This window comes from Helianthus annuus, chromosome 17, assembly GCF_002127325.2.
Source record: "Helianthus annuus cultivar XRQ/B chromosome 17, HanXRQr2.0-SUNRISE, whole genome shotgun sequence".
Lineage (NCBI taxonomy): Eukaryota > Viridiplantae > Streptophyta > Magnoliopsida > Asterales > Asteraceae > Helianthus > Helianthus annuus.
The window spans coordinates 5,678,569-5,750,657 of NC_035449.2; the positions used below are offsets into that span (position 1 = coordinate 5,678,569).

Sequence of the window (72,089 nt, forward strand, 5' to 3'; positions counted from 1 at the left end):
TGTGCACCCCCTTCACCCTAAGTCTTTCGGGAACTTTCAGAGAATTAATAACAAAGACACTTTTAATTAAAAAAATTCATGTTCTAGTGTTTATACCTACAACAATGGCAAGAGTTTAAATGGTTGTAAGTGTAAGACTATATGGTATTTAAGTGTAAAATCTATACTATATAATAAAATAAACCATGTTAGGGACATATGGTGTTTTATGAGTCAGTCTTAATTATTTTTTTTAAATATTTATTATGCAAAATCAATTATTGATAATATTAAATTTAAAATTTGTAGAAGATATTTTAATGATAAAGACAAAAATAACCGATAATAATATATTAATTATTATAATCATATATTAATTATTAAAATCTAAAAAAAATATTAACGTTTTAAATATTTATAAAGATAAAGATTTTATTTAATTGGTAGTTTTAATTGTTTTTATATTTTGATGATAAGGATAAGGATAACTGATAATCACATATTAAAATAAAAATATTTATTTTAATCAACTGTTTTCTTAAAAGGATTTATTCATTACATGTAGAACATATATATTTTTTATACATGGTATATTTAGAATCATATTTCTAATAAAGGATCTCATTATCCCGTTTTACACTCCAATGAAATAATAATCTTAAATCATAATATCCAGCTTATCTCCTGTATATTTAATATTTTTTTACTAAAATATTTCTTTTTTTTTTCTGCTGATTATCCAACATCAGGTAATACGTAAGTTTCTAACTTAATAATAAATAAAAAACAAAGTAAAATGTTATAAACCATGTAATACACAACTCTCTAACCTAATATAAAAAAAAGTGAGATGTTACAATAAGTAAATAGTATCTCAAAGTTCCTTTTGTTAGAAAACACATCTTGATGACTAAATGTTTTAACATATTACATTATTCGTGTAAGACACGTGTTTATTCAAATTGTGCAATACACGAGTTTTTAAAAGATGTAACTATTTTATTGCTTAGTATATAAAATTATATTTATTCAACCCGTGTAATACACGGGGTTCTAACCTAGTTTGTTATTAAAGAAAACTACGAAATGTATATATTATTATTATTATTATTTAACTTTTGTTGTAAAATATTTAGAACTAGTAGTAAGAAAAACTTCTACAACATATAAAATAGTTAACTAATTTAATTAAGACTAAATTACAGAAATCAACCTTTATGTTATATCCAAACTGCAGTTCGTACCTTTCAATTTGAAATCCGCAAAAACCAACATTTATGTTCATATTTTGCTACATGTTCAACCTTTACCACTAACCTCGTCTAAAAACTCAGTTAACTTAACTCACATGCTTTGCATGTGAGGGTATTTTAGTCTTTATCATTCCTGATCAAACCCAGAAAACCTGCAACTCTGATCTCTTTTATCATTCTTACACACAATCGATTGCCACTTAAAATCAAAACAAATCCTAAAATTTTTACCCAGCTGCTAATATAACACCTTCACAAAACAAATTGAAGTTGAAAAATAATGTCTAATTTCGATCTAAATCAACTGAAAATATGTCACAGTTTCCACCGAAATGATCGGAGATTCAACCAAATCAGTTCGAATCATCAAATAACACACCGAAAACAATTGTTTCAGTCCGAAATTTACCAAAATTCAATAAAAAACAGTTTGAATAACTTTGAAATTGATCCGAAACAAACTATAATCACAACTAAATCAACCAGATCAGTTCGAAATCAATCAAACATCACTAAAACACATCGAATCAATTTGAAATACTACAAATTCAGTCCGAAAACGATCGAAATCCGAATCGATTTCACCGAAACTCGTCCGATTTCGATCACGATTTAAAATCACCAACATATGACATGCTACAGATTGTTCCTTTGAGATTATACCCTCATCTGATGAACCATCATCAAACCTTTCGGATTTCAACAACAAATCAAGTACTATGTTTCTCACATTAGTGTTTTTCACATCTGGGTCTAAATTATCATACACTAACACTGATTCTTGAACCTTATTTAACCAAGAAAAGTAACTAATTAATCTGATTGCGGAGTGGTTTGTGAGGGAAACTTTAACTTCCCTTGAAAGATTAAACATATCAACAATGGAAGCATAATCACCTTCACGTATTGCAACCTCCCTGCCCTTAAAGAAGAAGAAGATTCCTCCGCTTCTTCCTCCATCGGTAATAACAGTGATGCCGATTCCGGTTCCGATGACGGTGACGGTGAAGTTCAGAGCAACGGTAACGGTTTGCTTAACGGTTTCAATGGGGTGTGGGCGATTGATTTTCTTGGTCAGGGTATGTCGTTGGTGCGTGAGGATCCTACACGACATCAGCAACAAGAACAAGTAGCCTATTTTATACAAGAGGTTACATTTATTTGCTTAATTTATATGATCATACATTCATACCAAAGAGTAAGTTTTTATAAAGTCCGATTTGTTTAAATTTGTCACCGGTGATACCACTGTTCCCGGAGAGAGAGAGAGAGAGTTGGAATTTGATTAAAAAAAAACTATATTAAATGAAACACAATGAGAAAAGACCAAAATACCCTCACATGCAAAGAATGTGAGAAGAGTTAACCAGAAAAATTTAACGGTGTTTGTGTTAAAGGTTGAAGCTGTAGCAAACCATAAACATAAAGATTAGTTTTTGCCGATTTTCATAGTAAAAGGTATAAAGTGCAGTTTGGGACAAACATAAAGGTTGTTTTCTGCAGTTTTGTCTTTAATTAATTTTTAATTAATTTGTAACACTGTCGTCTATAATTTAGTTTTATTGATTTTAGCTTTGAAAATTTCTTTCTATTATCACATGATATGGTCAACATTTATTAAATATATTATATTTTAAGCATATATTATTGGTGTGTCATGATTTTCTTAGTGTTTATTTTCCTTTGGAACATCAATTATATTCTTGAAGTTATATGTATATTATTAATTATTGAATAAATGTTGCATCCTAACGACATTGAATACAAAATAACACTTGCTAACTAAAAATAAAATTTAAATAAAAATGTTAAGGTACATGCATCACCTCATACAATCTTATAACTTGAAGTTAAAAAATATGGTAATTGAAGAAAGAATCAGGACTACATGAGTCCAGGATCATAAGGAATACTAGATGTCTTGATCCATAAATCTCCTTGGATGTATTTTTGTGGGGTGTAACTAACAGCCTCTGCTAGGCTTATCTTCTTGAACCCCTTCCATGTAACACGTTTCGCGGTATTAGCCCCTGGTCCTATGTTGTTAAACTCACCAAAATAACACGTGTCTAGAGCAAATGATCCATCCCACGGTGCCCACCCTTCAGGCTCGATGTTCTGATCGATAAACGACTGCATGATGATAGTTCTCGCGAACACTTTCCATGGCCGACCAAGGTAGGATTTAGGCATCGGCTTCGTGGCCCAAAATTCTTGATCAGCTGTAATAATGCATCCCTGAAGGATTAATGCACCTTTTGAGTGTCGGTCCTTTCGGCCTTGGGCTGTCACCATGCACTGTTGATTGTCAAGAGGTTTTTTTACAATCATCATGCAGTTTTGGAAGACGGCTGCTGCGTCACCAAACACGAAATCTATGGTCCCTGTGATGTTGCATTCGCGGTAAAACTGGCGGTATGAGTGCGTGTAAAGGGTGTCTTGGTATCCGTCAATGGCACAGTTGTGAAAAATGGCCATGTCACCCGAGACACGAAGGGCGACTGCTTGATGTTTTTCTGGTCCCGCCGTGTTCTCGAATCCTATGTCCATTGCCAAGAACTGATCTCCATTCACAGCTTTAACATTTTAGTAAAACTCGGTCACAAATAGGTCATAAAAACGAAAAAAAATTGAAATTATAAATAAACCTCGTCTCAAAAAATGAATCATTAAGATTAAAAATAAAGGTTGTGTTTTGCGCCCGTATAGATTTGGTGGCATAAGATTTTTGAAAAAGGGAAAATCAGCAAAATAGGGTGAAATGGGCTAAGGAAGGGGATGAGAACTCGGCCTATTTTCACGGTTTAATAAACAAAAGGAAGGTTAGTAATTTTATTCCGGGTTTGATGATCAATAATGCGTGGGTTTTTAAGCCGACTAAAGTTAAACAAGAAGTTCATCGATTCTTTAAAGATCGTTTTGCTGAAGACATGAAACTTAGGCCGGGTCTCATATGTCATGATTTAAAAGTGTTGGATGCTCTTGACTCGTCGGAATTGGTAAAACCTTTTGAGTTGAAAGAGATTAAAGACGCAGTGTTTGATTGTGGTAGTGATAAAGCCCCGGGACCAGACGGTTTCAACTTCCGTTTTATTAAGAGATTCTGGCATCTGTTTGAAGATGATTTTTTGAGTATTATGCATAATTTTGCGGACGGTGGGGTGATTAGTAGAGGAGTTGGTTCGTCATTTATTACTCTTATTCCTAAAGTCAACGACCCGGTCAATCTTGGTGAATATCGGCCGATTACTCTTATTGGTGTCATTAGCAAAGTGTTATCCAAGATTTTGGCTAACAGGATCAAAGTGGTGATGGGAAAGATTACTCACGAGACGCAGTCCGCGTTTTTATCAGGGAGGTACATCTTGGATGGTCCGCTGATCATTAGTGAGATTTTTTCGTGGGCTAAAAAGCAAGGTAAAAAGTTTTTCTTTTTCAAGATCGACTTCGAAAAAGCCTACGATAATGTCAACTGGGAGTTTTTGTTATCTGTGATGAGACAAATGAATTTTCTCGATAGATGGTGTAATTGGATTAAAGGGATCCTTGTGTCAGCTAGATCGTCTGTTTTGGTTAACGGTGCCCCTACTTTTGAATTCAATTGTGAAAAAGGAATTCGTCAAGGGGATCCCCTCTCCCCGTTTTTGTTTATTATAGTGATGGAAGCGTTCTCCAGTATGATTCGGAAGGCTTGTGCTAGTGGGGCTTTTGATGGCGTTCGGTTTCCTAACGGTCAGTTTACGGTTTCTCACCTTTTATATGCTGATGATGCTATGGTGATGGGTGAATGGTCAGACTTTAATTTCATAGCTTTGAAAAGGGTTTTACGACTTTTTCATTTGGTTTCGGGCCTTCGGATTAATCTAGCTAAATCGACTCTATTCGGCGTTGGCAAAAATATGGAGGAGGTAGAGTCTAAAGCCGTCGGTTTGGGTTGTAGGCCCGGTTCTACTCCCTTTAAGTACCTTGGTATTTTGGTAGGGGCTAATATGAACCGGATCAATAACTGGGAGGCCAATGTTGAAGTGTTTAAGAGACGTCTTTCGAGGTGGAAAGCTACTATTATGTCCATAGCCGGAAGATTAACGCTTATCTCCTCGGTTCTTGAAAGTTTGCCCTCTTATTATTTTGCGTTATATAAGGCTCCTAAGACGGTCATCGATAAGTTAGAAGCCATTATGAGGAGATTTTTGTGGGGAGGTAGTGAGGATAGAAATAAGATACATTGGGTAGCTTGGGAGGAAGTCACGAAACCAAAAGATGAAGGAGGGTTGGGGATTAACAAACTTGAGGATTGTAACAATGCTTTGATTCTCAAATGGTTATGGCGGTATCGTGTTGAGCCGGAAGCTTTATGCACGAAGGTTATCGATGCAATCCACTTGTCATCTAGAAGTTGGGAACTTATTCCATATAAGAAATCGATTCCGGGTGTTTGGAGCAAGATCGTTTCTTTGGGGTCTCAGATAAAGCGTCAAGGAAAAAGTTTCATAAATATTATTCGGGCCAAAGTGGGCAATGGTAAAAAGATTCGTTCCTGGATTGATCCTTGGATAGAAGACTGCAGCCTCAAGGATTTATATCCTGATTTGTTTCGGTTGGAACAAGACAAATTTTGCTTGGTGGATGATAGGTTCGATCGCTTAGACCAACGGAATGTGGTTAAATGGTGTTGGAGGTCTTATCCCGAGTCGGCTGCAGAGGTTCAACAGTTGCTGCTCCTTCACAAAAGCTTAACCGATGTGATGTTATCAAACAGGGCAGACGAGTGGGTATGGTCGTTCGGTTCTAACCTTATAGTTTCTGTCAAGGATACAAGGAAATGGCTGAAAGTAGACAGCAGCATTAGTAATGGGCTCGTTTTCAAGTGGTGTAGTTGGATCCCCAACAAGTGTAACATCTTTATGTGGAGGGCCCTTAGAGATCGTATTCCGACGACTAAAGCTCTTCTTAGAAGAAATGTCAATGTGGGAGAGGATGTCTGCAGATTATGTGGTGATAGTGAAGAAACAGTGGGTCATTTATTTTCAGCTTGTGGTATCTCAATGGGTGTTTGGGCTGGAGTTTCGGCCTGGTGCAAACTCCCACCTATGTTTGCATTTTCGCTTAGTGATGTTTTATACATGGTCGATTTTATGCAGCTTACGGGAGTTAAGAAAGAAATGGTCTACGGGATTCTTATAGTGTCGTGTTGGAGGATTTGGAAGGCTAGAAATGATAAGGCGTTCTCAAACATAGCCCCGGATGTGGTTAAAATAGTGGCGGACGTGAAAGCGTTGGGTTTTCTTTGGTACAAAAGTAGATATAAGAAAGATACGGTAGATTGGAAACGTTGGTGCCATTTTAATTTTGATGTAAACTGATTCGTTTTTCTTTGGCTTATCTCTAACTTGGAGATAATGCCGGTTTTGTGGTGTTAATGAAATTTGCCTTCCAAAAAAAAAAAAAAGTCGTCTTGACTAATGATGTTAACAAAATAACTTTGACTTCTAAAATTATTTATTCAACGAGTGTTTGACTACTCTTATACAACAAATTTCATTCTTGGAACAACAAATTTCCATCTTGGTGCAGTAGATCCATTCTCTTGCACTAGATGGAAATCTGTTGCCTCAAGGTCAAAATCTGCTGCCCCGACAATATGGCAATGTGCCATGTGGAAGTTAGTGATTGGTTAAAACACTTCCGTAACTAAATAAAGAAAAAGAAGGGTCAAATGATATTTTTATAAAGAAATTAAGTCAAGGCTATTTTGTCAATCATGGGTCAAAGTGATATTTTGGTGATTTTCTCCGTTATATTTTTATATAAAATATAGATTCGGTCGCATATAAGCCGCAAAAATTTATAAAAAAATAATAAAAAATAAATTAAGGTCGCAAATCGTAATAACTTACCAACGGTAGCGGTCTTGTAAGTGCGAACTCCATCATCATGATTTATGTTTCCGGTAATTCTAGTTTTGGTTGGACCTTCGCCATATAAGACAACATGGTTAAGATGGCGCGGGATTTCAACATGCTCATTGTAAATACCTTCCTTGATGTATATAACATAGGGTCGCTTGTTCTTTTTAGGCGCTGCCCTAACCGCATCCATTATGGTCCTAAACATTCCCGAACCATCCTGAGCCACACTAACCATATTATGGAAGGCTTTCAAATCAACATCAAGCCGCATCCGCTTCACCCACCATGCATCGTTATCCGGGCCCTTGTTTTCGAGTCCATGACTAAACCTTGTTAACTGAACCCCCCCAACAGCGTCAACCATTGCGAGCCCGTTACTAGTGAGTTTCCAACCCAAGCTCAATAACTTCTTCATCTTCTGGCCAGTTTCACCTTTTGTGTTCTCGAAACCTTCGCGACATGTTTCTTGATATGTTAACGAACCACTGAGCCATATCTTGAGATCACCAACATATTCTTCTGTCTTTGTAACGTAGAATTTGTCTAGCTTTTCTAATGATCTTTTGAGGTCATCTATGGAGGCGTTGAGAGCCTCTATGCATAGATCTAGTGCCATTGATGTTCTATGATCTTCGGCTAATGCGCTTAGTGTGTAAGAACTATCAATGGCGATTTGTAGTTCTTTTATTGCGGATTTAAAAGCTACCTTCATGAGCTCTTTTGGGTCATATGTGTTGTTTACATGTGCAAGACTCTTTACACATGATCGCTTGTAATCGGTGTGTTGGCAAAGTGATTCCACGGCCTTGTTGCTCGTTGCAATCAGACCATCGTCGTTGGAACCAGTGTATGTTTTAGCGCCAACGAATGCGCCGATCATCGTCATTGCTAGTAAGATGATGCCAATTTCGAACAAGCTGAATTTCTTTTGTACGTCCATTTGGTCTCTTATTTTTAATTTTCCTACTTACCTAAACAAAAAAAAGTTAGTATAAACGGTCAAGGGTAAAGTATTAATTTTCCTACTTCCTAAAAAACTATTGATTGCTCATTCCTTTATAGAATTATAGGTTTTATATCAATTCAAAATTTTGTGGGAAACTAAATACTAAAATTAAATAATACTCATATGTTTAATATAGTGTCTATACAAAATAATAATGTAGGTGGAAAAGAATAATAATATATACAGTATAAAATTGAAAAACAATACACAATTTAAATGGTAAGAAATAAACATTATGATTAGTATAAACTTATATTAGTCATTTACTTGTTTAAAATTATATAAGGGTAATGCTAGACAAAAAATATAGAACTCTCCTTATAAAACTTTCATAGTTGTATTAAACAAGACTCTCCTTATAAATATTACTTCCCATTTGAAGCACCACTTCATAGTTGTATTAAACAAAACTCTCCTTATAAATATTACTTCCCATTTAAACAAAACTCTCCTTATAAATATTACTTCCCATTTAAACAAAACTCTCCTCATAGTTGTATTAAACAAAATTCTCCTTATCTGACACGCGTATTTCATAACATATAACTATATTAATTTATCAATACATATAACTATATTAATTGATAATAAGATTACATCAATGCTTTATCCAAAAAAAAAAAAACAATATTTGATGTATACACTTCGACAAAAATTACTTCCCAAGTGCTTAAATTACTTGTAATAATTACTAACAACAAATATTTTTTTTTTCGAAATAACGATATTAATTTCAAGGAAATGTTACCAAAGGACAAGAAAAAGTGAATTATTAATTTATTATTAAAAAAGCCTGCCTAGAACGGAAAAAATCACACTTGTTTTAAACCTAAAATACAACTTACAAATAAGTTAAGAAAATCAATGTTAGATGCATATATAATAAGAAACAAGTATTTGAATTGTGTTTTTATTTCATGCGCATTTTAATTAGTCGTCATTCTACACCTTTTAATTATAAAACAACACATACGTGTGTGTGTATATATATATATTTATTATTAAATTATGTTTGTGAATGTGAGTTAATATTCACACACAACTCCCCTTTATCTCTCTATGTATACGTGTGTACGATATCCATACGTGTGCATATATATAATTTATGTATGAAACAAGTGTATTTAAATGTAAGCAATACACATACAACATAAAAAACTTCTCAAAAGCAAACCACAATAAACAAAATAGATCAGAAACAAAAAAGTAAACATTACCTCACTTTTGTATTCATCAACACCCTCAACAACCTTGAGGATTAACAAGTTGAAGACGATATCAGCAAAAAATCGTCTCACAAGTGCAACGTCTATATATTTTATAAACTCCCAATTCATTTGTAAAGGTCATTGAGGCGACCATCACAAGATGTTAACAACATATTATATATAGACAACAGGTCAACAGCAAACTATTGTTCAATATATAAAAGTATTAAATAGTATATGCTACAATGACAAATTCCATAATTCCGTATCATATTTCACTAATCGTATATTATGTATCCATTATATATGTAAATTTATTTAAAGTCTTCTTTTTATATAGTATGTGTTTGACTGAATAATTCATTAAATGTAATATGAACGGAAATTGAATGCATTTATGCATACAATATTACATTCTATTTCACACTTTTACTTGCAGAAAAATACATTTTACAATATTATTTTACTTTCCACATTTAAAAAAAATTGAGATCTTAAAAAGTGCATACGCTTTACAATACTATTTTAAAAATAATATATATTTTTAACAAAATAATCTTAATAAGCAAAACCGAAAAAAATGTTAGAATTCACACTAGTTGTTAACTTACACTAGAAGAGTTATATTTGTGTTGCTTAAATACAAAAAAACAATACAAATATGTTTTTTTAGAGGAAACAAAAAAGGTATTAGTAACTAGTTATAATTTGGAAAAACTCACATATAACTAGAAAAACACAGAAATTTATTTTCCTAAGATGTTAGTTTAAAAGCTGTAATTTATAAAAGTAGGCAAAAGATCAAATACAAATAATCTTAACATACTAAACATATAAATTGAAGGAAAACCCAAAAAGACAAGGTAGCATTTTTGTAATTACCACCAACTATCAAAGTTACAAAAAAAAATACCTAAAAAAACACATTTTTTTTTGCTGCTACTAAAAGTAGCGATTTTTTAATAAAAATGTTAAAAAAATAAAATAAAATAATTTGTGTGTTTTTTTTTTATTTTTTTAGATTTTTTAGGTTTTTTGGGGGTTTAGTTTTTAGCATTTTAGCTTGGGTGGGGGAGGGGGGGGGGTTAGGTTTTTTTAGGTTTTTGGGGGTGTGGGGGGGGGGGGGGAGGGTTAGGTTTTTTTTAGGTTTTTGGGGGTGGGGGGTGGGGGGGGGGGTTAGGTTTTTTTAGGTTTTTGGGGTGGGGGGGGGGGGTTAGGTTTTTTTTTAGGTTTTTGGGGGGTTTAGTTTTTAGGGGGGGGGGGTTAGGTTTTTTCTTAGGTTTTTTGGGGGGGGGTGGGGGGGGGTATGTTTTTTTTAGGTTTTTGGGGGTGGGGGGGGGGGTTAGGTTTTTTTGGGGGTGGGGGGAGTGGTTAGGTTTTTTTAGGTATATATTTGTAGAGTAACTTTGATAGTTATTGATAATTACAAAAATGCCACCTTGTCTTTTTGAGTTTTCCTTCAATATGTATGTTTAGTATGTTAAGATTATTTGTACAAGAACTTTACCCTATAAAAGTAATAACAATAATAATAGTAATAACTAAAAGTGATAACAAATAAAAATAATAGTATTAAAAACTAAAAACTAATAGTAACAAAATAATTTTTATAATAACAAAAGTAATTACAATAATACACTATAGATGTATTTTTTATAAAAGTATATCATTTATGTAGTAGACCGCAAGAAAGAGTAAATATAGAATGTGTTTATAGACATATCATGAATTTTAATAGTTAAGCACACTTTTTCTGAACTTTACTCACCTAAGTTAGGTGGTGTTTGATCACGTGCTTTTCTTTATAAAAAAAATCCCGAGAAAAAAAAACTAAAAGGACACGATATTGAATTTTAATAATCCAAACTTTTACCAATTGATGGATGACACTTCTAACTAGGGATGAGCTCGGTACCGACCGATAACGAAAGTATCAGTATCGAAAATCCTCAAAATTGGTACTGGTACCGAATATGCCCGGTATGGTACAGTCCGGTACTGGCATTTGAGGGTAAAAACCGGTACCGAACCGGTATACTGGAGCGTTACCAAATTGGTACCGAAAACGTCAAAAGTCGGTACCGAATCGGTATGGAAAATGTACCCGGTTCGGTAAATTCGGTACCGGTACCGGATCCGATTTGCTCATCCCTACTTCTAACTTTTGATTTGTATCACAACATTTCTAACTTTCAACTTATTTTCTTTTGACACTCCCAAACTAACTGAACTCTAACACAGTTAGCTGATGTCAGATACCACGTCACTAAACAAATGTCACATCAGATGTCACGTCGGCTTAAGTGCCACGTCAGCAAAAATGCCACGTTAGCAAAAATGTCACCAAAAACTATGATTAATGGAGTGTCTCCTAGGCATTTCTTTCGATGATATCAATAATACAAGTATATCTATATACAAGAATATGACATACTATAGCATTTACGTAAGATGCCACACAGTATCGAATTCCGAAATTCGGACTACGAGGTAGTTAAAAAACCAATCCATACATTGTTTAGAAGTCCGTACCTTTAACGCATAGACTCAAACTTGAGTAGCTCTAATGTCTCTCGAAAAAACATAACAGCCTTTGACAATAAAGTAGAGTCGCTAATCGAAAGAGATAGACGATCAATACGGCTACATCGACATAGATTTATGGAGCTCTAGACTTTGGTTGGTTGGTTTTCGGTTCGACTTGAGTACTACCAACGACATCGAAAATAGAACGGGAACAGTAGGTGTGTTTAGTGGAAACAAGAAGAAAAACGACTGAACATTTTGCGAGAGAGGGCCCCTATGATGTTGGATTCATGAAGTTCTTATAGGATTTTTTAAGGGTAATCGGTTTCACTTGCTTAATGATAATCATTGATACTAATCAATTTTTTTGCTGTTTCAATCGATTATAATTACAAGCTTTAATGGCTTTATCGGTTTTACTTAACTCATTTAGGCTTAAAGTATAGAAACTATAAAAACGCGGATTTGTTTCAACTTTAAATTAGTTCACCAACTTGAACAAATAAATTTTTAGCATTTAAATACTTGTCTTTTTCGTAAAAAATATCATTAATATATTTATTTTTCGCAAATCATAATTTAAATATTATGGAATTAAATAACTTATTTAACAAATAACATACAAACGATAAAAATTTAAGTTTTCGAATGTTCGGGTTATTATAGTAATATTTTTGCATGACAGGGTAAAATTCCTACTACGGTGGTGTTACGGAAGAGGAATATAGGTATTGAAAATGTCATGCGCCCGTTGTGTGAATATGGAGAGGAGTCAGCGGACCACCTCATCACATCGTGCATGGTCGCTTAGGTTCTATGGCAAGCTTAGGTTCTATGGCAACACGTTAGCTCTTGGTGCCGGGTACCAAAATTTTATTCTTTCTCCTTTAGAGATATTTTGAAGCTTCGTAACTCTATTGGATTGTCGGAGCCGGCTAAAGAAGTGTTTCACGGTATCATTATCATCGTGTATTAGAGTCTTTGGAAAGCCAAGAACGAGCTCAAGTTTAATAATAAGGTGGTTCAGATTATCAGCGAAATAAAGTCGGTTGGGTTTTTATGGTTAAATAGTAGGTCTAAAGTTAAGCCTATCTCTTGGGCAAATAGATGTAATTTATAACTCTGTGGTGTTTTGCTTGTTCTCTTGCCCCGTTTTTGGGATTGTGCGTTTTTTTCATTGAAGTTAGCCTTAAAAAACCCTACTATGGCCGAACTCAGCTTTTAAGCATACAAAACAAAACGAGCCGAGTTCACATCCCTATATTATATGACTAATATAACAATGGCAATGTGTGTTCCCAAAGGAAAAAAAAATCTATTATAGAAGAAAAAATGTGTATTAAATCAAACCTCAAATAAGAAAATAACAAAAACGTTCCTATAATCATATCTACTAATATATTAAAAATCAATTCGATATTTAATCTACTATATGAACCAAGGTACTTTCTAGTTTTGCTTAAAAAAAAACCAAATATGCATCACCAAATGCTTTTTCAGCATTAAAACTTGTTCATTTTTCATTTTCCATTTTCATTAAAGTAAATGCATATTATTTTTGCACATTTATTAGTGGTTCGGTACCAACAGCAACAGGAGCATATGAAAATCCTGCAATCAGTGTTTTAAAAACCGGTTTAAACCGGCTCATAGTACCGGTTGAACTATTCGGTAAAACTGGTTAAACCGCCTGATACATCCGATTGAACCACCCGATACACTCAGTTAAACCATTTCTGAGTCCAATCTGGGGGGGGGGGGGGGGATATTCCACGGTCCTCCCAACCGCCGAGGTGATCCCACCTCGCAGACCGCCACCCAGGAAGCCTGAGTCTGGAGGTAAATCCGCTACCGTAGGGGCATTGGGAACGAGCAAGACTCGAACCCGCCACCTCCGAGTTAGAATGCGGGCTGGTGGCCATTGGGCTGACACCCAATGGTTAATCTGGTACGGTATATAAACCGGATTTTAAAACATTGCCTGCGATTTCACACTATCAATATCCACTTGGAATGAAATTGCAACAAATGTGAACCAGAAGCATGGCTTTACGGGTTGCATCTTTCAAAACGGGTCAATCTTATTACATGTTGAAAGGACCGATATGGTCGGGTTTAGTTTTTTTTCCTTAGGGTGAACGGGGCGTAAGAGTGGAGTGAAATCGGTGACCCCATTCACCTAAGGGGAACACCGCCGTCATCCCTTAGGTGAGTGGGTGAGGGGAGTGAAATGGGTGGAGGTTCACCGAAGAGAGGAGAGGAGAGAGGGAGAAGGAAGGTGGGGCCAATCTAATTTCCAACCAATCAAACCTTTTCTTTTCTTTTTTTTTTTTGAATAAAAAAATAAGGGGAGTTAAGAGGAGAGTGCCGCCATCAATTTAGGGTGTTAGGGGAGTTTAAGAGGGGAGTTGACGTGGCACACGAGTATTGGTTGGGCGTAAGAGAGGGAACTCACCTATTAGGTGAGCACCCCCTTCACCCTTATATTTGACAATCTTGATATAATACATAGCCCAAATCAGCTCGAGTAGTAATTATAGAATAACTGTAAAATACATGAATGATTAATAAAACTAGGTTTATAACCCTAGCCGTGATGCGGCGAACTTCTTTTGTTATTTAGTCCGTGTTTACATGTGTTTTGAAATCACTGCGAGCGCGTTGCACGCGGAACCACTAACAAGAATAAAAAGAAAATGTAAAAAACAGTAAAAAATAATCGAAAAAAAATCAACAAAAAAAGTTGTATGTTAATGATGTTGTTCGTATGAAACCCGTGGTCAGAGATGAGCAAATAATACTGGGTACCGGTACCGAATTTCCCAAACCGAAGGATCCAAGTACAAATTCGGTACCGACTTTTGGCGTTCCTAGTACCGGTTCGCTACCGATTTTTACCTTCATATACCGGTACCGTAACCGGTATTTTCGGTATCAGTTGCCACCGAGCTCATCCCTACTCCTTAAACTAAAAAAAGAAATCATTAAAAGTTGAAAAAAATCAACAAGAAAAAGTTGTACGGTACCGTTGTTGTTTGTATGGCACCCGTGATCAGGGATGAGCAAATGGTACCGTGTAGCAGTACCGAATTTCCCGAGCTAAAAGATTTTCAAACTCAATCCGATACCGACTTTTGGCGTTTGCTGTATCAGGCTGGTGCCGATTTTTACCTTCATGCACCGATAATGAACCGGACTGTACCTGTATTTTCGATACCAGTATTGGTTGGCACCAAGCTTATTCAACTGAGAAAGTAAAGAAAATAATAGTAATTATTATTATATTAATATATTATTATAATATAATAAAAGTACTGTTCATTTCATTTGTATTATTAATATATAGTAAAATATATAGTAATAATATATAGTAGTTACTTAGGTAAACATAAAGGGTAAGTTGCACTTTACGCCTTTTAAGTTTGAGCCAAATTGCAGGTGTTGCTCTTTAACTAACGAAATTACACTGAATATCATTTATGTTGCCATTTCTAATCAAGCGGTGTTCTTTTGCCGTAACCCAGTTAGTTTTTTTTCTGTTAATTCTTTAACACATGCAGTCACATAAGGGCATAATGGTTATTTATATAATATCAAATTGCAACATAAACATGCATTATGAGTTGTACAATGTGCAGATTTGGGAGTTCTTTTGTTTTATTGGGCTAGGTGTGAGGTGAGTACCTATTGCATTCGTTGCAATGCGCGGGTCCTAAATCGAGTTAGTTATTATTTTCAACGTTTAACGTTTATGGCTAATTTCTTCGAATTAATACGTCGCAACGGGCGTGCGTGGTTCAACGATTTTACGTCAGTTTTTTGTTCGGTGATATTTTTTTTACTTTTTACTTTTTTATTTTTACGAGTTCTTCTAATGTTGGTGGTTGTTGTCAGTGGTGTGGCATTAGTGCTGCTTAGGGGTGCAAACGAGCTGAGCTACTCGCGAGCTACTCGAGCTCGGCTCGAAAAAAAGCTCGAACGAGCCGAGCTTAAACGAGCTCGAGCCCGAGCCTAAAAACAAGCTTGTTTAGTAAACGAGCCCGAGCCCGAGCTTCGGTTATCAAGCTCGAGCTGGCTCGCGAGCCTAATCGAGCTTTCTATTTATATATTTTTTTATTAATATATTAGACATATATTTATATAATAATAATTACCATTTATATAAATATAAAAAATAACTAAATTATATGTATAATAATAATAATTATAATTAATATAAATTAATTAAAAAATACTAAACGAGTCGAGCCCGAGCCGAGCCCGAGCTTGAAAAATTACCTTCGAGCCGAGCTCGAGCTTCAGAAATTAAGCTCGAATCGAGCCGAGCTCGAGCTCGAGCTCGAGCCTGGTCGAGCTCGGGCTCGGCTCGGCTCGTTTGCACCCCTAGTGCTGCTTGTCACGATTTTTAGAACGTATTTAACCTATTAAGTTATTACTAATAATTTGTTTCAGGTTTACCACTATACCCTTTTGGTTGACATTATGCTATTTTATGACTTTTTACACTTTGTAGGAAAAATGAACTTTGTAACCAACTCCCACCTTATATTATATATAGATTACGATGAACCTGTCAAACAGGAAAAAATAGACGCGGGTTCATCGTGACGCGCGAGTCCTAGATCAACTTAGTTATTTTATTCTATGTTTTACGTTTCGTTTTAATTTCTTCGCATTAACACGCCGCAACTTTAGTATCGTTTGTCGCTGGCAGTAGTGTGGCATTAGTGCTCGCCCCCGCCGCAACGCGGGGGGTCCTTAATACTAGTTTTCATTTAATAACTAACAAAAATTATAGCAAATTGGATTTTAATAATCGCAACTTTCTCAATTTGGCCAATAATAATCCCAACTCGGTTATTTGCCGATAATAATCCGAACTGGTCTACTTTTGGCCGATAATAGCCTGCCGTTAAAAATGGCTTAATGGAGATAAGTTTTTTTCGAATCACAAACCGATGTTTTAGGGATTTTGATCAGAACGAGGATACGAGTCGATTTATGTAAAAGTTACCACGAAACGGTGCTCCAAACGGCTTGATTTTTGTTAATTGGAAGTTTAAACACCCGAATTGAAGCACCGTTTTCGTCATTTGGGGCAGTCTTTCGAGGTAAATTTTACATCAATCAACTCGTATCCTCGTTCTAATCAAAAGCCGTAAAACATCGGTTTGTAATTCGGAAAAAAAAACTTAACTCCGTTAATCTATTTTTAACGCAGAATATTATCGGACAAAGGTGGACCACTTCGGATTATCATCGGCAAAAACTGAGTTAGGATTATTATTATTATCGGCCAAATTGAGAAAGTTTGGATTATTTAAATCAAATTTGCCAAAAACTAAATATAAGTGAAAATGATGCCCTTATAGGAATGGCACGTGTTAAGAGTTAACAGAAAAAATTATCTGGATTAGGATAAAAGGACACAGTCTCATGAGAAATAGTAACATTAACAACATTCAATATAATTGTGTTAGTTAAAGGACAACGCCTGCAATTTAACTCAAACTTAAAGGACGTAAAATGCAATTTATTCACATAAAATCACCACACCATGAAAGTATTTTAACACAAAAGACTAAATATATAAACTTCTTTATTTTATAAAACAACAGTTTATTCTTGGCACAACGGAAATGGAGTAACAACTTACATAATACTTCAATATATTCTTTTATGTTTACACAAATTTGACATACTTTTTAATTCTTCAAAGTTTAGCCCTCTTCAATTCCAACTTTGCAATTGTTCCTATATGAACTTCATCGGGTCCATCTGCGATTCTGAGAGTCCTCGCTGTAGCCCAAAGATGAGCCAAAACCGTGTCTCCCGACACCCCAGCTGCACCGTGCACTTGAATTGCTGTTTCGAGCACCTTCATCGCCATGTTTGGAGCCGCCACCTGTCCCGTCCCATATCATACAAATATGAATCATATTGAAGTAAAATCCTGCGGGTCAAGTTTGATGGGAGGAATAATAAAGCTTACCTTCGCCATTGCAAGGGCCCCACGAGCTTTCTTGTTTCCAAACCGATCAAGTTGGTCTGCAGCTTCAAATACTAATAGTCTCGTTTTCTCTAATTCTATTCTACACTGCATTGAAATAATTTCGACTTGTAAATGAACCGAAACAGACCAAAAAAAAAAAAAAACTAGAGTGAAATGCTATTTTCTCTAAGGTTTGGCCAGTTTTGCGACTTTCGTCCAAAGGTTTGTTTTTCTGCATTTGGATCCAATAGGTTTGACAGCTTGCCATTTTCATCCGGCTCGTTAACTCCATCCATTAAGTCGGGGGTATTTGAATTTGTCTTTTTACCTACTTTATTTTGTTTTGAGTAAATTGCCATTTTAGTCCCTGAGGTTTGGTACAAATTGCCATTTTAGTCCAAATAGTTTTTTTTTTCTCCTCTGGGTCTCTGACTTTTCTATTTTCTTGCCATTTTGATCACATTGCCTAACTCGGTCTAAAAATCTGGTTATAACCAGGGGTATTTTTGGCATAACTGTTGTGTAATGATAACCAGGGTTAGCTTACAACATAATTTATAAACCTCATAATAATTTAATACCAAAGATACCCCTGAGTATAACCTGGTTTTTAGACTAAGTTAGGCAGTGTGATCAAAATGGCAAGAAAAAGGAAAAGTCAGGGACCTAGAGGAGAAAAAAAACTAATTGGACTAAAATGGCAATTTGGCCAAAAACTCAGGGACTAAAATCGCAATTTACTCTTTTGTTTTTAGTACTTGTACATTATGCTAAATGCTTGTAGTCTTGTACATTAAGTGAAAAAGATCAAATTGCCCTTTAAGTTATTAAAAAAGACAAAAATACCCCCTGACTTAACGGAGAAAAATGGATGGAGTTAACGAGCCGGATGAAAATGGCAAGATTTCAAACCTTTTGGATCCAGATGCGGAGAAACAAACCTTTGGACGAAAGTCGCAAAACTCGCAAGACTATTTATGTATTTACCTTCGCTAAATCAGAAACAAAGGAACCATGCTGAGCTATTAATTTCCCAAACGTTCTTCGTTGAAGAGACCTTTGAACCATTAACTGCATCCCGCGTTCTGCCGCACCGATTAATCGCATGCAGTGATGCAACCTCCCCGGACCCAACCTACCCTGCAAATATAAACCGGGTTTCCTTGATCAACACGTTTAACAATATGTTCAAAGGGTAATTTGGTAATTACCTGTGCAATCTCAAAACCTCGACCCTCCCCCAAGAGTATATTCTTAGCGGGAACACGAACATTTTCGAATGAAACCTCTGCATGCCCATGAGGTGCGTCGTCAAACCCAAATACGGTAAGCGGTCTTATTATTTTAACACCGGGAGTATTGATATCTACAAGAATCATGGATTGCTGCTTATGAATTGGTGCTTTGAAGTCCGTTTTTCCCTGCATTATCATGTGGTCAAATAAAGTCAACTCACAAGTCACAATACTATGTTTGACCTCAGAAAGTCAAATCTCGTCTCTTTTAACGGAGAACTAACTAACTAACCATAAGTATAAGGAGTTTGCATCTGGGATCCATTGCTCCACTCGTCCACCATTTCTTTCCGTTTATAACATACGTATCACCTTCTCTGTTTACGTTATTCAATTTCGTTAGAGTAAGTTACGTTTTTGGTCCCTGTGGTTATATCACTTTTACTATATTAGCCTAAAATAAGAATTTTTAACATATCTGCCCCCATGGTCACTATAACTAACCATTTTGGCCCCTAAGTCTAACCATTTTAGCCCCCATGGTCTCTATAACTAACCATTTTGGCCCCCATGATCTCTAGACATAGGGGCCAAAATGGTTAGTTATAGAGACCATAGGGGCAGATATGTTAAAAACTCTTATTTTGGGCTAATATAGTAAAAGTGATATAACCACAGGGGCCAAAAACGTAATTTACTCTTTGTTATATTATAACTTTGACAAGATTTTCATGATATTATAATTTCAATATCTCTTTGTTGCTTGATAGAATACCTTCTTATAGAACACTCTATATTCGTTGCGTCAGAAGACGCAACTTGAGGTTCGGTCATTGCAAATCCGGACCGAATCGTTCCACTTAGCAATGGAATAAGCCATTCTTGAAGTTGTTCTTTGTTGCCATACCGCAATAATACCTAAAAAAACAATATACATCGATTTTTCGATTATCCTCGCATCATGGAAATGCGATCCAGCAATTCAAAAAATTATAAATTAAGTTGCTCTAAATTAAGTTTTCCCTTCGCCTCATGAGGCGCACGCCTCGACATGAACTGAGACGTAAGCCCGAGGCGGAATTAAAAAATAAATATAAAAATTATATATCTTATAAAAATAATAATACTAACTAATTTCATCATCAAATTCATCAAAAACACACATAAAAAAGACATAAATTGCTTGAAACTGACACAAAAAGTCAAAAACATAAAAAAAAATATCAAAAACCCCTGAGGCGCGGCATTTTTAGCGCCTCAGCCCCTCTGAGGCGCACATACAATATAAACCCCCTGAGGCCCCTCAGAATCGTTTTTTGGGCGTTTCGCCTCGAGGCGCATGCCGCAACCGTTTTTTAAAACCATGATTTTGGGCATAAATAAAGACATGATATGACTATGTAATCGTCAAAAACGTTCACTTGTTTACAAGGTTTTAAACCTTTTACCTCCATATTTCCAGTATCAGGCGCCCCGCAGTTGAACACCTGTGGGGCCCACACAGAGCGACCCATAATCTCACAAAGGTATCCATATTCAAGATTCGAGAGACCCGCACCCAACTGGTTCGGAAATCCAGTTCCAATGGCGTCATCACCTCTCCCGTCGAAAAGAATTTCTCTTGCCCTTGCGGCACTATCAAGCTACACGCGAAGTCGTAATAAAACAATAACTAATGAATATCAAGTATGCCCTAATCAAACTGTAAGTATATACTTAGTGAGGCTCGAGAGCTACTCGTGATCGGCTCGGTTAAAAGCTCGAACGAGCCGAGCCTTAACGAGCCCGAGCCCGAACACGAGCCTGAAATAGAGCTCGTTTTATTATCGAGCCCGAGCTCGAGCCTGAATTACAAAGCTTGTTTAGGCTCGCGAGCCTAAACGAGCCCATACAAAATTTTAATTTTTTATATATAATATATTAATAATGATGATAACATTGATGAGCCGAGCTAGAGCCGAGCTTTGGCTCGGTTAAGCAATGTTGAAGTGAGCTCGAGCCGAGCTTTTAGCTCGTTTAAGGTTGTTCTCAAAATAGTTCAAGCCGAGTCGAGCCGAGCTCGAGCTTTGGGTTTTACTCACGAGCCGAGCTCGAGCTCAAAGAAGTAGGCTCGAACCGAGCCGAGCTCGAGCTCGAGCTTCACAAAAACCTACCGAGTCGAGCTCGAGCCTGGTCGAGCTCGGGCTCGGCCCGGCTCGTTTACACCCCTAATACTTACAGGTATAAAAAGATTCCACAGGCCTTCTTTCTTTGCGATCTCTTTCAATTTTTCCTCTTGCGGATGAACCGTCCAACGCATGGACGATTGAGCGAGCTTACTGAACTCTTGCTCCATTGGATAAACACGTTCCTCGATAAATTTAATCAGTTTGTCTCTTAAATCCTTAACTTTTTTATTCGGAACAAATCGCCCTCCGCTTTCCAGCCCTTCATCTTTTCCTTTTGTAACTGATTTTTAAAATAATGTCCGTTAGGGTGTGCGTAACTCCCTCGCGTATTTAAATAAAATAAAAAAAATATAGTTACCAGATGGAGGATTTTTCGACAGAACAGTTTCCCGTTGTATATAAGACCACGCAATTTGTATAAGATCATTGGCTTTTTCCCCTGCATCTTGAGCGCGCTTTCCACCCGATGCATTACCCTAAAAAAACGTAAAAAAAAATTATGAACGTTTTTAAAGTCATTTTGAGTATATAAACACAGGGGAAGGTTCATTGGGGAACACTAAAAAAGTGGGGAACAGCGGGGAACCGACTCAAACGAACTCCGATTGGATTCATTCCAGTGGCGTTGGAACCGGCTCGTCGAAACCCAACTAAGATCTCTTAACTCTAAACCCTAAATCCTAACTTGTAAACTCTAAACCCTAAAGCTAAAAAATAAGGCTAAAATCTAAGCTAAACCGTAAAATCTAAACTATAAACCCTAAAGGCTAAACCTAAAGCTAAACCCAAAAGCTAAACCCTATACCCGAAAGCTAAACCCTAAACCCTAAAGCTAAACCCTAAAGCTAAACCCTAAAGCTAAACCCTAAATCTAAACCCTAAAAGCCAAACCCTAATATATTTAGGGTTTAGGGATTATGATTTAGGTTTTAGGGTTAAAAGATCCTAGTTAGGGTTCGACGAGACGGTTCCAACGCCGCTGGAATGAGTCCAATCGGAGTTCGTTTGAGTCGGTTCCCCACTGTTCCCCACTTTTTTAGTGTTCCCCAATGAACCTCACACTACAAACACAAATATAATTCCATCGTACCATGATATATCTACTGTGGACACCAGCTAAGATTGATGCACCACGAAAAAGTGAAAATGCGATATAAAACTTCCAACCGGCAACAGGCCATTGTTTTCCCTAAAATAAAATAAAATAAAATAAAAAATAACGTTAGATATTGTTAAGGTTAATAATCCATTATGCGTATTAAACAAAATAATTAACGTCATCTGCGATGATCTTACGGCAGCAGAGCAGTAGTCTGCAAGATATTCTTCTAAAGAAGGAACCCCTTCCGAAATGTCGAGTTCAAAACCGTTGTTATGTTTCACTTTACCCTGTGAAAAATCTGCAATATACAACTGGCAGAAAGAAAACAAAATAAAAGGCTTATTTCGACTTTAGAAATGTGCGTTTAGGGGGGGGGGGGGGGGGATAGTGCACGGTCCTCCCAACCGCCGGAGTGATCCCACTCCGGGAGCCGCTACCCGACCAAGCTAGCTCCGCGGTGAATTCCCCTTGCCGAGTTCTTACCCTGGGCGACATATGCCACTCCCAAGACTCGAACCCGGTACCTCTGCGTCTAGTATCATAAACAAAAGGTAGTTTACCATAGAACTGTATGCAATATCACACATCTGGTTTCCGAGAGTCGATAACTCCCAATCGAGAATACCAATTACTCTATCCTGTATTTTACAATTTTTTACATATTATTAATATGTTAACAAATATATAAACGAACTTGCGTAGTTGCGTACGAAAGAAGATTAAAATACAAACCTCAATAGGATGAAAAACCAAATTATCCATCCGAAAATCACCGTGGACAAGACCTGCCGTGCTTCCGGAAGAATCTTCAGACGGAATATTTTCACGTAACCAATCGATCAACGTTAACATTTTAGGGTTCCTTTCGGATTTTCCTTCACCGGTAGAAGCAATGTATTGTTTCGCCCACCTTTCAACCTGATGTATTTCATAATATTTTCATCAAAAAAAAAAAAAAAAAAAATACTGTGTGATGCCGTTAAAAAGGTCAAAGGTCAACACTTCATGATTTAAAGTCAGCATACCTGTCGTTTACAGTAGTTGTTCCGTCGCCCGAAGCTTCCCAGACCAATAGCGTCCACGTCAGCAGAATGAAGAGACGCTAACGCATTGGCGGTTGCGTGGTATAAAGCCCTCCGCCTATCCGGTGCCACACCCTATCGTAAAACCAACAGATAAATATATAATTACGTATAAGTGTATAACACAGACTTATAGATTTGAAAATAAACCAGACACCAGGGTTCATAGTTCATACAGGTAACATAGGGTCGAGAAATATCCGCCCCTCCAAAAACTCCATAACGTAGAACGGAGTTCCGATCACACTCGAATCCGTACATAAACAAAACACTTTCGGGACAGGAACAAGCGTATGAGTACCTAATGCATGAAGCACCTGTCACATTAAAAAACATTAATAAAACTTTGTAACATTAAACGCGCAAACATGAAAATATCATAAACAAACATAATACGATCACCTGAAATTCTCGTTCGACCGCATGTGCGGATTGAAGAAGCTTCCCAGGGGGCTTCTTTCTCATAACATATCTTTTCACTAGATGACCTGACTCTACTTCTAGAAGATATGTCGGGTTCGATTGGCCATGCCCAAACTGATCAAAATTTCAAATTTAATCAATTCTTGATAAGAATTTAACAATATTAATTAGGAATATTGGATTTTAATAATCTCAACTATTTGTCGTTGGCCGTCAACAGTCCCAACTTCAAAAATGACCACTGGCAGTCCCAACTATTGACGTATTGGCCACCAATGGACCCTGACTAACAGAACCCTAACATCGTTAGTCTTCGGTCACCTGAAAACCGTTTTTGTCCAGAAAAAGGTTTCTAAAGGTCCGATCTAAGGTTACAAAGAGGTTTGGGACGAAAATGTTGAGTTTTCCGGCCAAAAAGTTGAGTTTTCCGGCGAAAAAGGAGTTTTCCGGCGACTTTAATAATAGGAATTTTTACTAGAAAAAGGTTCCCAAAGGTCCATAATAAGGTTACAAAGAGGTTCAAGACGAAAATGTTGAGTTTTCCGGCCAAAAAACGTTTTTCCGGCGACCGAAGACTAACGGAGTTAGGAATTTGTTAGTCAAGGTCTATTGGAGGCCAATATGTTAAAAGTTAGGACTGCCAGTGGTTATTTTTAAAGTTGGGACTGTTGGCGGCCAACGGCGAATAGTTGGGATTATTAAAATCCAATATTCCTATTAATTAATAATTATGTAACATAACCCTCTATGCAAATCTATACATATACATATACATCATATACATATACATATACAAAAGTTTATCAAAGATAAATATCAATAACTACAAATTTATGATCAACTGTTACAAACCCTACACCTACTAATTGGATCAATTCTACTCGAAATACCCAATTTTTTTTCAATAAAATTTGAATCAAATCACTTGAAAACTGAATTGAAGTAAAAGATCATGTGGGTTTCTGAGATTTTGACCTGAGAAACGGAAAATCTGGAGGAAGAAACAGGGAAACCTTCGACATGTGAAGAACAGTAACGAAACAGAGCATCGTTGTCTAATTGATGTGCTGAATTCACTTCACCCACAAGCTCACCAGTACGCTGAGCCATTGGTCCGATGAAAAAAAACCCAAATTTGGTCTGATAATAACAAGAACAACAGCGATTGTGCTTTGGGAATAACGAAGGGGATTGGGTTGAAATGCTGCGTATATGCTTACGTGCGTTGGTTAAAGTTTTGTCCTTTTAGATTAGAAGAAAAGGGCACATGATGTTACGGATTAGACAGTAATTCGATCTCAACTAAATTAGGTGCCAAAAAGTCCTATAGTAGTACACTCTTGTCTCCAAAGAGATTTTGACTTAGTAAATTAACATAGGTTTAAGTTGTAACGGTGGCGGGGCGTCTCACCAGGTAGTGGCCGAGTTTTTGTGAGTAGATCCGGGTAGGGCGGGTACACAAGTGCAACCTACTTGGGTAGTTGGTGCGAACATGTTTATGGGGTTGGTGAATTCGGAGGAGGATGGAGTTGGGTCTGCGAGCACGGTCGTAACCTATTTGGGTTGAAGTGGGTTGTTTTGGATTAAATAAAGTGGTAGAATTCTATTGGCTGGTGGACTGGGTTGAATTGGGTTCCTATGTGGTCAGGTGGATGATGTTGTAGGTAGAACTGTGTATACAAAACCAATAACCAACTGCTTTACGCAATATGAGCCGCATGCTCGGTATGTTTTTCGGATTAGGAAACTAGGAAACGATCAAATGTTGAATGAATAGCATGAGTCGGTTTATCTATATCATATCAACTTCGCTACGGATCTAATAATGTTAAAAGATTGTGAAACGCATACGGATGATTAAACCTATGATGTTCAAACAAATAATAGAGTGTGGTTGCTCTTTATTGTTTCTACGAATGATTAGTGTTGTTTTTTTTTTTTGTTAAAATTTAGGTTAATGATCTCTATTTTGATGTATGGATGTATGGTTCTTGTATTGATCAGTAATGTTTCTATAAGACTAGTGGGTATGGGGAGGCTCATTCCCATGAGGATGTGCCGCCATGTAGACGCTACATCACTATCCCATGGAGGATGGGCCTCCTCCATTTTTGAGGGGGTGGAGGATTGGGCTACCCCACATATTTTTTTATTGTTTAATTTATTTATTTGTTTAACTTTTATTGTTTAATGTTTAATTTTTATTTTTTAACTTTATAAAAACAATTCAAAATTTAAATAAAAATAAGACATAAAAGAAGATAATAAAATCCATTACATAACCTAAAAAAAAATACACTACCTAAAATTTATAAAAAAGACAACATTTAAAAATTTAAAAAAATTACACTACTCGTCTTCGTCACCGTCCCCGACGTTTACGTTGTTCTATATATGTTCTACCAAATCCTGTTGAAGGTTTGCATGCGTGAAGTCGTTGGTTAGCGAGAAGGAGTTTAAATCCTATTGTGTCGGATCTACCGGGACAGTATTTCCAATAGATGCATTCTCATCATACTCACAAATCGCCCAACCTTCGTCTTCAATAATCATGTTATGGAGCAAAAGGCAAGCGTACATGCAAAGGCGCAACCTCTTCGGTGTGAACGCACGCGCCGGTTGTTCAAGGATGGCCCATTTTTTTTGTAAAACACCAAAAGCACGTTCGATGTCTTTTCTTGCAGCTTCTTGACGCTTGGCGAATTTTTTCCTTTTTTCGTTCTCGGGATATGGAATAGTCTTGACCATTGTAGACCAAGACGGATATATCCCGTCAGCAAGATAATACCCACGTCTATACTCAACCCCCAGAAACTGTAAAACGGGTGTCCGGACCGGTTCCATTAACGACATCGGTAAAGATCGCCGATTGGTATAACACGTTGAGGTCGTTGAGTGAACCAGGGAGACCAAAGAAAGAATGCCAGATCCAAAAATCTTGTGAGGCCACGGCTTCAAGTATCAAGGTTGGATGGCTGTGATCACCTCGCGTATATTGGCCTCGCCACGCATTCGGGCAGTTATGTCACGCCCAATACATACAATCAATACTACCGAGCATTCCAGGAAACCCGTGCCGTGCTTCATGAGCTTGGTACAACTGTTGAACATCATACGCGTTTGGTTTATGTAGGTCCCTCGGAGGTTGAGGTTAAACCTTATCCTTGTTATGTTTAACACTCTAGCAAGTGCGGAATCCAAGCTAGAATGCAAACCGATAGTTTAGATGAAAGCACAAGTTACAAAGAGAAAGAGTAGACACGCAATATATCAAAGTTTTCTCTTGTATTTCAGTGGACACGGTTACAGCCCTTGACCAAACTGAAATGCTCTCTACAAGACTTGGTTCACTCACAATGCTCTCACAAATGTCTCTAAGTGTCTGACTATGAACTGAACCATAACATGGTATATATATACCCATAACAGATAACATGCTCGAAGGATCAGAAATTCTGGTCGAAGGATCATCTATCGACCATAATCTCTCCGAAGGATCCATACATACCTCGAAGGATGATGTATCCTTCGAGGTCCATATGTATCCATCGAAGGTTTGTCTTTCGAGGTCATCGAAGGATACAAACCATCCTTCGATGACATCCTTCGAAGCATACAATCTTACAAACATAGTGTTGACTGTTTGGCCAAGTCAAACCAGGAGGATGGTTGACTTGGTCAAACCTACATTCAAACACTTAAACAAACCAACACAAGACGTAAACAAGACTAACAAAAGACATCGTTTATAACATTACAAAATACAGACAAAGTACAGACACAAGTGCACCAACAAACTCCCCCTTGGCTGTAGCTTTGTCTCGATCTTCGTGTCTTTAAGTCTCGGACGTCCTTTCAACTGTCAAATGATGTGATGACCATGCACTTCCCGCATTAACCAGGAGATTAAAGCAGTACAAGGCCATCTTCTGAAACTTCATTGCTTGATCCCGATCCCGAACCAAGTAGTTTATCTCATGATCCTTCAGAACAATAATATCCGATCTGGACATGTTAGTAATCCACATCGGATCTATTATTCTAAAGTTCTCCTGACTATCTCTGAATAGGATCACGGCTTCTCCAGAATCCGCATCGTAGACCCAGCAACGAAAGTTTCCTAGAAAGTCAGTCTTCATCTTCAGCAAAGGTATCTTCTTCATCACTTTTGGAGGATCATACACCAAACGATAGCGAGCAGTGTTTGTTTCTGGATCAAGTGTAAATCTGATCTGCTCGTATCTAGGAAACTGTGGCTTGTATAGAGGATCCCTCCAGCCCCTTCTTCTTTCCAACCTGATTTTCTTAGCAAACAGATCCACCATCTTTTCTTCGTCTCGATTGATAACATCTAGTTGAGCTAACACTGCAACATCATAGTACGGAAGTGAAAGAATACTGAGAAGAGTTCTGAAATACTGAAGACCATTTTCTCGTTTCACGACCATGCAGTGAAGTTCCTTAACAAACATCCAACTAATAATGCGACCCCGAGCCCGATTCTTTTCCAGACTCATATAATTAACCTGATCCAACTGAGCGAGCGGAGGAGGATTCCTAGCAAGGAAATCCGCTCGCCATTCATTCACTGTCTTCTCACGGTTTTCTTGAGCTGTCGGAGAATCTGAAGAAAGATTGGCAAATTCTGCTGTCTTTTCTGCCACATAATCATCATCAAGAGCATTCACCTCCGCATTGTCTTTCCCAACATAGACAGGACGTTCAGGATCCGAACCGATGAAGATTTCATCAATTGTAGAGAAATCGGTTTGGTCCTGAACCAACGGAGTAGCATCAATCATGCTTACAGCAACCTCATCCAATTCCGTCAGAGCCAGTACCTGTTCATCAGACATTTCGGTAACATGTTCTCCCTCTTCTAACAGTTCACCCGTGACTGGATGATACCGCTGAGCACCTGAGGATTCAGGGAGATCTGCAAACGTTTCTGGTTCCAGACTAACATGCTCATGCCCTGTAGAAGTTCCCAGTGTTTCTGTCTGCTCAGATGGGCCAGTAGTAGCTGTGGAAGGAGCAGTAGGAGCATCTTGAGATGTATCAGACCCACCTGCAGCCCCGGATGCAGTTGCACCGGAACCTGAGGCAGCTGGTTGATCCGGATTTGCTGCATCATCATCCTTGTCATCCTCACGCCTTGAGGGTACAATGCCTAATGCATTGCATCTTTCATTCCACAACGTACCTACTTTGTATTCCAACTTCTTGAAGTTTGCTTGAACAGGCTTGAAGCCTTCTATTAATCGATCATCGCGATTTTTATAGCGCTCTGACAGCTCTTCATGCTTCTGCCTTAGTGCTTTAGCCTCATTCTCCAACACAGTACTATGCCTTTTCATTATCTCGACCTCCCTATCACGAGCCCTGTTGGCTTCTTTCAACTTTTCAATTTCTAGGGCCCGTTCCTTAATCTTGAGATTCTGAGCATTAACAATTGAACACAGCGTGTTGTGTGCCTCCACATCTCGTGTTCGTTGCACATGATACTCTTCAATCGTTCTTGTATGCCGACCAACTATGGAACCCAATTCACTGACTTGTTCAATCAGGAATTGAATCTTTTCAGATTCAGATAAACCAGACAAAGTCTCTGCCAGAGTCGGTCGCGAAGGCTCAGGTCCTGAGGAGCCAGACTGACCAGCCTGACCAGAAGCACCTGTAGGACCAGTAATAACAAGAGTAGGTCGGACATGTGTACCTGAGGCGGGGGTTGCAGGCGGCTGTTGATCAACAGTCACCGTGCGCGTCCCAGAGGACCTCTGAGGAGAAGACATCAGCTCCAGCGTCTCTGATGCAGTCAGTTGATCACTAACAGGAGGAAGCTGTTGCTCAGGAGCAGATGAAGGCTGAATAGAAACTGGAATAGAGGAATCACCAGCAGTTTTCTTTGATGAACGAACACCCTGTCTTTTTGCTTTCCTCTTTCTAACAAAACCCGGAGAAGTAAGGAGATAATCCTCATCCTTGTCAGATTCTCCAGTTCTAACCGTCTTCTCTATTCGCTCAAAACGAGGATTCCCGCGACTATCATAGACCTTTTTCATTCCTGGAGGAGGAGGATTATCATCCTCAGACGATGAACCATCGTTACCAGAACCTCCTTCCTCTTCAGAAGACGAACTACTTTCATCAATCAGCTTCCTCGGCTCATCAACCTTTCCTTTCCCTTTGTCAGTCGCAACATTACCTGACTGACTAGCAGGATCACCAGCTCCACCTGCACTACCGCCTGTTTCAACAACCACAGTACCACCATCACCACCTGCACCAATACGAGCATCAGGATCTACAAACTCTCCCTGAACTTCTTCAGCAGCAACATTAACATCAACCTCAACACGTGCTGCAGCACTAGAACTGCCAGCAGACTTCCTTGTTGCTTTGATTCCATGTTTAGCCCCGAGCTGCGTGTCAGCCAAAGCGATCAACCTTGGCTCTTCATTATCAGAATCACTCGCGTCTCGACGCCATTTGTTGTTCTGCGGTGCCTCGTAGTTCGGAACATCGAGATGACCAATAAGCTTTCTAATTGGATCCGATTCCGTATAGGCGGACATGGACTTGAATATCAGCAGTGTACGCTCATTCATTGGATTTACAGGTAGAACATCTGCTTCAGCCTTTGGAAGATCAGGAATCTGATCATCAATCATCATCTGCAGAAATCTGGGATATAGCCAGAATTTGGTAGATGTTCGTTGGGTTGCAGACGGGAGGGGCCTTCGAGCATTTTCCTTCAGATTGTCGAAGATATAGCGAGATATGTTGAACGGCTTGTTCAGAATCAAAGCCGTAAACAATCCAGTTAAATCAATCGGCGACAGATCATATCCAGAACGCTTGTTGCTCAGGCAATGAATAAGGATATGCAACAAGAACTTGTATCGAAGCGGCATATACTTCTTGTTGATCTGATTTGCAAGAACGTTGTCGCTGTACCGTAGCCTCATCAGTAAGCCCCGCTGACATTGTAAATCAATTGAAGTAGGATCTTCTGGTTGATCTCCAAGCTGTAGACGTGCTCTGATGGTGTTCTCTGTAATTACCACGGGTCTCCTAGCAACTGATCCATTAATCACTTCCTTATTCTCCACTGTTTCAACCACAGCCGAATTCCAGAACTCCTTGATGTGCGACTGATAGGCAGTGTGCTGTGTAGTGATCGCATAGTTGATACGAGCGCGATGAAGGTACTCCATAATTCCTGTGAATTCCGGACTGATCTTGCCTTCCGGTTGTAAATAAGCAGCCATGTTATGTCTAGATTCAGACATAGATTCAACCTCAGATTTCTCCTTCTTTGTTGGCTTTGCCCGTTCCTTTCTCACCTTTGGTGTCACGGCCCCCGACCCGGTTTTACCCGTTTCCGGAGCCGCGGGACAGAAATCCCGTGATATTTGTTTAATTGAGTTTTGCAGCGGAAAATTTTAAACATCAGGATCGTTGAAAAGCTAAATTTTTCCCGATTATTTTTATTTCACAATTCGGGATAAAACCCCGATAATTTACAATACATAAATTTAGTGATAACTTCTTATTTTAAAACATTTTTATTCATTTTATACTGAGCCACTATTTTAAGCTTGAAATGCTCCTCAGCACTTTTCCTGATTTACAGCAGATCACCTGAAACATTTTTGAAAAAGATTTTGTCAGCGGGGAAATACTGAGTGAATCATTCATTTTACCAAAAACGACACATTTGTTATAATTTACAGTATTAAGAGTTTTTACATATGTTTATTATCAACCAACATTCAAGAATAGGTATTTGTCACAGACCAGCTCTGTGACTGTGGTCATATCACCATTGGCTGGCCCAATGAGTGACGTATGTCACAATTAGGCTCGCCCACCTAATGTGAAGGAAACAATAATAACAATACTGTGCACAATACCCCACATACCGGCTGTAATTTGGTGATTACATAAACTTAATCACTGTAAGTTATAATTCTGAAAATAATTTGGAGTATTGTAAACAATCACAAACTGTGATAAAAGAATTTATAAAAAGAGAATAACTCACATTGCAGATTGATAGAATTTAGATTTAATCCCTGTTAACCTAATTTCACAATAAAGCACACAAAACAGGATTAGTGATCAATACAACGATTATGATAATTCTCCGAGATCAATTGTGACAATGAATGTCTAAGTGCAATACTTCGGCTCATTTATCAAAATGACAAACGATAAAGTATAGTACTTCAACTCGTATATCGAATTATCGACAACGACAAAGTACAATGCTTCGGCTCATTATCGAATTATCGACAACGATAAAGCATAGCCCAATGCGGGCGGCACTTAGACACTCTTTGGGTATATTGATCCCGGAAACTGAATCGTAATAGCGATCGACTAGTTACCCTGTTTTGCAGCAGCACCTCGATAGTGTGTGTGTGTGTTTTGCTTATAACTCGGCCTATGTAACTCCGATTTTCGTCGTTCAAGTGCCAAAATTCAAGTCCCAACCCCTGCTATTTATACTGAATTTTTGACACCGTCGCGTAGCGCGAGGGGTACCCCCTTAGCCGTCGCGCTACGCGAGTGACCACCCTATTTTCATAGGGTAGCCCTTCGTGCAGGTAGGCTTGCTGAGTCGCTGGTTTTATAAATTTCGAATTTTATAATGAGTTATGAAGATAATCGTTATTAGGGTTTTGCCCCCCCTGAGTTTTAGGGCCCCTGATCCTGATTCTGATTGTTCTGGAAATTCTAGGGTTAGTGCAGAATTACTTGGGTGTCTCAATTAGGGTTTTCTTAATAGCTAATTACTATCCTAATTATTAAAATTTAATGAGAGTTGTTACATCCTCCCCACCTTAGGAAAAATCTCGTCCTCGAGATTCACCGAAATAGATGAGGATATTTGCGTTTCATTTCTGATTCCAGCTCCCAAGTGTATTCTGGTCCTCTTTTTGAATTCCATTTGACTTTGACTAATACCAGTCGTTTGTGTTTGAGAAACTTGATTTTCCTGTCTTCTATTTGTAAAGGTTTTTCTATGAATTTCAGCTTCTCATTTACCTCTATGTCTTGAAGAGGTACTACCAAAGATTCATCTGATAAACATTTCTTGAGATTGGATACATGAAATACATCATGTACTCCAGCTAGTTCTTCTGGTAGCTGTAAGCGATAGGCAACTGGCCCGATTCGTTGAATTACTGGAAATGGTCCAACATATCGGGGACTCAGTTTCCCTTTCTTACCGAATCTTACAACACCTTTCCAAGGAGATACTTTTAAAAGTACCTTGTCTCCTATTTGGAATTCAAGCGGTTTGCGACGATTATCTGCATAACTTTTCTGACGATCTCTTGCTGTTTTTAGTCTTTCCTTGATCTGAGTTATCTTGTCAGTAGTTTCTTGTATAATTTCTGGACCTGATAATTGACTTTCTCCGATTTCTGCCCAACATACTGGAGTTCTGCACTTACGTCCGTACAGGGCTTCGAATGGTGCAGCTTTGATACTTGAATGATAACTATTGTTATAGGAGAATTCAATTAATGGTAAATGGTTATCCCAATTACCTCCAAAGTCAATTACACATGCTCTGAGCATGTCTTCCAGAGTTTGGATTGTCCTTTCACTTTGTCCGTCGGTCTGTGGATGATATGCAGTATTGAGATTAAGTCGGGTTCCCATTGATTCTTGGAAACTGGTCCAAAATCGGGAAGTGAAACGACTATCTCTATCTGATACAATGGAGAGTGGAACTCCATGTAAGGATACTATTTCATCCACATATAGCTTGGCTAATCTTTCCATGCTGAAGGTTTCTTTTATTGGTAGAAAATGAGCTGATTTGGTTAATCGATCCACGATTACCCAAATTGCATCATTACCTTTTCTGGTTCGGGGTAACTTAGTAACAAAGTCCATTGTTATGAGTTCCCATTTCCATACCGGCATTTCTAATTGTTGCAATAAACCTGAGGGTTTCTGGTGTTCTGCTTTAACTTGTGAACAAGTTAAACACTTAGATACATATTCAGCTATATCCTTTTTCATTCCTATCCACCAGAAATTCTTTCTTAAATCTTGGTACATCTTATTGTTTCCTGGGTGTACAGTATATCTGGATTTATGAGCTTCCTCTAAAATTTTCGATCTTAAATTTCCTTGTTTAGGTACCCAAATTCTGTTTTGGTGAAATTTCCAAATTCCATCATTTCCTTGTTCTAATTCTTTTAGGTAACCTTTTATTCCTTCGACTTCGTCATTGATTGCCGTTTTCTGGATTTCTTTCACTTGTTCCCGTAAATCTACTTGTAGATTTATTCTAAGAGCACGAACTCGCTTGTGTTTTTCATGGAACTTACGACTTAAGGCATCTGCTACTACATTGGCCTTTCCTTCGTGATATTGAATATCACAGTCGTAATCACTCAGGACTTCCATCCATCTCCTTTGTCTCATGTTTAACTCTTTTTGCCCGAATATATACCTTAAACTCTTATGATCTGTATAAACAGTAAACTTACTTCCATACAGATAATGTCTCCAAATCTTAAGGGCAAAAACTATGGCTCCTAGTTCTAAATCATGAGTCGTATAGTTTTCTTCATGCCTTTTTAATTGTCTGGAGGCATACGCAATTACCTTCTTGCGTTGCATTAACACACATCCGTATCCCAGTTTTGAAGCATCACAGTATACTTCAAAATCTTTTGTTCCTTCTGGTAAGGCTAGGATTGGTGCATTGGTTAATTTCTGCTTTAAGATTCTAAAAGCTTCTTCTTGTTTTGGTCCCCATTCAAACTTAGTGGCTTTACAGGTCAGCTTAGTTAATGGTACAGCTATCTTGGAAAAATCCTTAATAAATCGTCTATAATAACCGGCTAAACCTATAAAACTTCTAATTTCCATTGCAGTTTGTGGAACCTTCCAGTTGGTGATTGCCTCGATCTTAGCAGGATCTACGTGAATACCTTCGTGATTCACCATGTGGCCTAAAAATTGCACTTCTTGCAGCCAGAATTCGCACTTCGAGAATTTCGCGTACAACTTTTCTTTTCTTAACAAAGTTAAGAGTGCATGCAAGTGCTGACAATGCTCGACTTGACTTTTGGAATAAATAAGTATATCGTCAATGAATACGATTACAAATTTATCCAAATATGGTTTACAGATTCTGTTCATCATGTCCATGAATGCAGCTGGGGCATTGGTTAATCCAAAGGGCATGACTGTAAACTCATAATGACCATACCTAGTTCTGAAAGCAGTTTTAGGTATGTCTTCTTCTTGAACTTTCAATTGATGATATCCGGATCTTAAATCTATCTTAGAGAAATACCTAGCTCCTTGCAATTGATCGAAAAGATCATCAATCCTAGGTAATGGGTATCGATTCTTAATTGTAACCTTATTCAATTCTCTATAATCAATACACATTCTCATTGATCCATCTTTCTTTTTCACAAACAACACTGGTGCACCCCAAGGGGATGAACTAGGTTGTATAAATCCTTTGCTTAGTAATTCATCTAATTGCTTTTTCAATTCTAACATTTCGGTAGGAGCTAATCGATAAGGTGCCTTGGCTATCGGTGTAGTTCCTGGAATTAGATGAATTCTAAATTCTACTTCTCTGTCTGGTGGTAACCCAGGTAAATCTTCTGGAAATACATCTGGGTATTCTGAGACTACAGGAATTTCCTTGAGTTCTTTGCCTTTAGTACAAATGATTACGGAAATCATATATACTATTCCTTGGTTTCGTTCATAATTAGCAACTTTCATTACTGATATGAACTTTAATGGCTTCCTAGGTTTATCTCCTAAGATCTTAATTACCTCTCCAGTAGGTGTTTGAATTTCTATAGAATTTCTATCACATATGATTTGAGCATGGTTGGCTATTAACCAATCCATTCCTAACACCACATCAAACTCAGCTAATTTCATAGGTAATAGGTTTGCAATAAACTTATGACCTGAAAGTTCTATTTCTACTTTTTGCAAAACCTGATTAATTTTGACTGAATTCCCATCTGCAGTTTCGACTGTAAAAATCTGCCTAACGGTAGTTATTGGTAACTTAAGAGCTTGACAAAATGAAGTATTTATAAAACTTTGGTTCGCACCAGAGTCAAATAATACTTTTGCATAAACGTTGTGAACTAAAAACGTACCGGCGATCACATCCGGAATGAGTTCTGCTTCTTGAGTAGTCAGCTGAAATGCTCTAACATTCTTCTTAGTAGTTCCTTCAGCTGCCTTGGGTTTATTGTCTGCTGGGTTGATTAACTTAGGACACTCTGGTTTGATATGTCCAGTTTCTCCACAATTGTAACAAATTATGGATTTCTTTCTGCAGTTTTCTTCCCGATGTCCGGTTGTTTTGCAAAAATTGCAAATTCTATTACATTTTCCAAAATGTCTCTTTTTGCAAATTTTGCAAAATGGCACAGTTGAAGATTGCCCTATTCCCCTTTTCTTGAAATTACTACTATTACCCATTCTGAATCCTTGGGTAATTTTCTGAGCTAGTTCCTTCTTCCTATCTTCGTCTCGTGTGCGTATCAGCTCATCAGTTAAGGTATTAGCTAATTCTACGGCATCGTCAATAGTGCGAGGTCTCGCAGCCTTAACGATATTGCGAATTTCACTAATTAATCCCCAAATATATCGAGAAATGAGTACCGGTTCTGGCGAAGCCAGATTAGGTACCACTCTCGCATATTCGAAGAATGTCGAAGTATAACCACGACAATCTACCCCGGTCATACGATGATTGAGGAACTTATTTGCCATTTGTTCTTTCTTATATTCAGGACAAAATTTTCTTTCGACAAGACTTTTAAATTTGTCCCAAGTCATAGCATATGCTACCCGTCTGCCTTTTGCCTGTAGCACTGTATTCCACCACTCTAGTGCTCCTTCTTTAAACAAGTTTGAGGCATACATGACTTGATCTTTTTCAGCACATTTACTTATTGCAATTACTGCTTCGGTTTTCTCTAACCATCGCAGTGTTGCAGTTGCTCCTTCGTTGCCTGCAAATTCAGCGGGTTTACAAGCAAGAAATTCTTTGAAAGTGCAACCAGGCGTTGCAGACTTTCGCTTCTTAGGGCGCTGGGTGTGCTGAGATTCATTGTCATGATTTATATGGTCATTGCCCCCGTTGATGCTATTACTGAAATTATCTTCAGTAGTATGTTTGCTAGGTATGATAGGTTGCGGATTACTTGGATTTTTTATAGCAGCAACGAACATTGGAATTGCGTTGGCTATTCCTTGGGCAACCATATTTTCAATATCTTGTTTAGTCATATATTGATCTTCTGGTTGTTGCTCCGAATGATTAACTTCATTTACTGGTTCGTTATCGTTATTTGCCATCTGATGATAAGTTATTATGAACAATTAGCAATTAACAATAAATCATTTAAACAAATTATAACACATAAAGCCAAAATTATCGATTTCTCGATTGCATTTTATATCAGTATAGTATGCATCAATACACACCGATATTTTACAATGTTTTATTTGTTATGTTACAACTGGTTTCACTATTTACTTTTACTATTATACAAGAATAATTCCACCACCCTCCTATTCGTCATCTCAGAAACGGAATTCCCTCTCGTCGTATTTCCAGGCAATCTGTCCCCCTATTTCCCTAATTCTATTCCCTGCATCTATTAACTCTTCACCAAAGTGGCGAAGTTCAGCCAGGTTTTCATTGCTCATTGGTGGATTAGGTAGGGGTTCTGGGTCGAATTGTGGAAGAAACGAGTAAGGACTATTGACAATGTTTTGGAATTGCCAATCGTTAGTCCACCATTCTTCTGGTTCTATAGGTTGGTCATGGACTATTGGTTCAGTGATTGTTGGTGTAAGGTTCATCGGTATTGGGTTTTCAACAGGATAGGTAAAGATACCTGAGTTGATCGGTTGCATAGTTTCACATTTTTCTAGTAAAGTATCTATTTGATCCTGAAAAGTAACTCTCCTGGTTTGATTAGAACTCTCTCCGACTTCTACCTGAGTTGGGTTAGAATCTTTTCCTATTTCTATTGCTATTTCCTGAGAGTACTGTTCAAACTGCTCCTCCATTTGCCTAACCTCATTAACTTCAGTTTCCTGTTCTTGTGGATTAGGGTTTTCCTGAATTATAATTGCTTTTCCTTTGTCTAAGGGTTTACTAGTTTTAGGGGTTTTTGTAACTGTCCTTCTCTTACGTATACGGCTTCCCCATACATAATTTTTCTTTGGCCTTCTTTTTGGTTTGGGTACTGGTGGAGTAGGGAGTTCTACAGGTTCATCCACATCAGCAACGTATCCCGTAAATTCATGAGAAACTTCAATATTTACTGGGTACAGATTGAGGTTCTGAAAAGCTTCAGAGATCTCGTTCATGCTGTGTAGCATATATGCAAAATGCACAAAATATCAAGTTAAAACTTTGGAACAAAGTTTACCAAATAAACACAGAGGTTTTATTGCATACTTATTTGTACAAAATACAGAAAACACTCAGTTTTATTTATCTACTTACTGAGAATTAATAATACTGTATTCAAGATACTTTTTAAAGATTAGCATTTTCTGCTACCGTAGCTAACATATACAAATTAGCCCATTTTTCATCAAGTCTATCTTCCCAAGGTGATTTATCAATTAAATCCTGGGTTTCCTTTTTAATTTTCCTTTCTCTGATTTGCTCCTTACTTTTCTTAATAATCATACTCCTTTTTCTAGGAGAAAGCGGATTTTCATAGTTCGCTTTTTGCACAAATATTCCTTCCTCAGGAATTGTAGGGAGCTTTGAAATTTTAGGTTTAGACGAACTTCCTTTCTCATAAATTGATCTATCTGGTTTAAGATAGATATCTTGCAACTTTTGTTTACCCATACTGTAACTAACAAATAATCAATTAAAAGCACATAACACATAATCACATAATAGTAATCAGGAAAAATTAAGTATCATTTAAATACTTAATTAGCTTAACTCAGTGGCTCTGATACCACCTTATTTCTGTCACGGCCCCCGACCCGGTTTTACCCGTTTCCGGAGCCGCGGGACAGAAATCCCGTGATATTTGTTTAATTGAGTTTTGCAGCGGAAAATTTTAAACATCAGGATCGTTGAAAAGCTAAATTTTTCCCGATTATTTTTATTTCACAATTCGGGATAAAACCCCGATAATTTACAATACATAAATTTAGTGATAACTTCTTATTTTAAAACATTTTTATTCATTTTATACTGAGCCACTATTTTAAGCTTGAAATGCTCCTCAGCACTTTTCCTGATTTACAGCAGATCACCTGAAACATTTTTGAAAAAGATTTTGTCAGCGGGGAAATACTGAGTGAATCATTCATTTTACCAAAAACGACACATTTGTTATAATTTACAGTATTAAGAGTTTTTACATATGTTTATTATCAACCAACATTCAAGAATAGGTATTTGTCACAGACCAGCTCTGTGACTGTGGTCATATCACCATTGGCTGGCCCAATGAGTGACGTATGTCACAATTAGGCTCGCCCACCTAATGTGAAGGAAACAATAATAACAATACTGTGCACAATACCCCACATACCGGCTGTAATTTGGTGATTACATAAACTTAATCACTGTAAGTTATAATTCTGAAAATAATTTGGAGTATTGTAAACAATCACAAACTGTGATAAAAGAATTTATAAAAAGAGAATAACTCACATTGCAGATTGATAGAATTTAGATTTAATCCCTGTTAACCTAATTTCACAATAAAGCACACAAAACAGGATTAGTGATCAATACAACGATTATGATAATTCTCCGAGATCAATTGTGACAATGAATGTCTAAGTGCAATACTTCGGCTCATTTATCAAAATGACAAACGATAAAGTATAGTACTTCAACTCGTATATCGAATTATCGACAACGACAAAGTACAATGCTTCGGCTCATTATCGAATTATCGACAACGATAAAGCATAGCCCAATGCGGGCGGCACTTAGACACTCTTTGGGTATATTGATCCCGGAAACTGAATCGTAATAGCGATCGACTAGTTACCCTGTTTTGCAGCAGCACCTCGATAGTGTGTGTGTGTGTTTTGCTTATAACTCGGCCTATGTAACTCCGATTTTCGTCGTTCAAGTGCCAAAATTCAAGTCCCAACCCCTGCTATTTATACTGAATTTTTGACACCGTCGCGTAGCGCGAGGGGTACCCCCTTAGCCGTCGCGCTACGCGAGTGACCACCCTATTTTCATAGGGTAGCCCTTCGTGCAGGTAGGCTTGCTGAGTCGCTGGTTTTATAAATTTCGAATTTTATAATGAGTTATGAAGATAATCGTTATTAGGGTTTTGCCCCCCCTGAGTTTTAGGGCCCCTGATCCTGATTCTGATTGTTCTGGAAATTCTAGGGTTAGTGCAGAATTACTTGGGTGTCTCAATTAGGGTTTTCTTAATAGCTAATTACTATCCTAATTATTAAAATTTAATGAGAGTTGTTACATTTGGTGCCATTTCTGTACATCAAAACATTGACACGTAATGAGAAAAAGTCAAACAGTCAACAAGAATTCCACACTTAGAGATATTTCAATTTCTTGAAAAATTACTAAGTGTTGAACCCTCGAAGGATGCTATTTGGCCATCGAAAGATTGAAGCATGGCTCGAAGGATGACAAACTGTTCGAAGGATGTTGCTTTCCTCGAAGGATAACATTCCTTATCGAAGGATCATCTTTCGAAGAATCAAGAATTTGAAAGACGTTTGATCATTCGAAAGGTCTGATCAATCGAAGGATGAATCCTTCGAACAACTCAACATCTTTCGAGTCTCAGTTCGAAAGATGTTTTTGCAACACATCTTTCGAGGTGAGAGACAACATCCTTCGTGTTGACCTCCGGCAACACTGATCATCGGAATATTTTCCGGTGGGGTTTTTAGGTTTAATTCCGACAACAGTTTTAAGTGGGTTTTAAGTGTGTTTCATACCAGATAACAACAACATTAACAACCCTTTAAAAACATCAACATTTAGACCCACCCGGACACTAATCACAACCACATGCCACTGATTTAAACCAAACACTGGTTCTGTTTAACCCAACCCTTGACACCAATATTCAATCAAAACTCTGTTATCAACATTATAAACAACAAACACTTATCAGTAACATGTTTATAACATTAACACATTCCATTGATCAACTATCATTCATCATTTTCTCAAGTATAGAAACAAAGAAAAATTAAAAAGAAAAATTAAAAAGACATGATCAAAGAGAATCATCCTATCACATAATGTTGTTTGTGTTGATGTTAGTAAGGAAGAAACAGGATCATCCTACCGTGTTTGCTAAAGAAATCCTGATATCTTAACAAGTTTTGAAAAATTTTGGCAGAGATTCGAGGTGATCAGAGGGTTTTGAAAGATGCAATTTGAAACTGTTATGTTTTTGTGAAGAAGATGACCTTTATGTAGTCTGACCTCGAAAGTCGAACCGTCTCGAAAGATTCATGACCATTCGAAAGATGTAAAGGAGATTCGAAAGATCAACTTTGGGTCGAAGGATCCCTATCTGGATCGAAGGATGCCAGATATTTGAAAGATCTGGATCGAAGGATACCAGATATTTGTTGTTATCCTTCGAAAGATATCTTTCGACCTTTTCCATCTTTCAAGGGATCTGATTAGCTCGAAGGATCAATTTGGTCAAATCCTTCGTTGACCAAATCATCTTTCGACTGAGATGATTGACTTTCGTTGACTTTCATTGACCATCTGATCTTTCGAGGGCCATTGCTTCCTCGAAGGATCAGATTTCCACCAACACTTTGGATTTTTGGGAATTTTCAATTCAAACCCTTCAAATTTTGGAGGTTTTCAGAAATGACCATTTTGAAAAGTTGTCCGTTATGAAGTTCTGCAAAGGTTAGTTTTATGAAGTATCTCGGCTTGTCAGGTATCGGATCGAGCACCAACATCAGTTAATCAAAAATAACATTAAATTGAAAATCTTTTTGTATTTTGAGGTTTGATAAAATAAAAGGCAACAATTTTAGTATCCTTTGAATGTTATCAAACGACATCACCGCTAATGTCGTGCTGATATGCACCAAACGACAAAACTGTTTAAAATAAGACAATAAAAATTAAGCAGTAAATAAATATGTACAAACACAACAATATTTTTGCGAGTTTCTGGCGAAGAGAATCATATCAGCTTGCGGTCTTTTGTCAAAACACATTTCCTTTTAAAATTCTTTTACAGAAGTGGATAAGTATTCTACCACAATTACCGATATTGTTGTCCACTTAAACTCAGCGATCAAGTGTAATCATAATACAATGAGATACATTTAAGGTATGATTTATACTTACCGACCGGTGTTCATCCACTCACGACACATTCCAGTATCAAGGTATGCACGAGAGTTCATCTTACTGGGGAGTATACCATTTATCATCCGTTTTTAACGTATATAAAATGTGAACAAGTCACTTATTTTGAGTTGAAAACAAGCCCTATGTGATAGAATCACTTATTGACGAGGAACTTGATTTTCGATGCATGATGGCACAAGAGCAAGTCCGTGAACAGGTCAGTACTTCCGTACAGCAGAGAGACGAACTTGACTCCCGGATAAATGTGATATTTTATCACTTATTTTGTATGGACATGTGATTGTTTATCACTTATTGAGGTCGAATGCAGTATGAAATATGTACACGTATGTATGGTATCATGGAAGAACTTAGACTTTGTCTTTTATAGAAACAACCATGATACCCAGATGATAAACAGCATAAACCCCGAATATCTCAGAACCTCGGCAATCTATCAAACGAAATTTCGGTACCAAGACCATATGCCAATGAGCGGTTCCCACGCGGTTTTCAGTTCGTTATGTTTATATCTCCTGCATACTTTAAAATGATCGTGAGTCTACCGGTACATCATTAGTAGAGCTACTTATCATTTTCTTTTTCTTTTGATTTCTAGAGACATGTATCAACCGACCTCTGATGTAATATCATTTTCTCTTATATTACCAAGAAACTCATTTTTGATTTTCTATTGTTTTTGTGTTTTTCTGAATTTTCTCCCCCTTAAATGCAGAAAGTAAATAAATTAAAGACATATTTTGTATTTTTGTGGTTTTTCAATGTTTTTGTATTTTTCTTGAAACTTTCTCCCCCTAAAATTCAAAAATAAAATAAAGTAAAAACATATTTTTGGATTTTTGGTTTTAGAAAAATATTTACAAAAACGATTTCCTGATGTCGGTTACTCTTGCTTCACCTTTATGCCGTTTACCAAAAGTAAATAATCAAATCTTGATTTATCAAATGCTTTGGTAAAAAGGTCGGCACGTTGGTGATCGGTATGAATGTGAACCACATCGATAAGTCTCTTTTCAAAGCAATCACGTATGAAGTGATATTTAATATCGATGTGCTTCGTTTTTGAGTGCTGTACAGGATTTCTAGTGATCTGTAAAGCAGCTTCATTATCAACATAAATAGGAGTAGTTAGGAATTCAAAACCGTAGTCCCGCATCTGTTGTTGGATCCATAGAACCTGGGAGCAGCAACTAGACGCAGCAATGTATTCCGCTTCACATGTAGACGTAGCCACACATGTCTGCTTCTTGCACTGCCAAGTGACTAGGCGATTGCCTAAGAACTGACATCCTGCTGTAGTTGATTTTCCATCTTTCTTGTAGCCGCCGAAATCAGAATCACTGGAAGCCTTGAGATCGAAGTTATCATCCTTAGGGTACCATAACCCGGTGTCAGGGCAACCCTTTAGATAACGAAAAATCCTTTTGACAGCAGCATAGTGAGAGACCTTCGGATTCGCTTGGTACCTAGCGAGAAGACAAGTTGGATACATAATGTCGGGTCTTGATGTGGTAAGATACATTAAGGATCCAATCATAGCATGATAAAGTGAAGAGTCTACAGCATCCCCTTTTTCATCCGGAGTAATCCCGTGATTCTGCGGAAGAGGAGTAGAAATTGGCTTCGAATCGGACATCTGGAACCGGCTCAAGATGTCTCCGACGTACTTAGTTTGATGGATAAAAATTCCAGATTCGGACTGATTAACTTGCAAACCCAAGAAGAACGTCATTTCACCCATCGCACTCATCTCGAATCGATCTTGCATCACCTTTTCAGATTCCTTGCATAACTTATCATCGGTAGAACCAAAGATAATGTCATCGACATACACTTGTACCAACAGAAGATCTTCACCTTTTTCTTTGATGAAGAGGGTACAGTCGATCAAACCCCGTCTAAACCCATTGCTCAGTAGGTAGGTAGACAGTGTTTCATACCAGGCCCGAGGTGCTTGATGAAGACCATATAATGCCTTGTTAAGTAGTAAAACCCTGTCAGGATGTAATGGATCTTCAAACCCCGGTGGTTGCTCGACATATACTTCCTCTTCGACTACTCCGTGTAGAAAAGCACTTTTAACATCCATCTGGTACACCTTGAATTTCTTAAAGGATGCGTAGGCTAGAAAGATTCTAATAGCCTCCAGACGAGCAACAGGTGCATACACTTCATTGTAGTCAATACCTTCAATCTGACTGAAGCCTTGAACAACTAACCTTGCTTTGTTTCGGACAACAATCCCACGGTCGTCCTTTTTGCACTTAAACACCCAGCGAGTTCCGATCTTCTTGTAGTTGTCGGGCCTATCAACCAATTTCCATACGCCCAACTTCTCGAACTGCTGAAGTTCTTCTTGCATGGCTTCCACCCAGGAATCATCTTTCAATGCCTCCTTCCAAGATCTAGGCTCTTCTTGGCTAACATAGCAGGCGAAAGACCAATCATTTTGTTGTCCCGATTCTCGAATCTCAGCATACAAGCCAGCATTTTCGTTATTTCTGATTTGATTCCTTGTCCTTACACCACTGAGAACATCACCTATAATATTCTGCTGAGGATGAATGTTATGAATTCGGGTTTCAGAAACTGGAGGAACTTCAACATTTGACCTCAAGTTATTGATATTTAAATTCCCGATATCATTCTGAAGCTGTTGAGTTGTAGAAGATGATGCATTTTCTTCTTGGATAATTGGCGCAGACACCGGATCCGTTGCTTCTGAAGTACCTTGAACCGGACGCGGTGCTTCACCATCATTTGCATCAACATACTCCTCATCTTCCGATGACAAATTGTAATCGACAGCATCATTAAACACCTCATTTGAAACGAGATTGTTGACAGAAGAAGATGCTTGTGAGTCAACAATGATTGGACGAGCTAACTGAGAGCCAGTCGCATTCTCGCTTTCAAACAACATTTGAGCAATTGCATTGTCATCATCAAATGTCGGCAGATTAAATGAGTCGAAAGACCATCATAATCGAACATCCATGGATCTCCAGAAGGCTTCGGAGGATTAGAATATCTTTGAACTCTTACTTCACCCCATTCTTCAATCCTTTTGGTAGTCAGGTTCCATACTCGCAGATTAGGAGTAGCATACCCAAGGAAGTAACCTTCGATAGCTTTGGCACCAAACTTCCCGTCAGGCTCAATCATGGTACATGGTGCACCAAAAGGTTCTAGATATTCCAAGTCAGGAGTCTTCTTGTGTAGGAGTTCGAAGCACGTTTTGCCATGTCTTTTCACTGTGAGAACCCTGTTTAACGTGTAGCAGGCCGAGGCAACAGCTTCAGTCCAGAATCGAACTGGAAGCTGAGACTCAACCAACATGGTTCTTGCAGTCTCAATTAAGGTTCTGTTCTTTCTTTCAGCGACTCCATTTTGTTGTGGTGTGTACCGAGAGCTGTATTCATGAAGGATTCCTTTTGCAGTGCAAAATTCATCCATAACCCTGTTTTTGAACTCGGTTCCGTTGTCGCTTCGAATTCGCCTCACCTTTAGATTATAAAGATTTTCCAACAAGGTGATCAAATTCTTTAGAATTTCTGGAGTCTCACTCTTGTGAACCATGAAGTCAACCCATGAAAATCTTGAATAGTCATCAGTAACTACCAAGCAGAAAACTTCCTCATGCACACTCTTGTGTTTGACAGGGCCAAAAAGGTCCATATGCAGACGTTCAAGTGGCATGTTGACAGTGTTAACCTTCTTCAATGGATGTGATTTCTTGATCTGCTTCCCTTTCTGACACGGCACACAGACATCTTGAAGTTGAAAGTTCTTCACATTGACACCTCTCACCAAATTGTTTTTGACAAGGTGATTCATTTTTCTGAGGTGAATATGACCCATCCGTCTGTGCCAAGAGATCGTCTCCTTTTCAGTGGCTTTTGAAATAAAGCAAGTAACTTGTTTTGACTGAGTTATTGCTTGGCTCATATCAAGGACATACAAATCATTAACTCTTGGTGCTGATAAGAGAATCCATTCTGCGGGAATCTTGAATCCTGGCTTCAGCACATAACAACCGGCATCATCAAAATGCACGGTGAACTTCTTGTCGCAGATCTGAGAAACACTCAGGAGATTGTGATCCAACTGTTGCACATAATTGATTTTGTCGAAACTCACAATTCCATTTGAGATCATTCCCTCGCCGGTGATATACCCTCCTTTGTCTCCAGCAAACGCAACATATCCTCCTCTTATACTTCGCACATCGAAAAGAAGACGATAGGCGCCCGTCATGTGCCTGGAAGCCCCACTATCAACAATCCAAAGACTATTAATAGTTCCTCCTGGAGCCGCCTGCACATGCAACTAAATTATCAGTTTGAGAGGGGGACCCAAGCCTTTGTGGACTTGGGTCATCCTTGATCATCAAGGAAAGTGATTTCAATCACTTGATGATCAGGAAAAAGAACTTGTGGTGCTCCCCCTGACTGAATTACCTGTTTTTGTTTCCAAGCTGTTTGTCCTTTACCAGTATTTGTATTAATTGTTTTTGCATTTACTGGTTTTACCGTTGTAGATTTTGCTTGTACAGGTTTTTCTTCTTTGACCTCTGATTTTAAGGCCTTCTCAATTACCTTTTGGTTCTTTTGTTTTAACTTCTTTTCCCTTTCTTTCAAGACACGTGGGTCTTGTTTCGGGGAAACAGGTCGTTTTTGGTAATTGGTTTCTTGGGGAGCACTCGTTTTTGCCTTCAACTTTTGCAGATATGGGCAGTATCTTACAATATGCCCAATTGTGCCACATTCAAAGCATGTTCTCCGCTCTACAAACCTCGGAGAAACATGTTGATGACTAGACGAAGAACCAGACAATGAACTTTGTGATCTAGATGTACTTGGACCTAAATCACATCCGTTTGTGTGTTGGGTGTAATTATTCTGATCATTTCGTTTTAAAATTCTAACTTGTTTTATAAAATCAACGTTAGATTTATCCTGAAATGTTTCAAGTTTATCTGTACCCTTGGATCCAACAAAGTTCACTTTCGGTTCTCTTTTCTTAACAGGAGCTCTTTTGTTTTGCACCTTTTGCTGTTGAACCTTAGGTTGCTCAACCTTAGATTGTTGTATTTTAGGTTGTGCAGCCTTAGGTTGAGTAGCCTTAGACTGCTCAACTGTAGGTTGTTGAACCTTTGGTTGTTCAGTCTTAGGCTGCTGAACTTTTGGTGCATGAACATTCTTGTTCTGAGCTTTCTTTCCCTGTACCTGACCCTTACCCTTTCCTGAATTCACTTGTTGTTTTCGCTCAACTGGTAGTTTTTGGTTTCCGTATTGTTTTCTAATTTGTTCACACGGAATTGGATCACATTGAGTGACTGTCACTTTGTTACTTTTGTTTCCCAAAAACTTACCAGTACATCCTTCAAAAATTTGCTCAATTAAATCTTGATTTACATTTTTAATTGGAAAATCTCTGTTAGAGTAGATTTTGCTATCTCCTTTGAGCGTATACAACAAGTTATTCCCTTCAGAGCTAACTACAAGGGATTCCATTGCTTTTGACATTTTAGTCTTACTCGGTTTCACTGGTGGATCACACAGAATGTGATTCTCGATAGGAATATCTGTTGTAACCGAGTTAGACTGTTGTTTCACAATTTCTTCAGATTCATCGTCCGAAGAATCAGCATCCTCAATAATGGGAGGACTCTGTTCCTTAACACACGATGTATCTGTCACGTTCTCAGATTCTGATTGACCCGAGGATGATGTACCAGTTGTGAACCCGAGGCCTGCTGCAAAGTCATCTAGACCGAGTGGCACAGTAGGTTCAAAACGGGGCATATCCTCGTCATCAGGCAATTTGGAATAATTGTGATTCATTGGGGGAGGACATGATTTGTAACCAATACATTTTGCATCCCCCTTTTTCTTTTGAACATCAATAATGTGATCCAAAACATAGCGGGAATTGGAATAGCTTTCCAATTTCTGCTTAATTGTCTCACATTCACATCGAGCTGTTGCTAACTCTACCATTTGCTTTTCAATTGTGTCAATTAGGTTATTGTTAACATGTTGTTTTCTCAAAACAGCCTTTTGTAATTCAGAAACATCATGTTTTAATGACGCAATTGTTGCTTTAAACTCCTTTTCATTTCTGGTTAAAAACAAGTTAGCTTCGGTTGCTTTAGAAAGATCTACAATCAATTCTTGATTGTGTTTGTGTGTGATTTCAAACTGAATTTCCTTTTCTGCATATTCTAAACACTTTGCACATTCAGTAGAAGCAGAATTATAGTCAGAGTTAGTATCACATACCTGAGAGGTTTGACCTTCTACATGAGCCATAAAGGCTGTATGAAAAGAAAAAGATCCGTCTTCAGAGAAAAATTGAGAAAGCTTCTCGGAAGTTCCAGCAGATTTCTGGCAAAGAATAGATCTCCTCTTGCATAATGCTTCAGCGTCAGCCAAGAGCTCATCAACCTCCAAATCTAAAGCATCACTTGATAAATCACCAGCATCAAGTGATTCCCCATCCATGCTCCCACTATAACCCGAACTATCTTCATCTTCTGAAGATTCACCAGCAGACACGGGTTCTACGACTTTCTCAACCACTTTAGCATAACATGCTGTTCCACCATTTCCTCCTTCACCAAGCTGAAGATTCCAGTTGCAAATCTCATCAGCTTGAACCACTAACCCTCTGTGGGGATTAGTGTTTGTGGATCCAGATGTATTTCCTCCCACGGGAACTATTTGTCTGTCAGAATTGTTGTTCTGTTGTTATTGAGGCTGTCTTTGATTCCTGAAAGGATTCTGATTGCCTTGCTTAGATGGCTTCTGACATTCCCGCTTGAAATGACCCTTTTCACCACAGTTGAAGCAGGTGACAACATTCTTATCAAAACCATACTTGGTGTTGTTGTTGCTTTCCAAGTTGGTTCTCCCCGTCCTTTCCATGAACTCTTTTGCTCTTCGAATAGCACTAGCAAGAGCCCATTTGATATCCATCATCTCAAACTCTTCTTTATCAACTTGCTGATAATCTTCATTGGTTAGATTGATATTTCCAATCTGACCTGCAACCAACCCACAGTAAGCACTAACCAAGGTGTTCAACATCTCCATATGCTCCTTGGCTATCTCGACACTGACTTTTGAAAAGTTGGAAGTGTCCAATCTGACAGTGTTCGGATTAGAAGTAGCTTGAAAGCTTGAAGAACTTCCATAAAACCCTTGCTGTTGCGGTTGTTGCTGCTGAGCTCTGCTTGGATCTAAGAAAGGCGGTGGTGTAAATTGCTGAGCTGTCTGTTGTTGTTGAGAAGAAGAATCTGGTTTTGAATACATCATCGTGTATGCTGAAGGATCAAACTGATTTGTTGTGGAAGGTCCGGTGTCTGAGATGAAAGCTGTTTGAAGCTTCGCGCGTTGAGAGACTGGTTTTTCTCCACTAATACCACCTGCAATCCCACAGTACATCTCTGGATTCTGAGGAGTTATTGTTCTTTTTGCCTTTAGCTTTTCTTGTACATCTTTGTTCTCCAATTTTTGAATTAACTCATAAACGGTGATTGTGTCCAGAACACCATTTTCCTTGAGAATTTCAAGATAACCGCTCCATTTTGCTGGTAAGCTATCAGCAAATCTCTTCACCATTTCTTGTGGAGTGGCAGTGACTCTAAAAGCAAACATTTCACTCAACAGATGATGGAACCTTGTAGACAACTCTGCCAAACCCTCGTTCTCCATACACGTGAAACCTTCAAACTCTTTCTTCAGCAATTCTTGCTTGATCTTCCTAGACTGAGCATTTCCTTCACATCGTAACGTGAGCATATCCCACAAGCTTTTAGTAGTCGTGCAGTAAACAAACTGGTGGTATATGTCTCTGTGAAGAGCTTGCGTGAGAATCATGAATGCTTTCTTTTCCAACTCAAATTTCTTCTTATCATCATCAGACATTGTGCTGTAAGTTTCTGGATTTGATCCTGCAACTTCCAACTCGTTTTCAAATGGAGTGAAGAAACACATCCATAGATCTTGACCTTGCCCCTGAACATAAGTTCTCAGCCTTTCTTTCCACCATCCCCAATCATTGATGTGATTTAGTTTTGGCGGTTTTGTGCTTGTACCAGTTTCACTATCGTTCTGCATCATGGCTTGAATGCTGCTGCTTTGATTTGTGACCAATGCCCATTGATTTGCAGTTATCATTGCAGCTTGAGGTGGGGCAATAGCCTGCATCCATGCAGTTTTGTTGAACTCTGACGCAGATTGTGTGGCTGATGATTGCATAGCTGATGGTTGTGGAGTCAAAGTTGTTGTAGTCCACGCGGATGGATCCCACTGACCGTTTGTTCCCATTTTATATAAATTAATATATTAAGTGAAAATTGATTTAAAAATTTGAAAAATAAGTTTTTCCTTTTGAAAATTCAATGTTCACAAACTATGTTAATATGTGGAAATGAACAAACAGCCGAAGGATACTGGATCGAAAGACCTGAAAATCACAACTGTTAAATTTATACAGATAAGGATCGAAAGATAACACTTGTTCGAAGGATCAACAGTGTTCGAAGGATCACTGTTGAATTTCGAACAATGACTTCGAAAGATTCTCCAAGACGAAGGATCCTTATCTTTCGAAGAGTAACAGTAGCTCGAACAATGTATCCTTCGAAATGATTCCTTGGCTCGAAAGATAGATCACAGCCTTCGAAAGATGTTCGAAGGATGGGTATCTGTCGAACCTCCTTGATCGAAAGATGATCTTTCGACTTCGAAGGATATCTTTCGATGAGCTCTGACACACTGATACAGAGTTGACAGGTTGGTGAAAAAGGTGATGGGTTGGTGCACAACTTTCGGCAGAAGGTATGTTCAGACCCAACTTTTCACCAACTCAGATTTGACTTTTGAAATATTGCCCAAAAAGGAAGCTTCTTATCCAGAAACCGGTACCGGAGTTAACCGGAATTTTGGCCGGAAATTACCAAACCTTTTTAGAACAAGATTTTAAGTTACCCAAACCTTCCCTTAACACACCCGGTTAGTTTAGAACACGTTTTTAAGGCTAAAAATGCAAGAAACACACTAAAAACGGGTGCTAAACCAAGTGAGTTTTGTCCAAACACTTCCAAAGTCTTGTACAAACCCGGTTTTTAACAAGGAAAAGAGCCACGGCTCTGATACCACTTGTAGGTCCCTCGGAGGTTGAGGTTAAACCTTATCCTTGTTATGTTTAACACTCTAGCAAGTGCGGAATCCAAGCTAGAATGCAAACCGATAGTTTAGATGAAAGCACAAGTTACAAAGAGAAAGAGTAGACACGCAATATATCAAAGTTTTCTCTTGTATTTCAGTGGACACGGTTACAGCCCTTGACCAAACTGAAATGCTCTCTACAAGACTTGGTTCACTCACAATGCTCTCACAAATGTCTCTAAGTGTCTGACTATGAACTGAACCATAACATGGTATATATACCCATAACAGATAACATGCTCGAAGGATCAGAAATTCTGGTCGAAGGATCATCTATCGACCATAATCTCTCCGAAGGATCCATACATACCTCGAAGGATGATGTATCCTTCGAGGTCCATATGTATCCATCGAAGGTTTGTCTTTCGAGGTCATCGAAGGATACAAACCATCCTTCGATGACATCCTTCGAAGCATACAATCTTACAAACATAGTGTTGACTGTTTGGCCAAGTCAAAATAGGAGGATGGTTGACTTGGTCAAACCTACATTCAAACACTTAAACAAACCAACACAAGACGTAAACAAGACTAACAAAAGACATCGTTTATAACATTACAAAATACAGACAAAGTACAGACACAAGTGCACCAACAGTTTACGCAAATATTTTTTGCTATACAGTTTCACCACATTATGGCAAAACCGATACAAACATTCCCGCGTAGTTCTTGCCGACATTTGTAAGTACTCGTCCAAAGCGTCGGCCACTGTCCCGTACGCCAGTTGGCGAATGGCCGCAGTACACTTTTGTAACATGGTGAACCCTTCATAATTTCGAGCATCGGGTCGTTGCGTGAAAAACGGGTCTAGCCCCGCCAAATCATCAGCAATCCGTGTGAATAACCGGCGACTCATTCGGAACCTGCGTCTGAAAATCTCGGCATTGTAAAGGGGTGCATCCGAAAAATAATCGTTCATCAATTTCTCGTGCGCTCCTGTCGTAAAAAATATATAAATACGAGGAAATAAGGAATAAGGATAATAAATTTATTAATGATAAACCTTGGCGGTCTCTGTTAATCCGTATTCGTTTGGTAATAACGCTTTCAGACGAGATGTCTTCCTCTTCCTCCTCCATAAGAATCTGCGCCGCCCGTAGCACAGCGTTTGCGAAAAACATCTCCTCTTCCTCATCCGAAGACGAGGACCACCAAGAATTAGATGGCATTGTGGATGAAAAGATAATTTTTTTATAAAAGTGGGGAGAAAATGGTATAAAAATGAGAGGGTTTTGGGTTGAAAGTGGGGAAAAAATGGTGAAAACGGGTCTGTTTTTATAGAAAAATTGATTTTATTTTTAAATACCAACTAGCCGTTACCAACGGCTCCTTTTTTGAAAATGGTGAAAAGTAGGTCCGTCTCCTCCGGCTATGGGGAGTCGACTTTGCCGAGCCGAGTCTAGGGGGCGGTGTGGAGGACCAGCGCCAGGTCTCAGCCGACCCCATACCCTTTAGTCTAAGGGCCTTGAAGATTACCATGTGTCATGCATATAAGGATTGTTCTTCTCTAGTGGTTTTTAAGTCAAAATTAGTTTTGGTATGTGTTTCCTAACTAATTTCGCTTTAGACATGCATATAAGGATTGTTCTTTAGTGGTTTTTAAGTCAAAATTAGTTTGGTTGTTTGTGTTTCCTAACTAATCTCACTTTGTACTAGGGTTTGTGTATTATATTCTTTTTTATTTGGAGGTGAGGTGTGATGTTGGAAATGAGGTGGGTCATGATATTGATATGGATGGTGGGTCATGATATTGACATGGATGGTTTATGGTAGGTTGGTGGCCGGCTAACCCGTGCCATCGTTCAAGACTCAAATTTTTAAAAGATGCGAAAGGTTTCTATGAGCCTTTTTATATATATACTTAATTATATATTTAATATATGCATCTACTCATTATGCAAAAAAATGTTGGTTGTGGAGTGGAAAAATCATCTTAAGATAATGTAAAGGTGATGCGGGTCCAAGCGTGGAGGAGCGGGGCATCTTGTATTTGGAGGCCAAAGATCGTGTGACAAAAGGGGCTTCACTAAAATGGCTCTAACTTGGGCTACGGGGGTCCGTTTTGGGCGTGCGACCAGGCGAAACGATCGTCAGAACGAGCTCCATCTTGCTGCAAACGGCCTACGGCGGTTTGGGTCATCGTCCGGGCCAAAAGACGCTTATTTCTATTAGTTATTTACCTTTTTATGTTTTTTCGATGTTTTGGGCATTTTGTTTTTGGGCTTGTGTTTGGCCCATGGCCTTTTTGTGGTCCATTTCGAATTTCTGTCATTATTTATATGTTTCTCTTGTAAGTTGAAGGATCAAACATCAATTTTGAATTTACTCAATTTTCACTTCAAATTATGTGTTCTTTGGGTTGAATTTTGGGGGTTTGGGGAAGATCAACACGGGTATTCGCAGAATCAACGTGTTTTGCTCTTCATTATCGTAACACACGCTACATCAAAAGGTCTCAAGTTCAAGTCTTGACTTTACCACCAAGAGTGTGTTTTTCTTAATTCATTTCCCCAACCACAATTTTGGGCCCAATTTTTTTTGTTGCCTCATGCCTCAACTTTTTTGAGAGTTCTCGGGGACAACGTGGATGGATTGAGTTGAAATGAAGTAACTTGTGGTACATGATCTCTAAAGACTCAAGGGGATGGTAGTGTGGTTTGGAGAGGTGTTGGCAATGATGACAATAAGATTGAGTGTGTGTGTAAGATAGAGGGAAGGATGATGGTGTGGTTTTGCGAGGTGTAAGCCGAAATGGCGTGGGCCTGCAATGGTCGGTGTTATAAGAAACAATGGAAGTAACTTGTGGTACATGATCTCTAAAGACTCAAGGGGATGGTAGTGTGGTTTGGAGAGGTGTTGGCAATGATGACAATAAGATTGAGTGTGTGTGTAAGATAGAGGGAAGGATGATGGTGTGGTTTTGCGAGGTGTAAGCCGAAATGGCGTGGGCCTGCAATGGTCGGTGTTATAAGAAACAACGGAGAGATGGGAAGTGATATGGTTGAGAGAGAGAAGGGAGGGAGGGTTAGGTTTATTGTTTATTTTTTGTATATTTTTATGTAAAACGTCAATCAATAAAAGAAGATGATTGGTCATTTATGAAATGTAACAAATTAGTGTGTAGGTTGAGGACGTGCGTGCGATCGTGATGTGCACCAAATTGGAGGGTTAGGTTACGGATGTTTGTGTGATGATGATATCAACCAAAATAGTGTTGCACTAGATATACGTTACAAACCTTCTAGATGGCCATTGAATCCAGGACGATCCGTACAACAAGTCGAAAAAAGTCATATTTTTTTTCAATTTAACGAATAAAACTAGTAAATTCTCTATAAATCAAATGGAACATCTCTATAGTTTGTTTTTTCCCTAGTCTCATACACTAACGAACCACCGAAAACACATGTATACAATAGACAATGTTTGCATTAAATTAAAAAAACGTAGCTTTAACCTTCAGCCTAATATGAAGTGTTTCTTGACTTATAACTGTTCAAAAATAAGTTTAAAAAAATGTTTGGATTAGCTTTTATGGTAGGAAAAACCAATAAAATCAATAATCAGGGGTGAGCGCCCCATCTATAGCAACCAGGTCATCCTATACAATTTTGTTTCTGCGCCCATGAATTGTATCAAACTACATAGTACATATTAGAGGTTCATAAAGTCTTTAACTATTTGAGAATCGATCGGACACCAGGCCCATTAAAAATCTTAATCGCTTTGCATTGGTGTCTTACTAAAAGTTTTGAAGCCTATATCAAGCCCAAAAGTCATATGGTTAAATTTTATTTATTTATTTATACATATTTTTTTAGAGGTTAGGCTGACAACACACAAAGATTAAATTTTATTTATTTATTCATACATATTTATGTTTAGGTTAGGCTGACAACACCCAAATTACAATACGAGTTATAGCGTTGTCTATTTTTACCCGAAACCCGATCTAATCTAAAGCCATCCGAACCGAATTAGAGAATGCCAAAAAACCAGAACCCGACCAACCCGAACCTTATATGGGTTGGTTATCGGGACACTTTTTCCCAGTCAAAAATCCAAACAACCCGACCTGAAAAACCTGAAACATGAAACCCGAAAAACCCGAACATTTGTTGACTTTTTTATGTAGATGTGTTTTGATTTGGAGTTTTTGGTATTTGAAACACTAAGTTTTATGACTTTTAAACATTATCATATCATATTTTCAAATAATGTTTGAATATCAATATCAATAACAATATGAATTTTGTTGATATATTGTGTAAAGAAAACACTTTTTTTCCATTCTAAATCTAAACCCCAAAACAACCTGACCCGAACTAACCCAAACCCGACCACCCTAAACTTTATATAGGTCAGTTATCGGGTCATATTTTCCAGCCAAAAACCCGAACAACTAGACCTGAAAAAATAACCCGAAGAACAACCCTAATAAATTAGGAAGAGATTTTGAACTTTCACAATCATACCGTGAAATTTAATCCTCATTGGTAATGTTAACGCCGATCATCCCTAGCCTCCACTTTCTTCGCCTCTTTTATCTCTTTCTCTTTGTTATTAATCTTGTAACACCCCGTGTTTTCGAATGTCAAAGTCAAAGTCCAAGTCAACTTTGACTTTCTTTGACTATAGATAGTCTATATTACGTTTTAGTTGTATTCTGTGGAGTAAGTGTTGTAATCAGAAAGAATCGAAGCAATCGAATGTTTAATCAATGCTACCGATTTACGACTGTGAATAGTAGGAAGTAACAATGCGATAAAGTTAATCAATCAATAATCAAGTTAATCGATTCATCAATCAAACTCGAGACTTGAATTTTGTGAACTCTGGTATTGTTATACGTGTGTGTGTGCCTTATGTGTTACTTGTGCATGTTTACTTATATGTTTGGTGTGGTATTCAAGTGAATCAATCGAAAATCGAATCGAAACTCGAAAAGCAATCAAACTCAATCGAAACCGACATCGAAACGTGAAATGTAGATGCTTGTATGTAGATATAGTGATTGGGACTGAAAGTAATATTTAACTAGGAACTCTATCGTATTCATATTATCGTCCATCGAAATCGAAACATCGAAAATCGTCGCGAAATACTCAAAGTGGGTCGCCGATCGAACAGGAGGCACCCTGATTGAACAGGCCAGCCGATCGGCTAGCATCTTCCTAGCCGATCGAGCAGCCCATCGATCGGAGCTCCTGGCTGATCGGCTGCCACTTTCCTCTTTTGGAGCCTATAAATAGGGCTGTCATTGTCACACTTTCTATTTTTGGAAAGCTCTGACCGAACCAGCCTTCTTCTTCATCTTTTCTCAGATTTCTCTCAACTCCGGTAAGTTTTCACTCTAATTCTTGTAGTTTTTGATCATTGCATGATTCTACACCTTTCTATCTTTCAAAACTTGATTTCTAACCGTGAAATCACCAAGATCTAAGTGTTCTTGGGTGATGTCATCGTGGTGTTCTTGAAGAACACCAAACTTTGGCCTCATTCAACCATGAATAGCTTAGATCTGACCGGTTTCCACATAAACAAACTAAAATTTGTAAGAATCTTAACATTTTTATGAATGATTTCCAACTTTCTTCAACCTTTTACACTCGAAACCTTAAAACCGGTAGAAACGGAGCTTGAACCGACTAACTAATCGCTCTAACAGTTAAGAGGTTCAAGATTCGGATTCTATATACAAGGTTCACCGACGATGGGTTAAACTCTAAACCGACGTTCCGAACCGTTCACCGGCCGGACTTGGGTGATTCCTGTCTGAGCCGAAGAAACGAGTAGGAACGGAGGATATCATAGTTCAACTCGTTATCAAACTACCTCGATATGAAAACAAGTAATTAAACAGCCAAGAGTTAGACGAAAGGCCGACCAGGTCAGACTTGCTGGCCGAACGGCTAGGCTGTTCGAACAGCCCAGCCGATCGGACATGCCAGCCGATCGACCGGGCCAGCCGATCGGCTAGCACATGGCGTCTCACTTTTCAAACTTCCTGAGGTATGGTATTGACGAAGTGGTGTTCGATCGAATATCTTACTCGATTGGTGAACATTACTGTTCAGATCATGAGATACTATGCTTCAACACTTGATTGATTTTACAACTCGTTCGTAGTAAAGAATGCCAGCTGATCGAACAGTCTGTTCGATCGAGCGACATCCTGTTGAGAACCACTTCAAAAGTTCCCAGCCAATCGGTTAAGCCGGCCGATCGAACGGACCGTTCGATCGATCGACCTGAAAGGTAAGAACACCTTAGTGTTCTCATATACTACAACAAAAACTTCAAAAGTTCAAATCCTCCAACACAAACACACCAGAGGAAGAAACAATCCACTCGAATGGCCCAGCCGATCGAGCCTACCGGCCGATCGAACAGGACTGTCCAAACGGACATACCAACCGATCGAACAGCCCGTTCGATCGAACATGCCGTTCGATCGACCAGCCTATTCGATCCATCCACATTTGTTTACATTTCCACATTACTCATTGTTGTGCTATCGAACTATTCAGGTTAACCCTACTCTCAGCGCTCCCTTCAATCCATAATCAATCACTGTGAGTATACTCGATCCCTCTTTGCTTTTAGCACTTTTGGGTGTTACATACGTTGCTTATATCAAAACACAAACGAACACACTACTCAAACTATTTGAACGCTAACCAATATGCATGTATTACGTGACTTAATGAATGCTTGTTGATTGTGTTTACACGTGGAATGCTGTCTACCTGCCTTAACGACGTAGTACTATAGTTTGGACTCAGCACCCGTTCACACGGGGGTTGTTAAGGACAATTACTTGCATGGATTACGGTGGTAATCATGTATTGCGAACCGTCTCGGACGGTCAACCCGCAGTCATTGGTACCGATAGGTCCATGTCGATAATTTACATGCTTCGTTTTCCTCTGTGTACGTGCTGGTTATGCGTAAACTATTCAAACTCTATATGCTATTATCAAACTTGTATGCTCACCTTTACATTATATGTATTGACTTTATTTTAACGTATGTGACAGGTATTTAGGATGCTTAATGCTAGGAAAGCGAGGCTAGAATAAGTTTCTAGAAGCCCCCAACAAATGGTTGTCTGCCAAGAAAAGGCGTCTGGGGCATAGTTGTCTGTAGATCTTGTCCTCTGGCATTACAGCCAGAAAGTCAACAGAATAGGGGTCTAGAAGCAGATAAACAATTGCTGTAATAATATTTGAATCTGAGTTGTCGGAACAGAACTACTTGTTTGGTTGTTATCTGTAATAATATATTTGTTTATTCGGGATACGGTATGGGACGTATCTTTAACTGGATTTTATGAATAGTTGTTATGGAAACTTCTGGACAATCTGTTTCGCTCAGTGCCGCGCCCCGATGATTCCGCCATCGGTTGGGGTGTGACAGATTGGTATCAGAGCCATAACTATAGGGAATTAGGTTAGACACGACCTAGTCCGGGTCGCTGTCTTAGAGACCTAGACTATAGTTAGGAACCAACAAACCAAGTTTATGTGCCTTATTCTGCAACCCTTCGCTATCACTGCACTCGAATTTTCAATTAAAGTCAGGCGATTCAGTCAGGAATAGGTGTGAAGACCGCAAACTCCCGACTAAATTGGCTGACTTATGATGATTTTATCCATTTACTCATGCTTATCCTAGTATTTTCAATTACATATAAGGAGAATTATACCAAATCAGGAGTGAAACCCCCATTTTGATGAAAATTCTCCTTAAATTTTCTTAAAACAAGGAAGAAATTGCTAAGCCAAGGGGTGAAACCCTAACCTTGGCAGTTTGTTCTGGACTTTATTTATCTCACCAAGGCCTCGATGGACTCCAACGACCTAAACTCACGAAGTATGACCTAGGGAATACGTGTTCAATGCCCAAGAATCGAGGCAAGGACACAAGCCCGAACGTTGAAAGTGACAACAAGTCCGTTGCGAATAGTCGAATCGCTTTGGGTAGTCGATGTCTAGTAGCCGCAGACAATCTGCCTCTCGACTTTTATGTGTTTCGATTCTGAGAACCGCAGCCACGTACTCTGATGACTCGTTGATTTTATGTGTTTCTGTGTACTTTATCTGTTTACGTGTTTATATATTTTTTGGACATTATTCGATTTTGCTGCCATTTCGATCAACACACGACTCGCATTTGCTGTTCTATCTCAATTCGACATCCAGTTGTCGCAAATCTAGACGATATCATACTATGTTATGCTATATGACTAAGTTAGGCTAATATGATGCTATTCGATATGCTATCCGAACGACATGCGAGCTTTGAAGGATAGGTTTCTGTTTTCTGACTGCTTCTGTGATTAAAAACCTAGGTACTTATGTGCTCCTGTGTTTTGTGCTCTACGTGCTTATGTGCTTTTGTGACCTATGTGCTCTATGTGCTTCTGTGCTCCATGATTAGGTATATCTGTGAATCTGTGCTTATATGTTACGTGATTCGACGTGATTCTAAGCTTTAATAGTCTAGACGTGTGAGGTGAGATTCGATTTCGTTATGTTGAGTCTCGTGACGATGTCTAATGTAGACCATGTCGTCGCCTGGATCACGACACCGTCTGACTCGCCAAGAAAAGAGAGACCGACGCCTCGCTACTATCATCTCCAAGCAAGTGGCGAAAGCTGTGAGTGAGGTATATGAAAATGCCAGCAAAACGTCTGAAGAATCCCGAGCTGAAAACCCTAAGGATTCAAGCAAGGCTGCTTTCAGCTTCAAGCAGTTCAAAGCATGCGGACCAAAAGAGTTCACTGGCGAAGATGGTCCTACAGCCATGTTTCACTGGTTCGACTCAGTCGAAGTCACTCTGCGCCAGAGCGGATGTCCTAAACATCTCCGCACTCTCAATGCTACAGGCGTCTTCCAGTCCCGTGCTCTAGACTGGTGGACGGCCGAACGGAACAAGCACGGAAATGATGCAGCTTATGAGCTAACATGGGAGGAATTGAAGGCAATTATGATCGACGAATTCTGCCCTCCCCATGAGCGCCAAAAGCTGGAGGACGAGTTCTGGGTAATCAAGCAGAAGGATGGAGACAACGCTGCTCTCACTGCTCGCTTCAAGCAGCTTAGCATCATTTGTCCCGACCAAGTCAAGACCTCAGATCAAGCTATCAAGAAGTACATTCGAGCCCTGCCCGACTGTGTAGCCGACTTTGTTCACGCCGCCAAGCCAGCAACGATCGAAGAAACCTACCTACTCGCCGCTGAGATCAATGACAAGCGAGTAAAGTCTGGTTTTTGGGATAAGCAAACCAAGTCTCTGCACCAAGCCACCGCAACACCCACCGACTCATCTGCTCAATCCTCCAAGTCATCGAGAAGAAAGATGAAGCACAACAACAATAGCTCCAGCAATAAGAACTATGCTGTGACAACCGCTGCTGCTCCTCTACAAGCTGCACCAGCTCCACAGCAGCAACAGCACCGCTCAGCTCCAGTGATCAATGCACCGCCAGCGAAGCGTGCATACAAAGGCCCTCACCCACTCTGCCCAACGTTTTCGTATCATCACCCGGTGGGTCTAGCCTGTCGCTTTTGCGCTCACTGCAACCATTACGGTCACTTCACTGCGAACTGTCGCTATGGTCCCCGTCAAGCCCCAGTTCAAGCCACTGTCAACCAAGCTCTACTCCCTGCCCCTCAAGGCCAACAAGAAGCTCAAGCACCAGCAACCAATGCTCGAGTCTGCTTTGCATGTGGTGACCCTAACCACTTTGCAAACAGGTGCCCGAACAGGGTGGTTAAGCAAGAGCCCCAGCAGCAACAGCAACAACAGCAGCCTCAGCAACAGCAGTAAGCAGCCCATGCCCGAACCTTCAACATCAATGCCCGTCAGGCTCAGGCGGATAACGTGGTTAACGGTACGTTCCTTGTGAATGGTATTTATGCATCATGTTTGTTTGATATTGGAGCTGATAACTGCTTTGTGTCGTTTGATTTCGAGAAGCTCCTTAGTCGTAAGCGCTCTTATCTGTCCTCGTCATTCGAAGTCGAAGTCGCTACGGGAAGGACTATTGCCGTTAATTCTGTACTCCGTGATTGTACTCTCGAACTCAACAATCACATCTTTCCAATCGACCTTATTCCAATGCAACTCGGAAGCTTTGATGTCATAATAGGCATGGACTTTCTTCGCGAAAACCATGCTGAAGTTGTGTGCTTTGAAAAGATGATTCGATTCTCGCTCGCGAATGGTGACCTATTATGTGTGTACGGTGAAACAGCGTCGAAAGGTCTCAAGCTTATGTCATGCGTCCAAGCTAACAAGTATCTCCGCAAGGAATACCGAGCCTTCTTGGCCAACATTGTGGTAGCGGAGAAGGAAAAGAAAAAGAAAGTTGAAGTCAAAGACATTCCAGTGGTTCGTGAATTTCCTCAGGTGTTCCCTGATGATCTTCCCGGACTACCACCAAGTCGTGATATCGACTTCCGCATCGACCTCATTCCTGGAGCTAACCCCGTTTCCAAAGCCCCTAACCGACTCGCACCATCCGAAATGAGGGAACTCTCGAATCAACTCCAGGAATTACTCGAAAAAGGCTTTATTCGCCCAAGCACCTCTCCTTGGGGCGCGCCAGTCCTTTTCGTCAAAAAGAAGGATGGATCGTTCCGGATGTGCATCGACTATCGGGAATTGAATAAGCTAACCATCAAGAATCGATACCCCTTGCCCCGAATCGACGATTTGTTTGATCAGCTACAAGGTGCATCATGTTTCTCTAAGATCGATCTGCGTTCAGGATATCATTAGCTACGGATTTAAGAGGAAGACATTCCTAAGACCGCTTTTCGAACCCGTTATGGCCATTACGAATTTGTTGTTATGCCCTTTGGTCTAACCAACGCACCCGCGGTTTTTATGGACCTGATGAATCCCGTGTGTAACCCTTATCTTGACCGTTTCGTCATCGTGTTCATCGACGATGTCTTGATTTATTCCAAAACGAAAGCCGAACACGCGCAACATCTACGTTTGGTTCTCGAGTTACTCCAGGGGAACCGACTCTACGCCAAATTCTCCAAGTGCGAATTCTGGTTGGAGGAGGTTCAGTTTCTGGGTCACATCGTGAATAGTCAGGGTATCCATGTCGATCCCGCGAAGATTGAAGCCGTCAAAAGCTGGATTACGCCTAAGAACCCGTCAGAAGTTCGTTCTTTTCTCGGACTAGCGGGCTATTATCGACGATTCATTGAAGGATTCTCCAAGATCGCTGTGCCACTTACCGTTCTTACTCATAAGGACAAGCCTTTTGTGTGGGGAAACGCACAAGAGACTGCCTTCCAAACCCTCAAGCATATGCTGTGCAACGCTCCGATTCTTACGCTGCCCGACGGAAGCGACAATTTCATTGTCTACTGTGATGCTTCTAACCTTGGTCTCGGCTGTGTCCTCATGCAGCGAGACAAGGTTATAGCCTACGCATCTCGTCAGCTCAAGATCCACGAAAAGAACTATACAACCCATGACCTCGAGCTAGGCGCGGTTGTCTTTGCATTGAAGATTTGGCGACACTACCTGTATGGCACTAGGTATACAATCTACACTGACCACAAGAGTTTACAACACATCTTTAATCAGAGGGAGCTTAATATGCGTCAACGCCGATGGGTAGAACTTCTCAACGATTAAGACTGTGAGATTCGTTATCACCCAGGCAAGGCGAATGTGGTTGCCGACATGCTCAGCAGAAAGAGTTACGTGCTCAGTACCCGAAACATCCAAGCTCAGCACCATTTCGAGACCCTTATCCGCGAAGCTCAACATGCTTTTAACGAGCGTACATTGAAGAAAGAGAGGATCTATCACGATGGAGCTCAGTTGGTAAGCAAATCCGATGGGATATTCTATTATCTGGACCGAATTTGGATCCCTAGGCGGACCGAATTACGAAAGGTTATCATGAATGAAGCCCACAAATCCCGGTATTCTATTCATCCCGGTGCAGATAAGATGTACCAGGACCTTCGTTATAAGTACTGGTGGCCGGGCATGAAACGAGATATCGCCCTCTACGTTGGAAGTTGCTTAACTTGTGCAAGAGTCAATGCTGAACATCAAAGACCCTCTGGCTTACTCGAACAACCGCCGATACCTATATGGAAGTGGGAGAGTATAGCTATGGATTTCATAACGAAACTCCCGCCCACGCCATCAGGTCACGACAGTATTTGGGTTATAGTCGATCGTCTAACGAAATCAGCCCACTTTTTGCCGATACGAGAAGACTACAAGGTGGAGCGACTAGCCCAAATCTACACCGACGAGATCATTTGTAATCATGGTACGCCTCGTGACATCATTTCAGACCGTGACGCTCGGTTCCCTTCGCGATTGTGGGAAGCGGCCCTTGGTACGTCGCTTAATCTGAGTACTGCATTCCATCCTCAAACCGACGGACAGACTGAAAGAACGATCCGTACTCTTGAAGACATGCACCGAGCGTGTGTCATAGATTTTGGTGGTAGTTGGAACAAACACCTGCCATTGGTGGAATTCTCGTACAATAACAGCTATCATGCCAGCATCCAAATGGCACCTTTCGAGGCTTTGTATGGTAGAAGATGTCGATCGCCTATTGTATGGCACGAGATCGGTCACTCGCAACTAACCGGTCCCGAGATTCTACAAGAAACGACTGACAAAATCCACCAGATTCGAGACAACTTGGTGAAAGCTCGGAACAGATAGAAAAGTTACGCCGATAGAAGACGCAAGCCCCTTGAATTTGACGTTGGCGACTACGTACTCCTAAAGGTGTCCCCTTGGAAGGGTGTAGTCAGATTCGGCAAGAAGGGGAAACTGGCGCCTCGATATGTTGGACCTTTTAAGATTCTGTAAAGGATCGGAAAAGTCGCCTACAGACTCGAACTACCGGAGGAGCTTAGTAACGTCCACCCGACTTTCCATGTGTCTAACCTCCGAAAATGCCTTGCTGATCATGATCTAATAGTACCGCTCGACGATCTTTAGGTCAACGAAACCTTGCACTTCATGGAAAAGCCTGTCGAAATCATGGATCGCCAAACCAAGCAACTCAGGCGCTCACGCATCCCTATCGTGAAGGTCCGATGGGAGGGCAAACGAGGCGCGGAGTTCACTTGGGAACTCGAAAGCGACATGAAGGCCAAGTACCCGCAGTTGTTTAAATAGATCTGAAGCATCAAATTGGTCAAATGACTCACGGTAATGTGCAGTTTCGAGCCTAATTTCGGGACGAAATTCCCTAAACAAGGGGAGGCTGTAACACCCCGTGTTTTCGAATGTCAAAGTCAAAGTCCAAGTCAACTTTGACTTTCTTTGACTATAGATAGTCTATATTACGTTTTAGTTGTATTCTGTGGAGTAAGTGTTGTAATCAGAAAGAATCGAAGCAATCGAATGTTTAATCAATGCGACCGATTTACGACTGTGAATAGTAGGAAGTAACAATGCGATAAAGTTAATCAATCAATAATCAAGTTAATCGATTCATCAATCAAACTCGAGACTCGAATTTTGTGAACTCTGGTATTGTTATACGTGTGTGTGTGCCTTATGTGTTACTTGTGCATGTTTACTTATATGTTTGGTGTGGTATTCAAGTGAATCAATCGAAAATCGAATCGAAACTTGAAAAGCAATCAAACACAATCGAAACCGACATCGAATCGTGAAATGTATATGGTTGTATGTAGATATAGTGATTGGGACTGAAAGTAATTTGACTAGGAACTCTATCGTATTCATGTTATCGTCCATCGAAATCGAAACATCGAAAATCGTCGCGAAATACTCAAAGTGGGTCGCGGATCGAACAGGAGGCACCGTGATCGAACAGGCCAGCCGATCGGCTAGCATCTTCCTAACCGATCGAGCAGCCCATTCGATCGGAGCTCCTGGCCGATCGGCTGCCACTTTCCTCTTTTGGAGCCTATTAATAGGGCTGTCATTGTCACACTTTCTATTTTTGGAAAGCTCTGACCGAACCAGCCTTCTTCTTCACCTTTTCTCAGATTTATCTCAACTCCGGTAAGTTTTCACTCTAATTCTTGTACGTTTTTTATCATTGCATGATTCTACACCTTTCTATCTTTCAAAACTTGATTTCTAACCGTGAAATCACCAAGATCTAAGTGTTCTTGGGTGATGTCATCGTGGTGTTCTTGAAGAACACCAAACTTTGGCCTCATTCAACCATGAATAGCTTAGATCTGACCGGTTTCCACATAAACAAACTAAAATTTGTAAGAATCTTAACATTTTTATGAATGATTTCCAACTTTCTTCAACCTTTTACACTCGAAACCTTAAAACCGGTAGAAACGGAGCTTGAACCGGTTAACTAATCGTTCTAACAGTTAAGAGGTTCAAGATTCAGATTCTATATACAAGGTTCACCGACGATGGGTTAAACTCTAAACCGACGTTCCGAACCGTTCACCGGCCGGACTTGGGTGATTCCTGTCCGAGCCGAAGAAACGAGTAGGAACGGAGGATATCATAGTTCAACTCGTTATCAAACTACCTCGATATGACCACAAGTAATTAAACAGCCAAGAGTTAGACGAAAGGCCGACCAGGTCAGACTTGCTGGCCGAACGGCTAGGCTGTTCGAACAGCCCAGCCGATCGGACATGCCAGCCGATCGACCGGGCCAGCCGATCGGCTAGCACATGGCGTCTCACTTTTCAAACTTCCTGAGGTATGGTATTGACGAAGTGGTGTTCGATCGAATATGTTACTCGATTGGTGAACATTACTGTTCAGATCATGAGATACTATGCTTCAACACTTGATTGATTTTACAACTCGTTCGTAGTAAAGAATGCCAGCCGATCGAACAGTCTGTTTGATCGAGCGACATCCTGTTGAGAACCACTTTCAAAGTTCCCAGCCGATTGGTTAAGCCGGCCGATCGAACGGACCGTTCGATCGATCGACCTGAAAGGTAAGAACACCTTAGTGTTCTCATATACTACAACGAAAACTTCAAAAGTTCAAATCCTCCAACACAAACACACCAGAGGAAGAAACAATCCACTCGAATGGCCCAGCCGATCGAGCCTACCGGCCGATCGAACAGGACTGTCCAAACGGACACACCAACCGATCGAACAACCCGTTCGATCGAACCTGTTGTTCGATCGACCAGCCTATTCAATCCATCCACATTTGTTTACATTTCCACGTTACTCATTGTTGTGCTATCGAACTATTCAGGCTAACCCTACTCTCAGCGCTCCCTTCAATCCATAATCAATCACTGTGAGTATACTCGATCCCTCTTTGCTTTTAGCACTTTTGGGTGTTACATACGTTGCTTATATCAAAACACAAACGAACACACTACTCAAACTATTTGAACGCTAACCAATATGCATGTATTACGTGACTTAATGAATGCTTGTTGATTGTGTTTACACGTGGAATGCTGTCTACCTGCCTTAACGACGTAGTACTATAGTTTGGACTCAGCACCCGTTCACACGGGGGTTGTTAAGGACAATTACTTGCATGGATTACGGTGGTAATCATGTATTGCGAACCGTCTCGGACGGTTAACCCGCAGTCATTGGTACCGATAGGTCCATGTCGATAATTAACATGCTTCGTTTTCCTCTGTGTACGTGCTGGTTATGCGTAAACTATTCAAACTCTATTTGCTATTATAAAACTTGTATGCTCACCTTTACATTATATGTATTGACTTTATTTTAACGTATGTGACAGGTATTTAGGATGCTTAATTGCTAGGAAAGCGAGGCTAGAATAAGTTTCTAGAAGCCCCCAACAAATGGTTGTCTGCCAAGAACAAGCGTCTGGGGCATAGTTGTCTGTAGATCTTGTCCTCTGGCATTACAGCCAGAAAGTCAACAGAATAGGGGTCTAGAAGCAGATAAACAATTGCTGTAATAATATTTGAATCTGAGTTGTCGGAACAGAACTACTTGTTTGGTTGTTATCTGTAATAATATATTTGTTTATTCGGGATACGGTATGGGACGTATCTTTAACTGGATTTTATGAATAGTTGTTATGGAAACTTCTGGACAATCTGTTTCGCTCAGTGCCGCGCCCCGATGATTCCGCCATCGGTTGGGGTGTGACAAATCTAATAACGAATTTTCGAATTAAATAAGTCGAACTTTTTGATTTTTGATTTTTGATTTTTTATATTTTATACCCGAATTCTTGTTACATTTGAATTAAAGAGGAAAAATGCCCGGATAGTCCCTGTGGTTTCACCTTTTTTCACCTATAGTCCCTATCTTTCTAAAACTACTTGAATAGTCCCCAAGTTTTCGATTTTTGTTCTCGGATAGTCCCTGGGTCTAACTTCAGTTACTTTTCTCTATTAAGTGGTTGTTAAGAGGGTGTGAAATGACAAAAATACCCTTTCCTTAAAAGGCGAAACCACAGGGACTATCCGGGCATTTTTCTCTTTTTATTTATAAAACCTCACCACCACACTTCATCTTCAACCTCCACCCACCATCACCCTCCTCCACCACCACCATCCGCCACTCAACAACAGAAACACCACCCACTCCCGATCTAATCCAACAAGCTTGCAAAGCCACCAGGTACCAACAACTATGCGAATCTTCACTAACCCAATACCCTAACAAAACCCCAATCCAAATCATCCAATCAGCATTAACCGTTTCATACAACACCCTCCTTGAAGCTTAGTCAATGGCTGCACAATGGCTCCGGTCACACACACCCACCTGCAAACCCCCACCCCTCACTTAAAACCCTACCTACAAACACACCAGTCGCACAACACCCTCATCCTCCCTCTCGATCTCTCTCGGCTCCGGCCGTTTATCTGTCGGAGATGATGATGATGATGATGATTATTACTGAAGATGATCATGCTTGCCATTGATTGGAGATGATGATTGATACTGATGAAGGAGAACCGGCGGCAGTAGCGGTGACGGTGGTTCTGGGTTCGAGATGCGAGTCAGCGGTTTGGAACCGGTGTGTTTCAGGTGGAGCTCTGGTTCACGATCATAGCAGTAGCAGCAGATGAGGAAACGGAGTGATGGTGGTCCTATTCGAATTCGAGTTTTGGCTTCCGGTTATGATGCAAGGAACAGTGAATAGTCCCCGGGTCCGATGTCAACCACCACAGCGCCACCGGCTGTGGTGGTTCTTGTGTTCGTTGTCGTCCGCCGCCACTCAGCAGATGGTGGTTGGCGGTTTGTTTGAGAGGAGAGAGAGGAGTAGATGAGGGAGGAGATGAAGGGTGGATGGGTTTTATAAAGAGAAGGTGCCTGGATAGTCCCTATGGTTTGGCCTTTCAAGGAAAGGGTATTTTTGTCATTTCACATCATTTTAACTGAGAAAAGTAACTGAAGTTAGACCCAGGGACTATCCGAGAACAAAAATCGAAAACTTGGGGACTATTCAAGTAGTTTTAGAAAGATAGGGACTATAGGTGAAAAAAGGTGAAACCACAGGGACTATCCGGGCATTTTTCTCTGAATTAAATTAAGATTTGATTTATCTGATTTGAATTATATATGCACAATTTGAAATTTGATTATTATTTAAAACTCGAATTCGATTATCGAATTCATATAAATTCAATTTAATTCAAATTCATCCCAAATAATAAATTATTTTGCTGTTAATTTTAAAACTACTACAAGCTAATTATGAGGGCTTTTAGAGTTTGACCCAAATTTAGAAGGTTTTTTTTTTCATGCGTGTGTATACATATATATTCATGTATATACCAATATATAAAATATATATACGTATAACTTGAATTCAAATTGAAAATCATGAATTTGTATTCTATTCGAATTCGAATTGACACAAACTCGAATATTTGAATACCGAATTGATTCTTGATAATTGAATCCGAAACGAGTCGGCTTTCGATTTTTTTGAATCCGAATATTGAACATCCGTACTCCTCACTTCTCTCTCTCTCTCTCTTATTTAATTTATTCAAAGAGTGGTTAGGGATGAGAAGGATGTGTATTTTCATGGTTTAAGGACGAGATAGATGAGATGGAAAATGTGAGAGATGAGATAGGAAAATGATGATGTGGCGTTGGATGGGAGAGATGTATTCACTCTAATCTAATACTAGGCGGTGTGGTTTAATGCCTACCCCTTACTATCAAGGGGCATTATATATGCCCTTAGCGAGCGTTAAAGCATTTAAAACGTGGAGCCCTTTTCTTTTGACCGTGGCAACAATTAAAAAAATATTTTAAAATTTTCAAATCTTATATATATATACACACACATACGTTTTGCTAAAACAAAACCAAGTTGAACCAAAACTCACACCAAAATCTTTCACTCCCAAATTTTTCTTAAGTTTTAAATGGCAAGACGTTGGACCAAAGAAGAAGAGATTGCTTTTGCTACGGGTTTGGTGGATTTCATCGAGCAAATGTAGCCTAAAGCATCGTTGCCGTTCTGGAGCGCCTTTTTTCATAATTCCGCTAACATGTGGTGGAAACCTACCGCAAGGTTTTTGATATTCATTCAAAGTTTAGGAGATCCAAGCAATGTCTAGAAGACTTGAGATAGTTCTTCAACGAGGTAACGAACGGCTAATTCCGCTAACATGTGGGGGAACCCGCCACAAGGTTTTTGATATTCATTCAAAGTTTAGGAGATCCAAGCAATGCCTAGAAGATTTGAGATAGTTCTTCAACGAGGCAATGAACGGCTAGGAGGTGCTAACGGAGGATGAAACGAATCAACGATTGAGGCCACCCATCACAAGTACCAACGCTGTTACACGACCTGGAAATTTGCTCACGTTTCAGCGTGGCGAAATGTGAGAAACCATGACTAGTCAAATAACTAGCATAATTAAATATCAAGTAAACTGCCAAAATGGTCCATGAGGTTTGGTCACTTTTGCCACTTTAGTCCAAAACTCAAACCTTTTGAATTTGGGTCCCTGTGGTTTCAATTTTGTTGTCATTTTCATTCAAAATCAAAATCTGGTCAGATTTTTTAGTTAACAACCAGTTTTTTTTGTCTTTTTCCTAAAGGCAAAATGGTCTTTTAACGTTTTATTATAACAAATTTAAAAAATATGACAATTTTGCCCTTCATTAAAAGGGAGAAAAAAGACAAAAAAACTGGAAGTTAACTGAAATATCTGAACATATTTTGCTTTTTGACGAAAATGGCAACAAAATTGAAAAACAGGGACCCAAATTCAAAAGGTTTGAGTTTTGGACTAAAGTGGCCAAAATGACCAAACCTCAGAGACCATTTTGGCAGTTTACTCTCCTTTATTTTAATTACAGACCTTTTATTTTAGTTAAGCCGTTTTTAGTGTAATCATTTTTATTAGATATCTTTCTGTTTTAGTAATGTAAATTATATTTTAATCATGTATTTTTATTTCAGTAACGTAACTTATATTTTACTCATGTATTATTTATTTTAGTTATGTAATTTTCATTTAAATTTATCATTTTTAAATAAAGGAATAACTAGAAACAAAATTAAACGAAATTAATAAGTGACTGGGAAACAATTAATGGTTTTAACTCCACACCATGGTGGTTAAGCATGGGGCTTTAAAGCCCTCATTGTCTACGTGGCGTTTTAAAGCCCTAGTGATTTTCTTCCACACCATTCATCCTAAATATTGTAGAATTAGCAATAATCGTCGATAAAAAATCGTTTCTCACGGATAACATTGTCATAAATCTTTTATAAGTACCAACTAGATTATAAACTAGTGTATCACACTGGTTGAACTAATGAAATATGAAATAGTTAGTAATGAGAATTAAATAAAATTATAAGACAATATTTTGTGATAAAATATACTTACAAAAATGAGAAATATAATGTAAATGAGTGAAATACAAGAAGCAAGAAAAAGAATTTTGTGCTCATAGAATTCCGAATTGTGAAACTTGGCATAATCAGTTTCTTTTTTTTAACGGCAAGGAACGACGTGCCAATCACCGTGACACCGGGCGTTGTGGCCAAGGTCGACTACTCAACTGCCGCCAACCCCTTGGCTCTCCCCAAATGCGCGAAAACCGGACATCCACCCGCCCGAAGACACGACAATGAAATAATCGGTATTAGTTTCTTGTTTTTGAAAGACAAACTAACATTTTATTCATAACCCAAATTTACACATTGAATGACACTAGTAAGTTGCTAGATTACAACAAAGATCAACCATACATTCACCTAACAGCTATTATGTTACATAATTTGAAAATTATAAATGCACCCAATTCTCCAATAATAAACAAAGATTCATTGATGTTTAATCCACAAAAAAACTCAAGGTTTGTAGTTCTCCAAACATAGTGTTAACATTGGGTCTTCTCCTGGCGAAAATGGTCTTATTATATGTTTTCCAAATGACCCAACATTATGTAACCGCAACATAGTTCTAACAGAAGGGGCTGAAAGTAAATTATGTTTTGTACCGTATACTCACCTTATACCAAAAGACGATTGCGACATAACACGAAGTGAATAAATGATTAACGTCTTCCTCATTATCACTGCAAAGACGACA

The 72,089-nt window shown here is 39.0% G+C and overlaps 2 protein-coding genes across 3 annotated transcripts; both read right to left on the minus strand.

Annotated features, from left to right (window-relative positions):
• Nucleotides 1-3,116: 3,116 nt before the first annotated feature.
• On the minus strand, nt 3,117-8,027 carry LOC110923614 (pectinesterase). Its single transcript, XM_022167682.2, has 2 exons — nt 7,130-8,027; nt 3,117-3,808 (listed from the first exon to the last, which is right to left on the minus strand). Exons 1-2 carry the CDS (start codon nt 8,025-8,027, stop codon nt 3,117-3,119), a joined length of 1,590 nt encoding a protein of 529 aa, XP_022023374.1.
• A 9,436-nt stretch (nt 8,028-17,463) lies between these two features.
• Nucleotides 17,464-25,178, minus strand: LOC110923282 (probable acyl-CoA dehydrogenase IBR3). 2 transcript variants are annotated; one of them, XM_022167424.2, is made up of 17 exons: nt 24,859-25,178; nt 23,863-23,997; nt 23,637-23,777; nt 23,404-23,535; nt 23,111-23,296; nt 22,939-23,016; nt 22,573-22,689; nt 22,367-22,465; nt 21,635-21,752; nt 21,327-21,556; nt 20,557-20,751; nt 19,884-20,026; nt 19,401-19,485; nt 19,085-19,294; nt 18,861-19,013; nt 17,874-17,978; nt 17,464-17,786 (listed from the first exon to the last, which is right to left on the minus strand). In XM_022167424.2, the coding sequence occupies exons 1-17, from the start codon at nt 24,991-24,993 to the stop codon at nt 17,595-17,597; spliced, it is 2,454 nt and encodes an 817-aa protein (XP_022023116.1). In that variant the 5' UTR covers nt 24,994-25,178; the 3' UTR covers nt 17,464-17,594. The 2 variants fall into 2 exon arrangements, with proteins under 2 accessions (XP_022023116.1, XP_022023117.1); XM_022167425.2 differs by lacking the exons at nt 22,573-22,689; nt 22,939-23,016 and having other exon boundaries at nt 24,859-25,145.
• Between the last annotated feature and the right edge of the window lie 46,911 nt (nt 25,179-72,089).

What these genes read in the sequence shown, in the direction of transcription:
- LOC110923614 (XM_022167682.2), bottom strand. Translation starts at nt 8,027, where the DNA reads ATGACGATGATCGGCGCATTCGTTGGCGCTAAAACATACACTGGTTCC. An exon ending in TTACAAGACCGCTACCGTTG is followed by an intron (nt 3,809 to 7,129) that starts GTAAGTTATTAC and finishes AAAATGTTAAAG; the next exon opens with CTGTGAATGGAGATCAGTTC.
- LOC110923282 (XM_022167424.2), bottom strand. Translation starts at nt 24,993, where the DNA reads ATGGCTCAGCGTACTGGTGAGCTTGTGGGTGAAGTGAATTCAGCACAT. An exon ending in ACAACTACTGTAAACGACAG is followed by an intron (nt 23,297 to 23,403) that starts GTATGCTGACTT and finishes GAAATACATCAG; the next exon opens with GTTGAAAGGTGGGCGAAACA. An exon ending in GTCGAAAAATCCTCCATCTG is followed by an intron (nt 21,557 to 21,634) that starts GTAACTATATTT and finishes TTTAAAAATCAG; the next exon opens with TTACAAAAGGAAAAGATGAA.